Source organism: Rattus rattus, chromosome 15 (genome assembly GCF_011064425.1).
Source record: "Rattus rattus isolate New Zealand chromosome 15, Rrattus_CSIRO_v1, whole genome shotgun sequence".
Classification (NCBI taxonomy): domain Eukaryota; kingdom Metazoa; phylum Chordata; class Mammalia; order Rodentia; family Muridae; genus Rattus; species Rattus rattus.
In genome coordinates this window covers 23,390,109-23,451,056 of record NC_046168.1, presented here as the reverse complement: position 1 = coordinate 23,451,056, position 60,948 = coordinate 23,390,109, and the positions used below count along the sequence as shown (strand labels likewise).

The window sequence follows — 60,948 nt, the reverse complement described above, 5'->3', positions numbered from 1 at the left end:
ATATCTATCTGTATATCTAACTACTTACCTACCTATCATCTATATATTTATCCATCTGTTAATCTATATTCCTTTGATGTTTGTTTGTTTGTTTGTTTGTTTAGAAAAGAATCTTATTTTCTTTTGCAGCCCAGGCTCCTCTCTAACCACAGAACCTCCTGCCTCCTGATTGCTGGAATTCAAACTAATCTTTGCTTTAGTCTTTCTCAGGTCTTAGTTCTGCTACCCTCAGTGCCTAGCCTCTTATCTGATGTTCATAAATGGCTTTTTGGGGCCCAGTCATTTTGTTACATATTACATATAGTAAAGTAGGTAGAAAAATGCTTTTTTTATTTGCATCGGTTCTCTTTAGACTCTTACCCAGAAGTCTAAGCACAGTACTTTCACTTCTCATTCATCAGAATTTAAGACAATGTCATATTTAGGTTTAGGAGGTTGGTAAACAATGGTGTCTTAACTAGTCACATAGGCACTCCATAGGATTAGCCTCAAAAATAGCTATTAGGAGCAGATGGTCAATACCCTGCCAAAAGCACCATGAAATAGCAGCAGATATATGATGATCTGTGACACGTGTCTTCTTCATGTTCAACTCTAAATATCATTACATCAAACCACAAAACTTAAATTTAACATTTGATATTAATAATTGCATTATATTTTAATAATTCTTTTATATTATGTACTATGTCTATGTTACACACACAACATTTTTTCCATCTTTATTAAATTGAGTATTTCTTATTTACATTTCAAATGTTATTCCCTTTCCCGGTTTCCAGGCCAACATCCCCCTAACTCCTCCCCCTCCCCTTCTCTGTGGGTGTTCCCCTCCCCATCCTCCCCCCATTACCGCCCTCCCCCCAACAATCACGTTCACTGGGGGTCCAGCCTTAGCAGGACCAAGGGCTTCCCCTTCCACTGATGCTCTTACTAGGCTATTCATTGCTACCTATGAGGTCAGAGTCCAGGGTCAGTCCATGTATAGTCTTTAGGTAGTGGCTTATTCCCTGGAAGCTCTGGTTGGTTGGCAATGTTGTTCATATGGGGTCTCAAGCCCCTTCAAGCTCTTTCAGTCCTTTCTCTGATTCCTTCAATGGGGGTCCCGTTCTCAGTTCAGTGGTTTGCTGCTGGCATTCGACTATGTATTTGCCATATTCTAGCTGTGCACACAACATTTTAAACAGTACTTGTTTTGTTAACATTACATTGAACTAGCAATTTTCCATGTACCCATGTACCCATGTGTGTAAGCACATCATGGAGCATAACTTGGAGGATAACTTGAAGGATTTATTCTTGTCTTCAGCCACGTGGCCCCCAGGATTGAATCTCAGTTATCAGGTTTCACCGCAAGTTCCTTTATCCAAGTGGCTCTCCATGGTTCCAATTTTTTTTTAAATTAGCTAGTGAAAACTTGTCTGTACGTGCGTGTGAGTATGTTTTTATGACTGTGTGTTGTGTGAGTATATGTATGTGCATGTGTATGGGTGAATGTGTACCATGTTAAGTGTATAAGAATGTGTGTATATGAGTTTGTGTGTGAGATTGTGTGTGTGAGTATGTATGACTATGTGTGAAAGTTATGAGTGTATGTAAGTGTGTGTGAGTGTGTGGTATGTGAGTGTGTTTGAGAGTATGTGAGAGTATTGTGTGAGTGCATGCATATGAGTATTGTGGTATGTAAGTGTGTAAGAGTGAGTGACTGTGTGAAAGTATGTCAGTGTATGTGTGTGAACGTATGTGTAGGTATGTGTGAATGCATATGCATGTGAGTGTATGTATGAGTGTGTGCCTGTGTGGTGTGTGAGTGTATAGGAGTATGTGAATGTATTATGTGTGAGAATATGTGTATATGTGTGTGAATATGAATGTGTGTGAGTACACATGTGTGAGTATGCATGAGGGCATATGTCTGTGTGTGTGTGTGTGTGTGAGTACATGTGTGTGACTGTGAGTTTAGGTAAGTACATATGACTCTGTGTGTGTGTGTGTGTGTGTGTGTGTTTGTGTACACACATTAGTATGTATAATGCAGGTGCTCACACATGGTTGTCAGAGGATAACTTCAGGTTTTGTCCCTCTCTTGCTACCTTGTATGAGACAGGTCTCGTGTGTTTTATAGGAATTCTCCTTTTTCCCCTTTCCTCTCTGCTGTAGGAGTGTAGGGATTCCACTTTTAAATGGGGCCTGGGAATGAGAACTCAGGGTTTCAAGGTTGTACAGCGAGTGCTTTTACCAACTGAGTCATCTTCTTAGGAATTCTCTCAATTTTTTTCTACATGGTTTCTCAGCCTGGAAAAAAAAAATAAAGGAGCAACCTTGACAAAATGTGATTAACTTGACACAAAAGACTGGTTTTGTCAGTGTCCTTGTCACACCTATGAATTCTGTATCAGTCATGCCCCCACCAAATAAAACTTTAAAAGCATGCATAATGACAAGGTGTACAAAAGAGAGACCCAGCCTAGGAAGATGACCCAACAAGCCATCTGTCCCTCAACACCATCACAGCAGCATTTTCAAGCACAGGAGTAATTCAACTTGGTTAGCAGAAAAAAGCCTGTAAAAATTGCTTTCATAGGCCTGATCAAAACTTACATCAAATCACTCACACTCAGACATATATACATTTATACATACTTGCACACTCATTCACACACACACACACACACACACACATCAAAATTTAATTTTGTTAAATGTGTTTTTTCTTCACTTTGACTGGGAAAAACAAATTTATTGTGTTGATGAAAAGGTCCCTTACTAAACTTTGAGTACATTTTCTGTCCCTATGTCCCTTACAGTAAATGGTCTTGTACAGTCTCCAAAAAGTCAGTTGTCCACAACAGATAAAGGAAGCTGATACTTTGCAAGTGATAAGAGATGGCTTTGAATGTGTGTTGTCAACTCATCGAGGATAGCCTTGCCTTGGGCCTGCTGCTCTAGACAGCCTGCCCTAATGGCTTCATTTACTTGCAGTAGGTTCTGTCTTCCCTCTCACCCAATCATTTACATTGAGCTTATCAAAGTTTCGTGTGCATGCACGTCTGGTGCTTTTCCTAAAATGTAGATTTTAACTCAGTAGGGCAGACATGGGGTCTGAGACACCTCTGTCCTGATAGGCTGTCAGGTGTCCCCATTTCTGGGACCACAGGACACTGATGATGAAAGAAGAAGCAGAGAGTTGAGACGAAGGGTAGATGATGGAGTCCTGAGGTGAGCTACGTCAGAAACCTGAGGGCTGCATCCCAGCTCGGAGCCTCCTGTGTAGTAGTAAATTATTTAAAATCCTGACCTGGGGCTTCACTTTGATCATTGAGTTCCTGGATTAAAGACGCACGCACACACACACACACACACACACACACACACACACACACACACACACACCCTTTATATTTACACTATTGTTCTGCCTCAATCAGAACAATAGCTAGGCAGCTGCCTATCTTCCACGCTGTTAGAATCTAGTTTTCTATCAATAACCCCCAGTTACTTACTATTTTCTGTGTCCCATTTGGACTGCTCTTAACTTCTGTTGGGCAGCCCTCAGGGCCAAGATTTTATGGCTCGGCTAACCCGTGGTGGCTCTCCTTTCTCTTTTCTTCCTCCTCCTGTTCCTCCTTCTTCTCCCTCTTCCTTCTTCTTCCTCTTCTTTTCTTCTTCCTCTTCTTCCCCTTCTTGTTCTTGTTCCTTTACCTCGTCTTTTTCTTCCTCCTCCTCCTCCCCTCCTCCTCCCCTTCCTCCTCCTCTCCTCTTCCTCCTCCTCTTCCTCCTCCTCTTCCTCCTCCTCTTCCTCCTTCTCTTCCTCCTCTTTCTCCTCCTCCTCCTCCCCCCCTCCTCCTCCCTCATGATTCCAAGCCCTGGAAACCTAAACCCCAACTATGTCTCCCCCGCCCAGCTGTTAGCTGTCTGCATCTTCACTCACTAATCAGAATTAACTGGGTGGCAGAGTCATGGGGGCTATGCGCAGACTCCAAGTCTTGGGGCTTGCATTTAGCATTACAGCGGACAACAAAGGACAAAAACCGCAACACTCTGGTGTAGGTCTTTTGGTCCAGGACTCAAAAATTTGTATTTTAAATAATTTCCGGGATTCTGCTGTTGGTCCTGCTCTGGACAAGCAATGAGAGAAATGATCACATGCAAGCCAGTTCCGACCTCGTACAGCTGCCACGTATGGAATGTCTTCAAATACTTACCTTCTAAGGGAAACTCTGAGCTGTGAGGCCATTTTCTAGTCTGTAATTCCTCAGGCTATAAGCATTCTCTGGGAGGCAAAGTCAAAGAAAGAAAATCCTTTTGTTTCCACTCTGGGTTTTCTTTTGCACTGGAGTTCAGGGATCAAACCTAGCTGCTCACACGTGTGAAACAATTTGCCCCTGAGTTGCATCCCCTCCATTCCTTCCCAGTTGGATTGCAGCTTCTCTAACTTTTTCTGAAATCCAAAAGGGAGTAAGTAATTCTACATGAAATGACAGGTAAAACCCTTCTCACCTCAACTGTAGCCTTGAAATTTATTTTTAGAATTAATAGTGTCACATTATGTGGCTTAAATTGTCTAACTATCAGGAATAAAATGCCCAGTTCCAGATATTCATGGTTGCACATGGCAACTAAACACAAATTTCAAATCCTGTGTCCATGGTTTCTCATATCCAGTGCTGACCAAAGAGATGGTTTCTCATCCTCTATCACTAAAGTTAGTGAACAAATGACTTGTAACTGTATATTGTTTATCAAAAGGCACCTTATTCCTATTTATTCATAACAAGTAATGCAGATTTTAAACATTTTATCTTCATGTAACATTCATTATGAATACACCAGAAATCTGAGGGCCAGGTCAGGGGGGTTTCATGCTGATACATGCGCGCGCGCACGCGCGCGCGCACACACACACACACACACACACACACACACACACACACACACACACAAATACACACACACAAAAATACACACACCTTAAAATGGCTATTGTTGTTCATTAAAAGGATCTGAAGTAATACAGCATGGTTTTTATCTTTATGCAGATAGCATCTATTCCAGAAAATCTTTATTGTATTTTCACTTATTTTATTGGGCTTTACACACTGTGAATCTATGAATTCTTGGAAAGCTTTCTCCTTCTCTACTTTTTCCATTACCTCCAAGAGGACAAGTGATTACTGTGTTCCCATAGATTTATAAGAGAAGCAGATAATAAACGGGTCAATGCCATAATATTCCATGGCTATCGTTCCATTTCAGATTTCAATCATACACCATTTCTATGACCTACATACTACAAAAAGTGGATGTAAAACTTCCCAGATCTAAAACACTCATTTAAATATTTTCCAAATGACATTTCTACAAAGTAAATGTACACACAGGTTTCAAGTTCTATACAGTATTTTTAAACATTGAGAATTAACATTTAGTATGTTAGGGAGTATTTGAGGAAGCGTGCTCACTAAAGAAACTGCATCAATTCGTCTCTCCTGATCTTTCTTCCCATGGGTATTTTGTCTCTCTCATGAAATATTTGAAGCCAACTTCAAAAAGATAAAAGCTGGATATGGTCCCCCATATATGTTGAAATACAGAAAACATTTCATAGCTATCAATTTATTAAATCAACAATTAATTAAAAGTCAAATTTGTATGAAATACAGTACTTTATTAGCAAACTAAATGGTGCAGTCTGGTAGGGTTTCATATATTTAGTTCATCATACAGTTAATATTTAATTTTTGGTGAAAAATGAGAATTACTTGGAGTTGCCTAAATAAATCCAAAAATAAATATAATTCCTCTGAGAAAAGTTTTAATAATATATTGAAAAAAATTAAATATCTAAAACTGCTTGATACAGATAAATTCTCCAAACTTTCTAATAACGCCTAATGCTTTAGAGAGCCTTCTCTTGATGCGTAAGAAATCCACCTGTGGATATAAATTGTATGGTTTAATTTAGAAAAAAGTTTTCTCACATATAATTCAGTAAGTCTAAGAGCAAGATGACACAAACAACTGTAAGTGATTGTTAAGGGAATAATTTGCAACTGCTCAAAGAATATTCTATAACTACATTGAATAATATAACTTACTATGACCTTTGACACATTTCCAAATTGGTACTATTAGAGCCTAAAATGTCAAAATTCACATTGTCAGATGACATTTACCTCAAAAAGTAAAAATTGCATCACTCCCAAATCATCTTTTTTTTTTTTCCTTTTTTTCGGAGCTGGGGACCGAACCCAAGGCCTTGTGCTTGCTAGGCAAGTGCTCTACCACTGAGCTAAATCCCCAACCCACTCCCAAATCATCTTATAGTGACTGTAAAAATCACACATTATGGGGAATTTACAGATCATATCTGCCTTACTAATGCTATATTTCATTTTATTCCAATATCCAATTTTGCAATAAAAATCACCTTTCCTAATGAAGACCAATAAGACTTAAAGTGAAACAGCAAATTTTTTTGCCAATAGATAGAAAGTAATGGGTTAAGAAGGAAAGTTTAGTTTAAATGTAGTTTTCATGAAGTGTAACTTGACACATATCTGTACTTTCCCACAAAGGACTAATAAAATATAATTTAGATATATATTTTTTCTTTATAGATCAATAAAACAATCTTATTAAAATGTTACACCTCATTTATTCATGCATGTTAAAATAGCTATTGTTTCAATAAAATTTGGTAGATGTTCCTGTAATGAACTAATAATCTTAATGCATGTCCACTTAACATTATTTCTATCCTTCCAACTTTTTTTTTCCTCTGAGTAATTACCAAAGTATATTGAGTATTGTGTCCCAATGTGGACATTAACTCAGTATTAACATATGATAAGGACTAAGCCTTGTATCGGTTTCAGCTAGATGCTTCTATGGCTAGTTGGAGAGAAGTTTAAAGACAGAGACCAGTTAAAAGCCACTGAAATAGTAGATCAGTGTCAAGTTAAAGAGCTAGCAGTCCTCCCAAAGTATTTATATAATTTTTCATATTTTAGTACATATAAATGTGGCAAGGTAATACCACATTAAGTATGATCAGTGATATATATATATATTCCGTGAGCCTAAGCTAGTTTATAGAAATCAGGATTCCAGTGTTGTCGTTTTCATGGAATTCTTGACAAATCTCTACAGTTTTAGGTCCAGTGAGCATGATGCTCTGACCCACATTATTCAGACAGAAGCTCCATGATCCCATTGATAACATAGCCATGTGGGCAGAGATCGAGTCCTAAGCTTTGAAGACTCTGAATGAAGATAGCACTCTTCTAATGAGGGGAATGTACAGTGAGAGTAGAGCTTGTTAGGCACACAAAAGGCTATACCTAAAACACTTAAAAGTTTATCTGAAGCTACTCCGGAAAAGGGAAAACAATATCTTGGCACTAAAGGAAATACTTTAGAAGCAGAATTCCCATGACCTTGAAAAATATTTACTTTGTATATACACAATGCAAACTCATATTTTAAGCTTCCACAATACCCAACTCTACCATGGAGCCTTGCACAGTGTGCAAAAGGGCTTAAGTTTCAGACATCACCAGAATTTCAGTGGCACACGCAGTTCAGTCCTGAAGAGGCCATAGACACGCACAGAAAGAAAAGCAAGAGTGACAACATCCTGTCTAGACAACAGGCAAGTTCTGGGGACAAGGAGAATTTGGGGAGCTATGGTTGGTAAAGCACCCTTATCTACAAATGACTTTACTTTCTTTTAATACCCAAAGTCGCTACTACAAGCTGTTACCCTCTTACATCCAGTGACACCCCTGTGTTCATTTGAGGATGTCTCTCTACTAACCAGCACCTTTATTTCTTCACACATGTCTTTGCTAATGTCCTAAATTTCGGTTCCAAGTGATCTAAAAACTCTAGCCCTTCTTCCTCCTGCCGATCACTGCAGCAACCCACAGAACCAGCCATGGAGCCTTTGCCTTCATAGTTATATGAGCGAACGTAGTCATCACAATGCTTGTGTTCCTCAGCTTGGCCACACAAATACACCTTCTGTATGGAGAAAGAGCACAGTTTATTATGACTTTTAAAAGACACCTAAACAGACCAGCATAAAAATGATATCTTGGATTTACCTTTTACTGTTTAATTTTTAATCAGAGTGTGTCCTCTAATGGATTCCTATACATAAAAAATGCACATGATTGGTCTATATTATATTCATTCTTAAAATATAGCAAATACATAAATGCTCAAAGTGACCACATTTATAAGAACCAAGGCTATGCATATATCACATAAATAACTTACAAGTTCTCACTGGAATATAAGGTGTATTTAGTTGAAATGTATCTCAATGGCTTCTTTGTATATGTGGGAGAGAACCAGTGTAGGCTGTGGTTCTTGCATTTATACTGTATATAGTTTTGAGGGCCTAATACATTGATGTTATATATAACATGCATAATACATTCATGTTATATAGTTGTAATTATCTAACATTTGGCTCACATCAGCCCGAGCAATCTGAAACAAAAGCAAGGAAAACATGCAGAATGGAACCTACGATTAAAGCCTACCCAACTATCTTGGTTGATTGAGGTAAGCAAGATTTCATAACTACATATAGAACTATAGAATACTGGCAAAATGGTGGAAATTTATGGTCTGTTCATTATACTATAGCTAATTCTTCACTGAAGATGTATTTTTCTGATGATATTTGGTGAAAAAGATATCAGTCTTTTAATATATCCCAAAGACATACACATAAATTAGTCCTAAAGTCTTGCAAATCAAAAATTTTAAATTCAACTCTGAGTATGGCCCTTACACCAGTGTCTGTCCTTGTACAGTAGATGAAAAGGTGTGATCCAGGTATGTGAGGGGTACTTTGGGAAACCCTGGTTTATAAATCATATTAGGATTGGACATAGTAGGCACTTAAAGACTTAAGCACTTACTTCGCCGAGCCGAGGTTGAGTGAAAGTTTGCCAGTCAGTGTAAGCATATCGGCCAGTGTCTCCTGCTCCTAGCACACCTCCTTTGCTGGACTCCAAGGTATGGTGGCCACCTCCTTTGTTGGACTCCAAGGTGTAGCCTCCTTTGACCATCTCAAAATTTTGCTGTGTTTTGATTCCTTGGCCACCAAGAGTCCCAACAGATGTGCTTGTATCACAGATGTTGACTGTCTGTGTGGGGAGTCTAATATTTGCCTCCTAAAGGTAGAATTAGAAAATTAATCAGTGTCACAGAAACCAACTCTTTGTTACCACAGACAAGTCACTTGCTCTGCCTCTGTTCTTTACGTGCAAAATCAGAATAATCGTAAGAATCATATCATAGACATTCTGGGCCAAAGTCTGCCTCCTAGGAGTTCATATGTTGAGGTCTTAACCCCAGGGTCACTGTAGATGCAATCGTGTAAGTCTCAAAGAAGTTAGTCTCTCATCTAACATGACCAGTGTTCTTACAAAAAGGAAAATTTGGAGTTACAGAGTGATGATACCATGAAAATTGCTTTTGTGGCCATGAGCCAAGGGACAAAAACTGAAAAGAACTTAAGCTATCCTTCTCGGGGCCTTCAGAGGAAATATGGTCCTGTCAATATCTTATTTATCTTATAAAACAGGAAGAACATGTGTTTTTACTGTTTGAATTGTTCCTTAAAGCCAATACAAATGGACAATGAATTAAAATAGGGAGAGAACTTGAATTTCTGCTTGATGCAGTATAGGTCAATAATTATTAGACTTTACTATTACTAGAGGGTAATCAGTTATGTTCATTGGGTCATCATGTTATTCAGTGGGACTTTAATTCTGATTTACCGTCACTTCTTCTCCTGGTCCTTCAGTATTTGATACAATTAAATTTTGCTGGGCTACGTCATCTGGGAAGCATTTCTTGACTGTTTTCTTAGTCGTGGTCACACAGAAGCACGTAAACAGAATGCCTACAGGAAAAATTAGAAAGCAAGGTAAAATAATTTTTTGCATTCTGGAAAATATTAAAATAATTTGACAATAAACAAAAATTAAAAAAACAAAGAAATTGAAAAAGTATTTTTTAAAAATATCTCTACAGATTTTCAGAAATCTTCACTGTCTCATGATTAACTTCTGAAGAGTTAAAACATGACCTCTGAAACTTACCTAGACAGCTTTAATCTGCTGTTACTGCTGTTTCTTCTATAGTCATAGAACCCCACTTACAGAAGACTGTTTTAAAGGCACATGTACCAACAGTGATACATGTCCTTAAGATAAAGAACTGCAGTATATTTTTCCAGAATATCACAGCTGAGATAAACTGTCCCAGGTGGTCCACATCGTAAAGTTTTGGTCCCTACCTCAGAGTGCTGTTAAGAGGTGGTAGGGTCTTCAAAGGGTGGGTCTTAACAGAAGGAAATTACATCATTCAGGACAACCCTAACCTCTTCTTACTCTCATTTTGGTTTCTAACTGCCATAAGGTAAGTAGGTTGCTTAGTTACATGCTATTGGCCATTGGGCACAAAACAACAGAGCCTGTTAGCTGTGGGCTGAGACCTCTGAAACTGAAATAAAACAAACTTCTCTGTAAAGGTTGTTTTCTCCAGGAAATTAGCATGTAAGTATTCCACAGCACTGGGTTGGTACACTTTAGACAGTGGTACTTACACAGTAGCAATGCAGATCCCAGGACCATGGCGAGAATGGCCCATTTCCCAAGGATTACATTTGGTTTAACATCCCTCTCCTCAATGGCCATTCTACATTCTGACGGAATTGTACAGTCACACACTCGCACTGATAATACATGTTTTGCAGAAAAACCATGTCTGTCTTGTATTTGGATTGGCACAGAATAGTAGTTATAATTAAGATTGTGTCGTTGCCGAAGAATGGCACGTTTACCTAAAGGGAAAAGGGTAGATAGAGTATGTATTAATATGACATTTCAACAACATTGTTCTAATTTCAAGAAATTAACATGCAATAAAATTAATAGCTCATTTTCTTTCTTAAAATTATTTAGTGTTTCAGAAAAGTAGGGAAAGGGTTGACATTATTTTAAATTAAAGGTAGACTGATCTCCATGCTGGGCATGGTGCTACATGCCTTTAATCCCTGTATTCAGGAGGCATAGGTAGATATGTATATATAGTATATATGATAGATGATTGTTATACAGACATATGCATACATAGGTCAATAATTGATAAACTGATAGCTATCAAGTACATAATTGCAAAACAAATAGATGATAGATATATAGATGAATGGTAGATAGATGACAGATGACAAAAAGATATTAAAGCATTTTATTTTTCCAAGATGAATAACTTTCTACAGTATATATGTATTTATTATGACAAACCAAGGTAAGAGCACAGGCTGTCAGCCATCTTGAACTGGGATTACTTACAATATGTAGCATAAGTACTTACCATCCTGTGACTCTAGAGTCCAAAGTTTGCTGGAAGAATTATCCAGAAGGAACTGGAAAGGTGGACCATTATCTGGCCCATCTAGATCTACGGGTTCCAAAACGGCATAATCCTTCTCCTGCTGACAAATGGTTATGTCCTTGTCAATCTGTGGTGGGTGGTCATTAAAATCTTCCAGAAGGACTACCAGTGTTCCTGTGCAGGATCGGCCAACTAGGATAAATAAAAGGAGGTCACTCTGATGGCAAAGGAAATGGAGATTCACTTACGTCTACATTTAACCAATATTTATCATTTAATGTTTTTCCTGTAAGAGGCTCCATTTGAGACATGATGATAAAAACAGAACAGAAGATGCTTGACATTAGTCTAATAGTCAAAACAGAGTTGAAAATAAACTTGGGAAAATTTCTAGGACACTCAAGGGTGATTTTCCATTTACAGGAAATGGTGGAACATCAGGAAGAGGCATCTCCATACATCTGTCTAGTCCAACAGCTTACTTTAGATTACCTCTTTAGGTGACTCATACGTGTCAGTAAGTGGGGAGTACCAGCCACAGAGCTGAGAAGTACTTGTGCCAACTAAAATCTAAATCCATAGCATTTCTAGAAAGAGCATCTAAAGTCAGTAGTCGTCATTACTATATGTTTCCCATCTCCCGAAGCTCACTCTCTTATAAGTCAGACCTGAATGGATTGAGCTCTTTATTATTAGAAAGGTTCCACATTGTTCCTTCTCACGTTGTGGCACACTCATTAGCTCCCAAGACTGTGTGTGTTCCTTTTGGACTCAAATAAGAAAATGCTTTGCTACGATGGCTACCCAGTGAGACTTTTAAGACTTGTTCCGAGGCTAAAACTAAGAAGGTATTTTATACAGTTTGAACTCAGGTGTTCTAAGCATCAAGTACACCTCAAAACTGTAAAATCCTCAGTAGCTAATTTCACTGCCTGATCCTGGAGGCTTATGAGCTTCTCAAACCACAGAGGAACAGCAAGTCTAACCACGACACGTTAGCTGGGACTTATTAGGGAAGAGTGCTTGCCGCTCTTGCCAAGACCACATTTTACATTCTAACATTCATGTGAGGTGACATGGACAAACAGATCTTTCTTCAGTGAAAGGATCCTACGGAGAAGACGAGAAGAGAAGTTAGAGATAGGAAAGCTGGGCTCAGGAGTTACTGAACAAGCAATGCGTTATGCCAAGCAGGTCTATTGAGAAGTAAGGATCTTATGTATGCTTATAAGGGGAGAAATGGGACAAATTCAGCAGAAGGCTAACAGAGCACATGGTGAGCATAGGATACTTCAAGTGTCAGAAATTAAGTATATAGAGGCTTTGAGACTGAGAGCTTCAGTCTCGCTAATGGTGGTGGTGGAGGAGGAGGGGAAAAAGTTCTCAAGAATTGAAACCTTAACTCATTTGAGACACAGGACCCAGCCCTAGACTGGATCTTACACAGTCTGTTCCTGGGCAAAGACACAGAACTAGATCCCCTCTGTCCTTTCATCAGGGTCTCTGTGGCGAAAGTCTTAGATCAGCCCAGCTCGGCCTGTAACTCTAGCTCCAAGGGATCCAGAGCCTTCTTCTACCTTTCTAAAGACCATGCATGCGGGAGCTCATATACGCATACCCACGTCACTTTTAAAGATCTGCCTTAAACAGATATATACCGAATTCTCATCTTCATGCCTGATAAAGGGACAGTTTACCAGAAGGGTGGCAGGGTGGGTATGGGAAAAAAAATTGAGCTCTTAACCAATTTAGAAGAAAAAAGTACGAATGAGAAAAAGTGAAGGCACAATTTCAGAGTTACAGCACTAAACATAATTATCATATTATTTCCAGCGTATAATAATGCTTAAACTGCAGTATTACAAATCAAAGAAAGACTAATAGAGAACAATCACGAAAGCTGTTACTGCTATTCATTTGAATAATTTAAGGGACATGAGCTTCAGGGTATGGCTGCTATTCTCATGTTCTAGGAGTAAGGTGCATAAAACAGTGTCCTCAAGACAGACAGCAGAGAGATTAGCCTGACAGACAAGAATGACGCACAGGAGAAATACAAGGACGTAAGCTAGATTATGTAAGACTCTGGGACATTGTTTTGCCTAAGCTTCTCTCTTTTATACTAACCCTACCAAGCTTATTCTCAGTATTTTTCAGTACTGAGCAACAAAGTTAATTTCTTATATTTTGCTCTTGTAATTTTCTCCTCTCTAAATAAGAATTTATTTTCCTTTTATCTAGTGCCAGGATTTCTATAGTCTTCCCCTCTTTGTGCCTTACCCCAAAAGCCTCTGGAGTCTCTCAATGTGTAGAGAAGCCTAAGTGTTCTCTACTGGTAAAAAATTTATACCACAGACTCTCTTAGAATATAAAGCAGAAAAGCTTTCATTCTTAGAAGGACCAAATCCTCATCTCAAGACTCCTAGTTTCCATGATCCTGTGCTTGGAATTTAAACATTTAAAAGTAAGCAGACAGAGAGCCCTCTTTCACATCACAATTATGTGTAAGCCATTTAGATTTCATTTTTACTTATAGGTAGAGCAAACGTTAAAAAAAAACCCCACATCACCTAGAACTGTAAAATATATTAAGTTAATATGTTTCTCAGCTAATATCCCCCCCACCTGTTATTCTGCAGAATTTTGGAACTTATAGTAAAATAACTCTATAAAAGAAATGTATGTTTGAGGTGTGGATCAAAGAGAAAGGTAATATGCAGGTAGTTCACTTGGTAATGACATTCTCATTAAGAGGGAGCGCAGATTTTGAAAGCTGGATGATTTTTATCTGATAGGTGGGTTCTTTAATGCTTAGAATATAAAGCGTCAAAGCTTTCGTTACTAGGAGGACTAAACCTCCCCGCGACTCCTGGTCTCCATGGTCGTGAAGGGGATATGTAACCCGGTATTTCTATCCCAAAGACAGCAGGACTGAGAGTCGAGAGAAGCCTTAATGGGCAGAGTGCGCATGAGTCAGCTTGCCCTGTCTGCAGAAACAGGAAGTCGCCGGCGTCTTCCCTGGTTAACTTTTTGTCTGTCTCTCTTTCAGCAGCTACAGCTCTTGCTTTAAAACTATCAACAAGGCCAGAGAGGTGGCTTGGTGGTGAAGAGGGTGTACTTCTCTTCCAGAGGATCCGAGTTCAAGTCCCAGCGTCCCTATCAAGTGGCTCACAGCACCTGCCACTCCAGTTCCTTGGGGAGCCGTCACCGATGGCCTCTTTGCTCATGTGCACACACACAGACACACACACACACACACACACACACACACACACACACACATACTTTTATATAATTTAAAAAATTGTAGCTAAAATAGGCTATACAGCCAACCATATCTGGGGGTTTGTGTTATTAACTTGAACAAATTAAGGAAATGTGCAGAAATAGCCAATGTTACTGTCTGACAATACATTTTACATGCTCAACTTAGGCATCTTAAAACAGCTGACACCTTCTTGAGTTAACCAAATAGGCAAAAGAATTAGTTCAGTCTGAAAAGTCCCAAGATGATATCCTTTTATCTCTGTGAGGATTTCTCTTAAAGGGTATGCACATAACCAAAGTATAACGTCTTTTCATATTTTATTACTCATTTTAACTTTAGGTTTATATAATGTATTGCATAATAGTACATGTGTACATTGGCAAACATTATTAGCACATTTATATACATGTTTATTTAAACTATATATGGTTCCTGTAGGCAGGAGTTTACTTCAAGAGTTTTAAGATCATAGCTTTACAGTTGACAGTGTTTGAAGGAGACACTCTAGGTCCTAGAATGTTTGTGGTTGTTGTTTAATTGAAAATAGATTTTTTTCATATAATAAATTCTGATTACTGTTTCCTCTCCCCCAGCTCTTCCCAACTCCTTCCGACTTCCCCTCTCTCCTAAACCCATACCTTATTTTTTTCTCTCTTTAGAAAGCAAACAGGCATCTAAATAATAACAATAATAACAATAATAATAATAAAAGCAAAACAGAATAGGACAAATAAGCAGAAAAAAGAAGCCAAAGTAAAAGCACAAGAAACACACATAGACTTAAAGACATGCACATCTGCACACACAAAACTCCTTGTAAAAACAGGAAACCAAAAACCATATATAAGCAAAGACCTGTAAGGTAAATTTCCTGGCTAGTGTTTATGTCAACTTGACATAAGCTAGAGTCATCTGAGAAGAGGGAACTCCAGTTCAGAAAATGTCTCCCTATTACTGGGCTGTAGGCAAGCCTATGGAACAGTTTCCTAATTAGTGGTTGATGTGGGAGGGCCCAGCCAATGAGGAGTGGAGCCATCCCTGGGCTGGAGGTCCTGAGTCTATAAGAGCGCAGGCTGAGCAAGCCATGCTAAGCAAACATTCCTCCATGACAGCACTTCTCCATGGCCTTGGCGTCTATTCTCACCTCCAGGTTCCTGCCCTGTGTGACTTCTTCCCTCACTGCTTTTGATGATGAACTGCTAAACGTAACTGAATGAAATGAGTCCTTTCCTACCCAACTTGCTTTTGTCATGGTGTTTCATCATAGTGATAGTAACCCTCACCAGGACAATTAAAAAAACTAAAGGCCCCAGACAAGGCATTCTGAGAGGAAACGATATCCCCTCAACAGAAATAAATAACCAGTACTAAAAGTTAGACTTCAGTCTTTTACTCTCTGTGGCTCTGCCCAAGGCGGGCACACAGGGGACTAAATGGGTGATCTCAGTGACCTGAGCCATTACACTGAACACAGCGTTTTGCGTTGTACATTATTGGTACCTTTGAGGAAACAGTGTCTGGACTAAAATTTGCCCTAGACACAGTCACATTCTACATTCACGTTTCACTTTTAGAAAATGGCACTCACCTGAATCCATCGCCACCACTGAAATATTGTACTGGTTGTTCTTCACGAACTTCGACTCTCGGTCTAGAACTTTCACGGTTCTCAAGTCTCCTGTGCTTTCGTTAATCTCAAACCAGTTATCTTCGTCTCCTACCATTTTATACCTAGGTTTTCAGAAAGCAAACGTCAAATGGCCGAAGAGGAGACACACAAACCACTCCTAAAGTTCAGGCTCCATGGAAGATGCGGGCGTTTTCAGGAAAGAGCATTACCTTAAGCCTTCGCCACTGCTTGTTTCTGGGTCCATCGCTTTGTAGCCCAGGAGCTGTTGGCCAGCTGGGAGCCCATCTTTGCTCTGAATGACTTTGACTGGTGGCAAGCACTCAGGACCCTCATCTCTGTCTTTAATTTTCACAGTGACAGTTGCGGTGCACATTGTTGGGGGTTGTGTGTTGGCGGCATTAGTGAACTGGGCTTCGTTAAGCACGCTGATTTGCAGAGTGACTTGGCGGCTGACTTCATAGTTCAATGGCTGTTTAACGAACATACACTGATCAGTCCCCATATTGTTATACAGGACGCTATGACTCCAAGATTTAATAGACAGGGAACGCAATTCCTAGATTTAAAATGTTGCCCAAAGCTGGCGCTAATTGAAAGATTAATTATCCTTTTTAAATGGTTAACTTACCAATTTTTAAGAGTTGACCATTTTCCTTCCTACTTTTTTACTTTGGGAGATCCCACCTTCATCTTTATTGTAATTTTAAACACTAATGGGAACAGCATGATTGTGTCTAATCCCAGTAAGACTCCTGAAGCAAGTGAAATTTAAAGAAAAAGGTGAAGGGAGGAAATACAGAAGACAGGCAAGAGGGGAAAAGAAAGAATAGACAGTGTAAAAATTAAAGGACATTTTATGAACATCTTATCAGAAAAATAACTTCTTTGGAAAGCTTGAAACTACCCTGGAGTGTTAAAGGAGAAAAACACGCAGGACAAGGACATAGTGATTCAGAGAGCATTACATTCAGTGCTGCCCATCAAGGCCACTGGCAGATTCAACTTCCTCTGCTTAGTTAACTTCATGTACAGAGGGGTGAAGTGTGTGTCTGCTATGAGTTTCTGCTTAAAAAGGCTCTGTGTGCACCACTGTAAAACATTTCAACACCATACAGCACTACTGTGGACATAGATAGATATAGATATAGATATAGAAATAGATATAGACATATGGTATTAATTTAAATACATGTATTACACATCAATTATATATACATATGTATATATATATATATATATATATATTCCTTTTATCAAAACTCTCATTATATTCTTTGATTCCATTACCACTCCACAAAATTCCTTTTCTTCCCAAGTCCTCTTTCCAGGCATATTTGTCAATGGAGTGGCTATACCACTGACAAGTGACTCCTTTCCTATGTGTCCTCTAACTGCCTATAACTCCCTGGAGAAGAGTCCATAGATAGAGATACCATTTATACCAATGTCAGAGCACAGGTTTGGATGCTGTAAAGAATAGCTTTACGATTATTACGTACCTTGACAACACACAAGACTCCTTCATTTGTGTTTGGATCTGTTGTGATTTTGAAGTTCCCGTTCTCGTTCCCCTGTAGGATTTTGTATACCGCCTTCGAGTGGGGGGTGTTGGGCAAATCTTGGTCTTGCACCATCATCCTTAGAATCTCAACATCAATTCTGTTTTCGTCTATTTCTGCAATATACTGAGGGAAAACGCCTCTCTAAGTATATGTCCACAGCTTTAGCAATGTCATCTTTATATTTAAAGTTCTATGTAAAGAATATAATATGGAATAATGTGCTCATAATTTGGAAAAGTGTTTATAAAGTTTCATGTCTGGCTAACTTCTTTCTTTCTTATCCTGTTTTCAAATCCCCTCCATTTACCAAAGGTGACCCAGCTCTTAACTGCTAAAATTCTGTGAGGTGATTTTCCTGCTCTCTTTCTATCTCAGATTTGCCTCCTCTCTGATCCTGTATCATACTAACAGTCCACCCCCTCTTTAGACATAGCGAACACCAATTGAATTGTGCTAATGCATTAATTATATAATACCTATGGTGAGAGCATATATTGCTTTTTTGTTGTTTTTTCCCACAGTAGTATGGATTGAACCTGGAGCCTGAAGAGGCAAGGCAAGTGCTAGACAACTGAGCCACGGCTGCAGCTCAGAATGATTGGTTTTCACAATAATCCTGCCTTGCTTACTTCGATCAACAAGCAAACATTACTAAGAGAATGTTTCTTCTTTTCTTGAGAAGTTAAATCATGGACATTACTCTGAAATAAAACTACGGAAGCATAAGATATTAAAAGACTAAAAGAATAAATTATAATCTGCAAGGGATGTGTGGTATATTGAAAAAAATGGCTCCCACAGATAGGGAGGGGCACTAATAGGAGGCGTGGCCTTGTTGGAATAGGTGTGGCCTTGTTAGAGTAGGTGTGGCCTTGTTAGAGTAGGTGTGGCCTTTTGGAGGAAGTGTGTCACTGGGGGTGGGCTTTGAGAAGCACAATCCAGGTCTAGTGACTAACTGCTCTTTCTGGTGCTGTGGATCATGATGTAGAACACTCAGCTACTTGTCTATCACTATGGTTGCCTGTATGCCTCTGTGTTTCCCGCCATGATAATAATTGACTAAACCTCTGAACTGTAAGCCAGCCCCCATTAAATGTTATCCTCATAAGTTGCAGTAACCATGATGTCTCCTCACAGCAATTAAAACCTTTACTACGACAAGATGTAAGATGAAAAGGATTGCACCTAGGTATGTGAATGAGCTCTTTGACAATGAAGTATCCATCGCTATATTAGATTTCTTATTCTCTGACTAAAACTCTAGTATAGATTCATGAAAAAGTGCAAAGCTACTCATTGGAAGTCAGAAAAACAGTCATTCCTTAGCAATCTCATCATATAGTACGTCTGCCATAATTAGCTAAAGCCCAGCACAGGAGGAGCTACAGGCAGGACATCACTCTGACCCCAGCAAAGCATATAAGGCTGATCTCTTTCCTGCTTCATAACTTGAAATACACAGGTCTTGAGAAAAAGGCCTCTTCTTCAAAGTCTAAAACGATCCCCAAACTGACAATAATAACCAAGAAAACACTGAACACATGAGGTACACCAGAACAGAAGTGCTCTTCAGTGGTCAGGAACGAAGGCACTTCCTTACCTCAGAAACTTGAGCACTTCAGCTATCCTTCTCGTGCAAACCACATCTGTTTTTAAGTGATTACTATTTAGAACAATATGTCTGTTTTTAGGAAGCTGCCAAACTCTAGGGTTTTTTTTTTTTTTAAATATGAAGGAATCTAGTTCAATAAGCACACAAGTCCACTCACAGAACTTTTGGTGAAACACGGTGAATTGTCATTCTCATCCTCCAGTGAGATGGTGATCGTTCCGGTGGTGAAGAGACCGAAGGGCTGGCCCCCCATGTCTCGTACCTCCATCACTAGTTTGTAAGTATCACATTTCTGTAAAAGAAGGAAAGAGAGGGAGAGAGGGAGGGAGGGAGGGACGGAGGGACGGAGGGACGGAGGGACGGAGGGACGGAGGGAGGGAGGAAAGGTATTCGTAAATACATCTATTTCCTCTCACTGACAGTTATGATATATACTCTGTGCGTTGTGGTTATACTGTGAACAGGCTTTACATTTTTTATATATGTATGTGTTAACACAACTACATGTCCTGCCCTGAATAATTTTAATAAAAACACCATAAATACAAATTCAAAACAAGGAACTGAACAAATTATACAGCTAATTTCACTTGTCAGTTTTCCTAGGTTTAGAATCACCTAGGAGACGTACCTGGGCCTGCCTAGAAGGGGATGTCAAAAGGTTTCACTGAGTGTGGAGAGCACAACCCTGTGCGCTAAGGGACAGCACTGTCCTGTGTGCTAAGACCCCAGACTATATAAAGGGGAAATGGAGAAAGAGAGCAGAGATGCAGCTCCTTGGTTCCTGACTCTGAAGTGTGAACAGATACCTCACACTGCACCTTCCCTGCCATGGTAAATAAACTACTCTCAAAGCCAAGCACAAACAAAACCTCCCTTTCTACTCACAGTAAGTGAAGGAACTACCCAGCGGCAGTTTTTTAACATTTAAAATGTCAGCTTATCCATGCACATCTGACAAAACTTAAGCAAAACCGGTAGGTTCTGAAGTGAGGGAAATAGCTGTGAGGTGAGTAAATGCACTCCCATGTGCAGACTCTGAAAGAATAACTTGTACTGAAAAGCAGTGAGCAACTGAGCCATCGAAAGTCATGGGAGGTTCAGACTCCTTCCCACAGGAGAAACCAGCCAGCGTGGAAAGGCTTCCTATGGTGTGGCTCAGACTGCGACATCCTGGAAAAGGCGAAACTGTAAAGACTCTTTCTGTGTCTCTCTCTCTGTCTCTGTCTCTGTCTCTGTCTCTCTCTGTCTCTCTGTGTCTCCATCTCTCTCTCTCTCTCTCTCTTTCTTTCTCTCTCCGTCTCCATCTCTCTCTCTCTCTCTCCGTCTCCATCTGCCTCTGTCTCTGTCTCTGCGTGCGTGCGTGCGTGCGTGCGTGCGTGCGTGCGTGCGTGCGTGCGTGCGTGCGTGCGTGCGTGTGTGTGTGTTTCCCTGAGATAAGGAGAAGGAACTGGGAATAGACAATGGACCTGTATAGGCCTAGGGAAGGAAACAATTGGGAATCTTCTGGCTTTCTGATCAATTTACCAAATGCCATACGTCGTAATGAAGTTACTCTTTCAAAAGCAAAACTGAAGTAAAGTAAGTGTTATCAGGACCTCGCATCAGCACAATGAGAGCAAGTCAGACCTGTCTTATCCTTGTACAATCTCAGCATCTCTGCAGATGCAAAGATGTCTCCAGAGAGTCCCTCCCTGGGCATAGCTTGGGAAGAAAGCTCAGGGAGGAAGCACATGGGCTGTACTGTAATCATCCTGGCAGTAATTACCAGCTTAAACAGTGACTGATGATGAATTCGTGCACTGAACCATTACCTCCCTGTCCAGTAAAGGTGTGGTGGTAGTGATCACACCCGTGTCTGGGTGGACGGTGAAGTGCTTGGGGTGATCTGGGATTTGTTGCAAGATTTTGTACTTCAGACGAGTGTGCAGGGTTCCTGGCTCATCCTTGTCTATGGCAGTCACTTGTCCCACTGAAGTTCCTGTTTAGATAAAGCCAATGTTGTCAAATTTTAAATCATAATATAATTGAGTTATAAACGAAAAATACAGGTATCATTGCAGAAGATTGTCAAAACACACATGCACACAAAGACACAGACACACATATAAGACACACACACACACACACACACACACACACACACACACACCAGAGTTGTTTACAGATAATCTGAGCATTGTATAATTGCTCTTGCAAACTTCTCCCAAGCCTCTCTTCCTTGGAACTTCAGCTAGGTATGTACTATGAAAAGCACGTCTTATATTTTTCATACAAGGAATTAAAACCTTTAGCAAGAATAACTCAAATATATATGTAATCAAAGATATATGTAATCCAAAATACTAAAAAGAACATAAAGCAAAATTATAAAATTCAACTTTTACTGAGAAGGCGTCTCTCTATGCAGCCAGAGCTGCCCTTACGATGTCCTGATTGGCTTTGAATATCCAGACATCGCTGATCCCTACTTTCTGAGTGCTGAGATTTAAGGTTTATGCCACCATGCCTGGCAATCATTTTACCATACAGTACTTTTGAAGTGTCGATGATCTTGTTAACATACTACTGTAAAATGTCGGGCCAGCGAGATGAAACTGGCTAAACAGCTTGTTGAACTGGATGATCTGAGCTCAAGACCCTAAATCCATAGTCCAAGGAGAGAACCTAGACAGTAGACAGGCAGGCGCTCTCTCTCTCTCTCTCTCTCTCTCTCTCTCTCTCTCAGACACACACACACACACACACACACACACACTTGCACCTGCACATTTGCACACACACACGTTAATGAAATGTGGATTTTTAATGTGAACTCACCGTATCGACAATTTTCAGGCACACTAAAAACGGTCAGTTTGGTTTCAAAATACGGGGCATTGTCATTGTCATCTTCAACCTTGAAGAGCAGGGGCAGAGGGTACTCTGGGGCATAGCCATCAGCCGTGGTTGCATATCCGTACACCTGAAGGGTGGAAACATCGTCAGTTGCTTCTTACGTGACAAACCGTGCACAAAGGAAGCCCAGGGGTAGGGCAGAGGCATTGTTTAAAGACACACACAGGTATGTGCAGCTAAGAAATGATGTCGTGCACACAATGCACAGTCACTCTGTGTGTACCCTGTACCTTATGCCTCCTTGAAAAGTTATTTCTCATTATTCTTCTACCAGAGTTTCATGTGCTCTCAGTTCCATGAGCTGCAAGTGCTCTCAGAACTAACTGTGGTTTTTAACTTGTTAGAACACAGGTAGACCCACGGGTAGATATGTTCATAACAACGACTATCAAAGCGTATAAACATGTCTCAATTTTAATATGCATATATTATGTCATAATTCTGGGTGACGGCTCTGCTTGCATTTTCTTATTTTTATATTACAAACATACGTTTTTAATAAAATGGTAATAAAACCATATTTGTATCCTTAACTACACGACAGCAGGCTGCATCTTGACCCTAGGCACCAGGATTTAAGATTTGTTCGGGTTTTTTTTTTTTTTCATATAAATTCTACGCAGTTATTTTTGTATTTTTGTGTCGATGTATTGGTGCAAAATGGGCATTCAGTAAGTAGCTGTTGACTTACCTCCCAAATGAGCCCCCTCACCTAATCCCACCATCCTAACACCCCCATCCCCACCATTACAGTAGTTTGAATGAGAATGGCCCCCAATAGACTCATACATAGAAATGTTTGGTCCCGGTCTGTGGATGGTAAGAAAAGATTAGTATTGTGATCTCATTAAGAAAATGTGTTTCTGGGTGTGGGCTTTGAGATTACAAAAGTCTGTTCCAAGCCCAGGCTCCCTCTTACTCTGCCTGCAACTTTCAGATTAGATGTGAGCTCTCAGCTGTTGCTTCAGTGCCTTGCTTACCTGACTATGAGCATACCCTCCACCATGATGATTATGGACTAACCCTCTGGAACTGTCAGTAAGCCCCCAGTTAAATGCTTCTTTGATATGCTTCATATCAGTAATAACCCTAAGACTACCATCTTCACCACCATAACTCTCAGACATATCACGATCACTACCACCGCTGTCACCATCAACATCATCACCAGAACCACCATCACCACCATCATCACCATCCCTATCATCACACTACAGCTTCACCACCATATTTAGAATATTCGAATATTATACTATTCAGTCTTCCATCAGTTCCTCTCATCTCCCCCTAGGCTGTGTGTGTTTTTCTCAAAATGCCGGTTTTGAAATTTAAGACTAGATGAAAGCAGGAAAATGTCTAATAGATTAGAACTGTCATCCTGCAACACCTAACACACCGAACACAGGTCCTGGAGAAACATATAAGTTAAGTGAAATTATTTTAAATACAGCAATTCATTATTAAAATCACATTTTATATAAATTAAATAGAAGTAAACGGTCAAGCAATTGCATCCAAACCCCCGCTATAAAATTCCGGAGTATGTATATTGCATGTCTCTAAGGAGTTCTCCTGCTTGCATGTTGTCACATTGTCAACATCTGTGGTACGTAGGATAGATATCAGCAGCCTATAAACTAAGAAAACAGATTCCTAGAGGTTGTGATTCACCAATTACAAGGAACAGTGACAGATACTTAAGAGGTACTGGAAGAACAGGCCACAGAATATATCTTGAAAAAATGAATTGTTTGAAAAGATCACAGGAACCAGAGGTGCTGGATGACTCCGAGGAAATGGTGTCTTCCAGACACAACAGGACTAATGTTCATGTGAACTCAAAGAGACTCTGACAGCAAGCACAGGGATCTACGCAGGTTCAAATCAGAAGGGGAAATGGACACAAAACACTATCTCTAATAGAGAAGCTATCTACGATTGATACCGGCAAGAAAAGGGGCAATAGGCCTTATTCCAATGGGGCATGACTGGGCGTATAAACCAAACTCCAGAGAAGACCCCATACCCAAGAGCATAAAACTAGCAAAGCATACAGCAAAAAAGTAATTCTGTGGCCACACACAGAATGACAACTCCATGGAAAGACGGGTGTGGCTGAGAAGACAGCTGCAGGAGGAAAAGAGCTTGGGATGAAAGAGAGAGAATGATGAAAATTCATCATGTGAATGTATGAAAGTGTCAAACGATACCAAAACTTAATGTCAAAGAGGTTTGTTTTAATGATTCTGTCCCCTCCCTCTGACAGTATTAAGAAGCAAAGAAAAAACGAGAGGTTGAAAATCAGATCCTATCAGAACTCTGATAGTGAATGAAGTAGATCCTGCACCAAGCAGATGGCTTCTTAGGTCTGGGTAGAGGACATCCTTGGTAACTGCCCTGCTTACAGGGAAGGCGTTGTCTAAGCAGCAAGCATCCAGTGTGTCTCTTACAGAACTTTCTCTTGTATGTAGATAAAGGTAAACATGATTGCAATAGGACTGGACATAAGCTACACATTTAACTCATGTAGGTAAGACTCTGTGTTTAATCACCAGGCTCAAAAACAGCAGAGATGAAAGTGACAGCCATGCTGGGTTAAGGTAGTTCTGCAGCACAGTACTTGCTCGAGAGCTATGGCCATCACCCACTGAGATCTACTCCCAGCACTTCAAACACTAAAACTGAAATGGTTACAATGAAGCTTGGCTTCTTTCTCTTCAATAAATATTCTTAAAATGTTTTTTTTTTATATTGGTGAAAGCATAGAGTACAGAAAGTGTTACAACAGACCCGCCTTTGTCCTCAGTCATGAAATATCTACAACGGAAATATTGCATGTTGTTTTCAAACTCATGCTACTTTAATGAGTTGTTTTACAGTATTCTAGTCTCCTCTTTATTAATTCTTTACCAAGGACCCTCTGCTCTTTCCTTGCCCTCCTTCCCTTGTATTTCACATTCTAAGGCTTGAATAACATTTTATCTTCCCATCTTTCTTCCCTTACCTTCCTCTCTCCTCTCCCTTTTCCCCTCCCTCCCCCTTTTTTCTTTCTGTTCTTTCTGCTATTATGATAGGCTCTCACCCAATAGCCCAGGCTGGCCTTGGATTCACAGTCCTCCTGTCTTGGCCTCCCCTCTGCATTGGTATGGTGACAGGCCTGTCCAGAATGCCTGGCTCTAAACCGGTTTTTCTAGTGTAAATGCATCATCTTCTTGGGAGCTCTCCACGCCTCACATAAGTTACTTTCTTTCACAGGTGGCTTTCTGAAGCTAAAACTCTGGAGAAAGGCTGCTAAGGCTCCCCTCTGGACTTCCCTCACAGACATTTCTCATGGTTAAACTCCAACAGCAAAAAAAACTATTACCCTCATTGAGAGTTGGTAAATTTAAGGCCTTAAGTAGTGTCTTTCAATATCATCCTCCTAAGGCATGGGGCTGTCTCTTATATACCAGTTAAAGATTAGAATGCTAAACAGATATGTGGACTTGTCTTTAGGAAGAAGAATAAGATGGGTTGGTAAATAAGTTCTAGAAGCCTAGAAAAAGTACAATTCAAGGGTTAAGTTTCTTAAGAAAGGGGTGTGGGTGGGTGTTGGAGTTGGGTCATTGCACAACACTAAGCAAGGCCCGAAATGATGGTTCCAACCAACCTACACGCAAGTTCAGAGCGTTCAGAGCGCCATGGGTGATACAGTCCAGCTCAGGACAAGTAGGTCGGATTTTCTGGGCATGTTCTCAAGTGCCAATTTTGCTTATCTTGTTTTTTAAATTTCATGTGTTTTACAACAGAAAAGCTTGGCTAACAGTAATGGAAGTATTTTATTGTAAAGAACTTTAAAACCCAGTGACAATCTCAGTTACTTCTCCAGAGTTTTGTAGATAAGCATCTGTGCTTGAAAATTTGTCATTATATTTTCTATATATCCTCTACCCATTTGCTTCCCTTGTTAAACCTACTGTCTCTTTTTTCAGCCTAGCCCCAGTTTATATTGAATATTAGTAATGTTTTCTATATATACATATATATGTATAAATTATTTGATACAGTATTTGTTTTTAAAAATCAATGTTTAAATATTAAAACATGAATAATAAAGACCTAATAAATAAATATTTCAGTAATCGTACCATAAATTGGTCATACTCTTCACGGTCAATGCTTCGGGTACAATAGATGTCCCCAGTGTCTTTCTCGATGTAGAACAAATTGAAAGGCTCTTTGTCCACACCTGGTCCACTGATAGAGTAAAAGATGGAATAATTCTGGCTAAAATCAGATTGGATCTGTAACAAGAAGAAACAATTTGGAGAGAGAACAAATACATCATGATCAATATCTTAATCTAGTCTCTGAGAGGTTATTTTAAATCACTTTCTCTTTCCTCTGTTCCTTAGCCCATTTTATTCGAAATCTTATCTTCATTCTTCCACATGTGAAATCAAGGCTCTTGTCCCTCGTTTGATCCCTAATGTTCAGAACACATCCGTGTGGTTCTGAAGCCTGTGGAGCAGTGCATCTTACCATATTCTGTTTCTGTGTACATGGTACAGGAAACCTTTCTGTGATTTCAGGTTTTGGGGGGTCGAAAACTGTATGATTACTACTGAGGTAGTACAACTTCTTGCACAATTAATTTTACAGATCTTAGACTGTTCCAAAGCATCCCTGTGTTTGCATTTTAGCTGTGTAGCAGTGAGATATCTCACTTACTAAACAACAACACCACCACCATCAAATGGGTAGTTTGGGGGATAGTTGTTTATTTAAGCCAGAGTTGAGTTATGCAGAATTAGTAGAGAGAAGCTCTACAGATTAATGCTTAGAAATCCAGCACAGGGTCGAATGGCTCAAGTATACAAGTGCTTGCCTCTAGACCTGACTACTTAAGTTTGAACCCTGGAATCCATATGGTAAAAGTAGAGAAACAACTGCTTCTAGCAGCCTGCTGACTCACATGTGTTCGTATGGTACTTGTGTGCTCATACCCCAAATAAATAAATAAATAAATAAATAAATAAATAAATAAATAAATAAATAAATAAAATGTTTGAACAGTTAGTATTTGGATGAAAAACTCTGTGGGATTGTTACATTGTGATGGATAGATGATGTCAACATAATTGATAATTTATACTTCTCTTTCAGTGGATTGCACACTACTTATTTATGTATTTTATTGGATGTTGGGGATAGAGTTTGGGGCCTTGTGCATACTGGACACACATACTACCACTAAGCTACAACCCCAGTCCATTAAAACTTTGCCTTTTAAAAAGGAAAGTTTAATGGTGGAAACATTTAACACATATGAAGTAAAAGAACATAGAACAGACCCTCTGAACGTGTTGTGGAAATGGACCCAGTGAGTTCTCCATCAGTGAACACGGAATGGGAGCCCATCTTCTCTTACTGCGCTTGTGCACTGGTTCCTTGGTGTGCCTCTTCCTAAAAGCCTACATTTGATGAGAAATGAAGAAATACAGCATCACTGAGTATTATTAAAACTGTGGGTTTTCCCCATTCAACATAAAATAGGAAAAATACGTAAGAGTAATACATGACAATATCATAATCTCCAAAACATTTGTACTATATTTGTATTATACTCTTCAGTAAATCACACACACACACACACACACACACACACACACACACATATGCATGCACACACGCATGCACACACTGACCTCATATTATATTATATTCCCAAGTTCTACTTGTTTTCTAATATAACCAGTTAGCAGTCAGAATTTGGTTAGTCATTGATATAAATATCTTTGAGAAACTGTAGAGTCTCCCTGCTTCCCCAGTAGATGATCAATTAGCAAATATTTAAGAATTGGCTTCATTTTGTATAGAATGGTACAGGTAAAATCCTTACCTCTACAAAAATATGAATATCTTTTATTAAAACAGATTTCATGTAATTTGGATAAAAAGAATTCTTTTTATAATCACAGAACACATTTTAAACTCAAGGAAGAGTGGTCTTTCGATCAAAAGAAGTGTAGTTGGGGAATCTATTTATAAATGTAATCTGTAGTTTTAATGACTCTATCATTATGCTGAGTTTACTTAAAGTGAGATATGAAGTTTAGCAAACTTTTTATTCCCAAGATTCATCACCCTTAAACACATGAAAGTGAACCTATGATCAAAACACCTCTACAGAACACCATTGTCAGACCACACATCCACTCTAAAGTCCTACAGAGGTTTCTAAGTAGGAGATCAGGTCTCTTTGATGAGTGTCACCAGCCGTCAGTTGGAAGGAAGCCCAGGGTGCAGCGGCACTGCTTGGAATCCTTCACTGGTCTCTGAGAGTCACCCCTGCCTTGTTCTCCTTCTTCAGGTTGGCTCTTCTTCCTGCCAAACCTTAAATTTGATCTGAAACTTTTGATATTCCTACTTTGATCCCTGGCCTTAGTCATCCTCAATAATAACTATATAAATAGTGTAAATACCACTCTTCTCAACAGTCTGGTTCTCAGTTAGGAGAACGTTGAGTAAAAGACAAAAGAATCATTGAAGGATGACATGAACCTTGCAGGTGCACCAAGGGCCTTGAAAGCACATCCTACCCTACCATGCTTTACCTTTTTTTCTCTTGCTGACAGTACAATTTCTAGCTTCTTTTGTTCCTGCCCTTGACTGTCTGAGAGCAAGATGGAGAAACCCCTCTTTTCAGAAGACAAAAGCAGGTCATGTGTTGCATAAATTGTGCCGTCTTCTAGAATTCTGAAGGCTGGGTCACTGGACAGGATCAGGCTGGGCGATTTGAGACACTCCTCCAGATTCACTACAGTGAAGACATTTCACAGCAATTGTCAGGTTAGATGGGAAGGAAACGAGTCTTACAGGAATGACAGCTACATGCATAGGAGGAGCAGAAAGAGGGCAGGACACCAAATACCTTCTATTCTAAATGTAGGGATTGTGAAAATTAAACTAATGAACTTAGGGCTTCCCTTGCTTTTCTTTCATCCCTTCCTTTCTCTCTCCCTCCCTCCTTCCCTCTCCCTCCCTCCCTCCCTCCCTCCCTCCCTCCCTCCCTTCCTTCCTTCCTTCCTTCCTTCCTTCCTTCCTTCCTTCCTTCCTTTAGTAGTGCTGAAGCTAGAACCAAGTACCTCATCCAGGAAGGGCAAGCCTCAACTACATCGCTCCCATTACGTTTATCATGAGTTGGTCTAAGAAATAAACGATTCTGAATCCCATTGGGTTTGGATGACTTCCACTTTCCCTAGCATCCAGAGGTTTGTGTTCACAGGTCCTTACCTTAGAATGGTTCAACTTCAAGACAGTGTGACAGTAACATGCACGTGGTAGGAACTGACTTGCAGCCTGAGGCTTTAATACTGATACTTTTTCAAACTAAGGACATGTGGTAAGACCCTCCTTCCTGATGCTGGCCAGAGTTATAGGCCAGTCCTAGTGATGCTAAGATTAGAACAGAGAATGGGACCATGTTCAAAACTATACAGTAGACCCTGTTGCTAAGATAATGATTAGTAAATCAGGTATACTGAAAGCATTTCCCCTTACATTTTTAACTTATAATGAGTTTAAGAGGATATGGTGACTTCGAAATTGAGAGCTATCTGAAGGAAGATAGGTGTGTGTGTGTGTGTGTGTGTGTGTGTGTGTGTGTGTGTGTGTTTCATAATATATTGTTGACTTACATAGTTTTATAGTACATTTGTCATAAGATGTTGCCAGTAGATTTTGAGATTAAGTTAAATATTATTTGGCAATAAGATGAAAGTTATGTTGCAACAGATGAGAAACCTAGTTTATTCTTATGCAATATTTCTTATTAATAATGCAAATAATATTCACATAAAATCTTTTTGAGATTTGATAAACTCAGTGCTTAATGTACCTTGAAGGCTCTAGTTGTAAATTTTACTGGAATTGCATTTGACTCTCACAGGCTATTCTGTGAAATACGCCGTATACATTTTCAGTAAATATCTATTCATTGCTACCAAGCACAGGTACAATGAATACACTTTTATATGGAGTATTTCAACTTTGAGGTTTCTTTAATGCTTCATCAGCAAAGAACCTGACATTGGGAATCTGACAGCAGAAGAAATGACATAACTTAAAATATGCTTCTGGTTTTGATGCCTTGGCTTTGTCAAGCTAAGATAATTTTTTTTAATTCGCTGATGTTTGCTAACTTTTCTAGCAATACAGATACACAGGAAAATGTGATAGTTTGACTATTTTCAGCCACCATGTGTAAATGGAAACTATAGCTGGCTTTAACATAGAGCAGCAATCATACAGCTTACATCCCAAAGTGTGCAAGAACAGCCAGAAGTCAAGTGCAGCAAGTTACATCTTTTCTCAACAGAGTCTCACCTTTGCCTATAGGTTTTTCGGCCTTAAGATGAGAGGGAACTTGAAGGGAAACTTTCTGACAGGCATTGCAAAATAATACCAGAACCTCAAAAAAGAAAAAAAGAACAAACATCATATTTGATCACATTTTTTCATGTTACAATTTTTGTCTGATTAATAAAATTACTATCAGTCTTAGAATTAACTTTTAAATCATCTACATCTTTTTATTCATGTAGAAAGTGATATGTATAGGGAAATGGGCTTTGGGAAGCCATTTAGCATCAATGAAATAATTAGGTGGACAGTCCTTAGGATTACATCACTATTACATGATTGCAACAGAATGTATTATGATCCATTGAGTTTACAGAGTATTGCCTCTAAGAATCCATACACCTCACAGATTGTTAGCCTGAAAAAGTACTGGATTATAGAATTCTATAAGCACTGATAAACCAACTCTCCAATCTTTTTTATTATTATTGCTATTTGAGGTTACTGTTGAAGTGAGAAATATTAAAAGCATTTTTTAAGCTCATAAAAATGTTACTTAGAACCACTCCACTGTCATCAAATCATTTGTCAGACTGTCTTAGAAAAGGGGAAAAAAACCCTTCAAGATCTAAGTGTCCTCAAACACCGCACTAAGTGATATGAGATCACGGAACTCTCTGAAGTTTTATTATATTTAAGGCACAGCTGCTGGTTTAAAACTTACCTAAGAACTCCAAAGCAGACAAACTATCTTTTTTTTTTTCTTAAGTGAGTTGTAATCTCAGAGAATCTTATAAATTCAAAACAATTTTATTTCTTATTGTAGCACTTTATACTTTTCTTTTTATTAAAATAAGTCCATGTCAATTAAAAAAAAAAAGAGCACAGCTAGATTTTGCAGAATCATACAGATCAATTTGTGATCACTTTTTCTCGAAGACCACACTCTAAAGTCTAAAAGTCTACACATCTATTTGTGTAGGGATAAACCAAATGGTTAATGGCCATATTAAAGATGCTACATCCTTCTAACTCAACTCAAGACTACTAGATGCATCATAGCAGCTTAAATCGGGTTGTCCATTTGTTTTACAAATCTGCTAGGCCTATAATGTGGCCATCTGCCATTTTATAGGTCACATTTGCATACAGCTGTAATTTAAATAACTACTTATGAAAACAACAGACATTCTATTCATTTGGCTTTTTAGAAATACCATCATCATAAGGCCAATAATTGCAGTAAACTATGCCTCAGGTCTTGCTGAGGATAAAGTGTGGGTTAGTAATTTTCTACATGCATAGTGTGGGAAAAGTTCATCATAGTTAGAAACAGACGCGTAACTGCATATATTCATGCATGTTCATTATACATGTGTATAATGGGTCTACATATGTTTTATAGGGTATATCTGCATCTCCAAGCCTGTCGTCATTTTAGCTCCTCCCTGTCTTAGGACCCCACTGCAGGAAAGCACATTCTGTAAACAGAATCAATGGAAGTTTACAGAGCATCAGTAGTCCCTCTGCCTCCAAGTTAAATTGGGGTCTAAAATTGACTCGGAAGGATTTGTTACCTTTCCAGTTCGTGTGAGGTTCTAGGATGAAAGGGAACAGGATGAATCAAGGGATAATGGGCTGGACAGGGATCAGGACCAAAGGCAAGAAAAATCTGGGTTTCACTACATTTAACTTAAGTAACACTAACTCGAGGTGGCCTCTATGTGCTCTAGTCTCTGGTAGTGGTAGGATGAGGAGGTGGCCGTCAACCCTGCACTATGAATTATTTATGTGGAGAAAATGTTTGTGTCCATTCATGAAAATCCCTGGATTCTGAAAATGTAATTTATAACCAAAGTATTTTTGGTACCCAGGAAAGTCACAAGGCAGAATTTCGGAATCAAGATTTAAGAAACTCTACCACGCCCCAAGGCAAAAATGGCATCCTGTAAACGGTTCCAACCCAGGCAGAAGGCAGCTTCATGCCAATTCTGTTGGCTGTCATTCTCCTTTTATGGGGTTGAACCACATCCTCACATTGGAAGTCCTGAGAGAACCAAGAGCATCTTGAGTAACTCATATCTTCACCCAGAATCCTTTTCTCCTTCGGCGGCTCAGTGGAATCACATGCTAAATACATGAATGCCTACTAGCTCAAGCAAATCTTAGAAACCTCTGGGACGAATGCCAAAACATTATTTCACTACTCCTCAGGAAATTTAAAAAAAAATCACAGCCAAACCGAACGAGGGATTCCCTTGAAAGACATCACCACGCATGCATGGGAGCTTGGAGAACAAGCGAATCCCTTCCCAACCTGGATCACAAGCCCCTCAGCTATAAATTGTTCTCAAATCAAGTTTTGTTTTCCTCTAACTATCGCCCCTCCCGCGCGGTCCTCCATTCCTACCAAGACTCTCCAAGGCTGGCAGGACAGATGAAGCAGGTAAGAGCCTGCCTCGTTCTTCAGATGTTACTCACCAGGAGAAGGAAGAGGAGCTGCTTAGAGAAGGTGCTCCCTGGGGCAGCACAGGCCGCAGCCATCTGAAGTGGTCCCAATGGCCAGGGACGGTGAGCAGCTAATAGAGAGGCCTGGAGTGCACAGGGAGGCTAAGTAGATGCTGGCACCTGTCAAGATGCTCTGCAGCCAGCTTGGCACAGCTGAGGCGGCTTTGGAAGAAAGTCAGGATGTGAGAGATAAGGAACAGGAGGAGGAGACAGAATGGCTTTTTTCCTTTGCCAGTCGTACTCCTTCCAGTCCAATTACTTGTGCATGGAGAGAAGGTTTCCTACAAGTGGGGAGAGCGGGGCCCAGAACACTCCATGCCCAGGCACTGGCTCCTCCTCAAAGCAGCTTTCAAAATTTCTCCTGCCACTCAACACATAGTCAGAATTAAAAGACAACACCCTCCATGCTCAGCCCTCCTCCCTTTACCCCCAGGTAGAGGCTGTGAAGTCCTCCCAGTTATTATGTCCTCCCACAGCCTTCCCTCCTTCTTGGCCTTAATAACCTGCCTTGCCCCCTGGGTGCAAACAGGAATTGTGCATAAAGCCTATGCAAAAAAAAAAAAAAGTAAAGAAAAGGAATTCCTGGTCAGGCACATTGGCAAATCAGAGGGCAGAGCTTGTGCAATCATTTCCATCTGGAGTTATCTTCTCATCAAAGCATTCAGGGATAGCCTAAGCCACGAAGCACTACAGCTTTGCCAGAGAGATGACATTCCAGTGGATGCCACAGGTGCATTGTGTCTGTCCCCTATTATTTTCTGTCTCCTAGGAGTCAGTTCTCTAGACATCACAAGAAATATCCAAACTACATCAACCTCATTAAAAAAACCAAAATAATAATAAATAATAATAATAATAATAATAATAATAATGTAACAGGACATAGTTCACGTATGGTTTTCTTCTTGTATTGTTCTCCCTCCCCCTGCCTGACAACTAAAACCTACTAGACTAATCACATAAAGTCACTCCATTCATCCTAATTAGGTGTGCATTACAATATGGGAGCTGCCCTAGAGTACTGCTGCAATGATATCATAGCATGCAGGTTTCTGTAAACACCAATGATTCTTAACAGCAGAAATTAGCATCTTCTATTTTAAATCAGTATGTTCGATATCTGTTGTGCTTAATGGCAGCAATGGAAGTTGGGGGAGGGTGTTCAATACTGTCAAGTAGTCAGTGTTAGGTGTATGGGTGGAACTAAATTTTCATTTGCTAGGCCATTGCTATGAATTCAGAGGCCTAGCCGACATTTAAGCATTGTTCCCAATAGACAAACAAGGACTCATTTTAATCAACGAGAAAGTAAACCTTATCCCTGTGTTCATGAACAAAGAGTGCAGAAGTGGGATAGAGGTACAGCTTAGGCTGCAGGTTCAGTCATCAGCACCACATAAACTGGGTATGGGAGTGCAGGTGGGAAATCTCAGCTCTGGAGATGGGGAAGTTCACCTCTACCTCTGAAAGAACCATGTACTAGGCTTCGTGCCCTGCTCACATGGAATACCATTCAAGGACATAAAAGAACATTGGCAGTCTCAGGAGGCTAAAACTAAGTACACCTTTTGGAGACTCCACAAAACTTAAAGGGTAGGAAAAGGACACTGCAGCAGATATTAAAGATCTTAGCACTTAACAAAGTGACTAACAGATCTTAAGTTCATAGTTCAGTGACAACGGAGAAGAGTGTCTGCATAATCTCTCATTTACCACAAAAAGTCCTAAAGGGGAAGCCTCACAGGGTGCGTGGCCTCCTTTACTGATTGGCTTAAGGTATATCTCTGTATGGACCTAAACTGTATTTTATGGGCGTACAGCAACACATTTCATAGAAACTTGTCACATGGTCAATTTATAGGAAGAACTACTTAAGACAAAAAGTCGAAACCCTGAAACAGTTATTTTTAAACAACACTAAGGTCTGGGTCCATTTATTCTAAGAGACTAGGCTTGATAAAGCTCTAAGAAACTACTTTGTATTGAATACACGTGAGGGGAAGGAGCCAAGCCCTGGAGTGGAGAAACCTCATGTAAAACCAGCCTCCCTAGTCTGAGTCTTGAATTCAGAATACTACAAAACCAAAGCAACACGAAACAAACAACAACAAAAACAATTCATTTCTTGCCATTTCCTCTGATTAGTCTCTTCTGACTTTCAAAGTTGAGCATTTAGGGTCTATTTTTAACTAGAACCTCACTGCCTATTCTAATCAGCTCATCATTCGATGCCCATCATTGAACATAAGAAACTATTCTCAATGCCTAGAGAGAAAAGCCCTTCACTTATATCGAACTTGGAAATTATCTGAATAAAAGGTTATTAAAATTTAAAGATAAATTATTTGCGGAAAAAATTACTAGGAATGATTCCTTAAGGGTTTTTACACAGATTACTAATTAATTTTACATAAAGTGATCACTCACATTTATTACCAAAACTGTTGTCAAGCCTAAGAAAAGAAACGTCAACACCTCTGAGACTGATTTAGGGCTTTCAATTTAGCACACACACTTAATTCAAACTGGCTTAAGAAAAACACAACTTTGTTCATATAAATGCATCACAACCAATTTAACTGAGCACTTAAGTCATTTCTACTGCTTACTCATTATCAAGGCCACCTGTGTACCTACAACTTTTGAGTAGACCTACAATTACTTCTAAAGCTAGAAAGAATTTTATGTTTGCAATATTTTAAATTAACTCCTGTAAGATAAACATATTAAGAACTGGATGCTGGAGTCCTTGATGAGCTAAGACACTTGCATTTCTAAATTCTATACTCTCTTGGTGAATTTTAATTAAAAATGACAAACACTAAAGATTTTTAAGATTTGTAGTGGCATCATATATTAGCAAAACATTCACTAGAAAGGAATATTTTATGCCACTCTCTTTCTATTCTCATTAATAAGGTAAATAAGATCTTTTCACTTACAGATGAATGCATAAAAATATGGCCACTATAATGTATAGAATAGATGTAGGATGGGAAAAGAAAAAAAGATCGTAGTAACCTGAGACTAACTTTAGAGGAGCTAACATTAACAACGCACTCTATGCTTTACAGTTGTGTTAACTATGGTTTCTTTTGTGTAAATGGATTAAGAGTGATTACCATTAGACAAAAGAAACTCCACTCATTAAAGCATACACCCTCTATGAAATAGCCACAATTAGCTACTGGCCTCCAATTATCATTATGCTATGATGCTTCTGCAATCAATTGCTAGCAGACGAGCCTCCCGAATTGGCATAGGTCAGGGAACTTGAGAATAAAAAAAAATGCTGAGTTTGAGAACGCCCGGATTTCATTCTCAGAGTCTGAATTCAGGTTGGAATGGGCTCAATACGTTGCAAGTCATCTGTAAGTACTTGTCCACACTGATGTCTTGCACTGATGAATAATCCTCTATTGTGCCTAAAATGCTGCTAGAAGATTTAAGGAAAGCAAAGGGACAGGGCAGAGAAACTGTACATGAAGATGAATACTGTACTGGAAAACAGAAAAGGAGTCTATGTATGAAAGACAGAAAAGAGAATGTGGTCTCATGCATATATTAGCACAGAATGCAGTGTGTGGGGAGTTCAAGGTAGCCTTGAATACTCTGGAGACCATCCTATTGTCCCTTGTTAATGAGGTGAACACCAGGTGATCTATGCCACGTGAAAGCGTAAGCCAGGGTCCTTGATAAACCAAATGGACATCAGAACAAGGACAGAGAGTGGCATAAAGTGTTTGACACACAAGAATCAGGCATAAGTTGCTCGGCACCTATATTTTTAAAAAGCTAGCAATGGTGGTACATACCTGTAATTCTAACAGTGCACAGGGGAACAGGCTCACCAAGGGCTCAGTGGTTAGGCAGTCTCACCAAATAGGTGAGCTCCAAGTTCAGTGAAAGACCCGAATGCCCCTAATAAGGTGGATATCAGTTGAGAATACCTAGCATTGATCTCTGGCCTCCAGGGTTAAATACATATAAAGCACACATGTACCTGCATGCACACGCACACGCACACACACACACACACACTAATAAGAGAAACCAATCAAATGTCCTTTTTACTGTAAATATTGCTCAAATTAAGGAAGATGAGACTATAGCCTTTAATGGAGACTGATATCTAGCTTAGAATTTTATTGCACAAGGAATAGAAAATTCTATAAAGAGCAGAAACTGGGAAGACATATGAACAAGGAGATGGGCTGAAGGGAAATGGATTGAGGAGAAAACTGGCTCACAGAGGACCAACTTTTCTCAAACGATACCTAGCATCTCCTCTCTAAGCCTGTGGGGCGGCTCTAAAATCTTTTCAGATGTAGGCATGGCTTTTTCTAGTCAGAGAATATTGAGAAAAACAGCCGAGGAGGAGACTACAGCATAGTATGGGGTAGAGAACTATTCTACCCCAAACCTATGTGCTTATAGAGAATGGAGAAAGTAACCCCGCAAGGTAGGGAAGGAAAGATGCTCTTAGATTCACTGTCTTGAAGGAAGAAATTCGTGAGATCCCTTCAGAGATAAGGAGCAATTAGAGGAGATAAAGGAGTCAGGAGAAAAGCTGTCTTCAGTGCAGTCTTGCACCAGAAACTGTCTTGAGGCACCTGTTGGTTATTAAAGGTTAACCAGAACAACATTGATGATTTATTCCATGTTCTTGCATTAATCTTTTCTCCCCAATGATGACCTTACACACACACACACACACACACACACACACACACACACACACATCCATTTTCTCACACTGAATGGAAGTAAAAAAAAAATCAATGGATCAGCAGAAGGTATAAATAGCTAAATGAAAAGTACCCGTGAACACACAGGAAAGACTGCACTGAGAAAAAAACTAAGGAATGAGACCCCATGGGCTATCTCTCAAAAACATATGACTTGGCTCTTTTCTTGACTTGATGTTGTTCTGAAATTCACTTTTGTCTGTTGGCCAAGTGTGAAATGCTGTCTGCATCTGGTCCAGTCACCATATATTCATCTTCTTAAAAGTGAAATGTCTGTGTTCTAGACTTGCCTGCTGGTTCTAGAGTGCAAACCTTTATACACAGATCTTATGTATTGGGATACCATAAGTGTTACAGAATAGCATGAAATAGGGAGTAAGGGAACAGCAAGCATCTATTAGCACTGACAGAATTTTTTAGAATAGTCTAAGAAGGACTGATACCATGCAAGTAGTCAGAGCCCTCTACTCTGGATTAGGGACCTTTTATTGGATTAGGAAGAAAGAAAAGAGAGGCACTGTGTGGGTAGGCAGGTAGCTGAGATAAGATGGGTTCTATGCTTTCATTTGTGTTTCAAGAGATCAGGATGTGGTACAGAGCACCGTGCTTTTCTGAAGCGTGCAGGTTGGTTTACACAACTCTGCACTTAGGGCCAGGTGTTCCAGTTTAAGATGGCCGCACAGCTGTTCTACCATACGGAATGCTTAAGCTATGACGATGTGGAAGGAGTTCCACTTCCCTGCTCTACCCATCTGCACTTGGCAGTTACACGTTGTTCTCTAGTTCACAGAAAACTGTCTAAGAAGAGTTTAAGCCTTGAGTGGAGTTCTACTGGGCGGATCCCTTGGAAAGGGGAGTCAGCAGGAAGGAGCTCCCCACCCTTCCCAATTACCTTCCAAATGGGAACGAGGATGAGGTCATCCAGAGGCAATACACGAAGAACATGAAGCAAGCATGCTTGACTGCCTCCCATTCTGCATACGACGCTGTCAGACTAAGAAGGCCACATTCATTTGAACAGAAGATGCTGATTCAGAACTAATGAGAAGTGGCCAAAGATAATAAAGAAAGCAATGTTCCTCCCTGATAGATGGTTTATGGTGGAGAGTGACTGAGTACACACAAATTTCACCACAACCTAAACCACTGTATATCCTGTGTAGATATGATTCTATGTGGATAAAACATGCATGTACATCACAAATTTATTTAGAATGTTCTTAAGAGTATTAATGGAGATACTATTTATGACTATACACGAACACACGGGATAAAGTATAAAGATTAAGGTGAGTTTGAGGAAGTCTTGCCACTCAGCACAAAGCAGACCAGTCCATTTTGTTTTCATTTGACCGGAATAGCATCAGCCAGTGCTTCCCAGACATGGAAGCAGAAAGGTTTGGGCTGTGGAAAGCATGGATTTCATGGGTCCACCACAGACTCTTAAAGCAATGGGTGAAAAACATGTGGATTCTTTTGTGTGTTGGGTGTGTATGTATGTTCTTGTGTGTGCATGTGTGTGTGCAAATGTTCATGCATATGTTTGCTCCTGCACGTAGAAGCCCAATGTCTTCGTTAACCAGTTTTCCGCCTTATGATTTTAGAAAGGCTCTGAAGCTGCTTCCGCCAGGCTAGTTAGCCAGCAAGCCCCAGGATCCTCATGTCCCCTCCTCCCAGCGTTGGGATTACAGCCATGCATTGGAGTGCTCAGATTCTTATGCTGCAAATCTAAATTCCAGGCCTTGTGCTTGTGTAGCACAAAGATGGCGTCCATGAGTAACCGGAATTAGATCTCAACACTTCAATCAGTTATAGACCTTCTAAAATTATTAATTAAAAGACCCATTTCTGTTACTATTTTCTTCCTAGTTGAAACACATGTAGAGAAAGGACTCATAAGACGCAGGAAGTTGACAAAACGTAATAGGTTCAAGAACCTCAAAGTTGTAAGATTCACAAAGCCACGTTCCTAGGGTTATTTATATAAACACTAAGTAACTGCAAAGAGGTAGAGAATTTCTTTGGTGGAACTGCCCACACATTGTGTCGTGAACTCCAGGGATGTAGCTTTATTGAGTCATCTCCTACATGAGGTGGGCCTTTTGGTGAGAAGCTGCCTGAGAGTTACCCATAATATCCCCTCTCAACTCACCGGCTCTCCAAGATAGATCTCAGAGGGACTATTTCTTTGCTCTGTCCTCTGTTCCCTCAGGGTGAACAGACTTTGCTCACATCTCCCCAGGAAATACACTGCAGACCAATAGAACAAGAATCTCTAGAATTGGGACTCCAGCGTTTAAAAACAAAAGAATTCCTACAGGTGGTTGGAGGAGCCAAGAAGACTGCAATCTACTGATCTAATAAACTCCATGCCACGAGACGTGGAGAACCTAGAGGTCTCATTGAGTGCACAGCCTCTGTACCGAATCTGGAAACACCTGTGATGATGCCGAGCAATCTGGGTAGAATCACAACCACAAATGATCGAGTATATTCCCACGGCTTGCCACTTCATGAATTTAGCTTTGAATAGATAACCAGAAGGGAGAAAATGCTCTTTTTAATTCCAATAAATTCAAATACAAAAAAAATAAACAAATAAAAAGCGTAGGCTAACACTGTGAGACAAGCTTAGCTTTAATTTTTTTTTCAATTAGGCTATCACATACTTAGAAAAATACAAATATAATCCTAAATTTACAAAGTTACAATTTATAAACTTGACGATTTTGTCTACAGGTCATAATTCTCTTCTTTAAATAAGAAAAATATTTGGAAAATAAAAACCTTTCCTCTTCCTTTTTTGAGATTTTATCCTGGGTAGAATTTTTTAAATAAATCTCTAGGTGCAAGAGTTTTTTTTTCCAGAAGAAAAGACACTTTCATCTATTTCAATCTGGGACAAATTTTATATGTTCTTTCTTCCCTTTTGAATGTTTAATCATATCAAGATAGTAACAAATATATTAATGTTTCAAAATTTAGCAGGCATTGCTTCATATCTTTGAAGTTCTATTTTTTCCTCTTAAAGGCAGCTACCTTTCACTTTTGTTGCAGGCGGACTCTGACTTACAACAACTGTACTCGCCATTTCTCCACTTCTCAATGGTCTAAAAGCAATGCATATTCTATAAAACCTGTTTCTGATTCTGAGTCCTGGTCCTTCTGTTACTCGTGTCTTACTCTGAGGTGTTCTTTGGAACTGCTAGGCAGCAGGAGTGAGCTGTAGCTCCTGTCAGCCACAAAGGAGCTAGGATAAAAACTATATACACACATGCTGACATCCTGGGTTGCTAAACTAAGAATGCCTGATAAAGTAGGTGTATTACACGTGTTTTCCCTGTGTAGTTAACTGTGTTGCATTCAGAAGCATCTTCATTTATTCTGCTACTTACTGACACATTATTAAATAATTTATGCATGCATATATGCTTATTTTTCAATAGTAGAAAATTACCCTTTGACAAATCTGTGTGTATGTACGTATGTATGTATGTATGTTCTTAGTCAGGAAGGCCACAGAAGCCTCCAAACTAATACAGGCTATTCCTTGTGATTTTGACTGCCCATCAAGAACCTGATAGATTTTGACCCAGGGGTGTTTCTGTCTAAATAAATGCAGGGACAAAAATGGAACAGAGATTGAAGGAAAGGCCATCCAGTGACCGACCCAACATGGGACCCATCCTGTGAGCAAGTACCAAGCCCTGACATTATTACTGATGCTATGTTGTGTTTGTAGAGAGGAGCCTAGCACGGCTGTCCTCTGAGAGACTCCATCAGCAACTAAGACAAATGCAGATAATTATAGCCAAGCATTGGGCTTAGATTAGGGATCCCTGTGAAAGAGTTAAGGGAAGGATTGAAAGAGCCGAAGGGTCTGGCAACCCCACAGGAAGACCAACTAACCCAGACCCTGGGAGCTCCCAGAGACTAAGCCACCAAACAAAGAGCATTCATGGGCTGGTCCATGCCCTCTGGCACATATGTTGCAATGGACTGCTTTGTCTGGCCTCAGTGGGAAAGGATGCACCTAATCCTATAGAGACTTGATGCCCCAGGGAAGATGGATGTGTGTGGGGGGTGGGGGTTGGTGGTAGGGGTGAGGGCAGAGCACCATCTCAGAGGCAAAGGTGAGGGGGCTGGAGTGAAGAACTCTTGGAGAAGGGACCAGGAAATGGGGGCAACATTTGGAATGTAAAATATAAAACAATTAAACACACACACACACACACACACACACACACACACACACACACACACACACACACACACACGGACCTGATAGTAAAACCCTATTGCTAAAGACAGTGCACACATTGGTCAGTGCACATAGAGAAGTCAGGCTGCATCTAATCTGGAAAGCTTTTGAAATGCTGGAAGATGTAGGCTGCTGCAAGAGGAAAGTCATTAATGCTATCACCTGGCTGTGAACCCTGCAAATTACAATAATGACCTGCCAGGCAAGGTGGACTCTCAAGTGCTACAGTTAGGTACTGGAGTATCCAATCGCGTTCTGATTGAGTTAAGGCCCACTCTTCAGGAGGGAATTCATGCCACTTACTGTTAACCTGGCCGAATGCTCAGAGCTGAGGAGCTCCTGGGTGCCTTGGGGGAAACCAGCTGCTGTTGATTTTGCTCAACATCCATATTACCAAACTGTCTTTAAAACATTTGTATGTATACCCTTAGATTAATGGTTCATCTAGATTTCACTGGAGAAGTTTCCTACTGAGAGAGGCGAAGATTAATACAGAAACCCACAACTGGCTAAAGCGCTGAGAATAGGTGATCATAAAGTTCACAGTCCTAAGTGAACAGCTATGTCAGCTCTTCCAAGGCTCAAGGAGTATCACAGCAGAGGGGACAGAAAGGAGAAAGAGGGGAAAAAGACATCTTCTAGACACGGCATAGCCATGGCACTCATGACTTCACTGCAGCCATGACTATCTCAACAAGACCTGCACAAGATTAGCACTCAACATTTTGTCAGGGATGGGGAAAGGGCTTATGAAGCCCCAACTCTCCCTGAGGAATGATTGACACTTAAGAGTGTTGGGGGAGGGACAGTCATTGTCATCAGTGGGGTAGCCACTGTTCCTGTTCCAATAAATACATGCTTATGGTTGCACAGGCAAGTGGCTCTAATTAAATGCAGTTACATGCAAAAAGATGATAGCAAAAGCTGGAGACAGAGTTGGGAAGAAGGGCTTCCACGGTATAAGCTGAGAAAAAGGAGTAGCCTGGAAAGATCAAAAGTCCCCTCTCAGGACAGAAGTGTCAATCAATAAAAATGTTGTAAAAAAGGATTCTAAAAGTGTTTACCTCTCTTATAACCTTCGTTCCATCACAAGTTCCTCTTACTGAACTCTGTTTAATCCTTTTCCTTAACCAGTGCTTACTAGCTATGTTGTTATGTCTAACAACAGAAGCACACACAGAATTTAATGTTTACCTACCAACAGAAGCATATACAAAATTTAATGTGCTTACAATCTTGTTTGTTTTAAGTAAACAATCTAAAAAAAAATAGGCTTGAGGCCTGCTAAAAAAAACCACCTTTATTAAAATTTGGAATTCTATTAAAGTTGATATTAAAGCAATATGAAGGATAGGAAGTCTTCAATTTTTTCCAGTATATGACATAGAGTTGCACCCATTTAGATCTTATTAAAATTGATATGGGTTTGTTTTAAATGCTGTGACATCAAGACTGTATTTTCCGAAGAGTAACTTATGAAGAACTCGTTATTCTAATCTAATAAAGTGGTAGGTGTTCCAGGGGATTGGTGAAGGCCCTGCCTGTGAACAGGGAGAAAGGGGGCACCCAAGATGCCTATATGAAGTCTGTGGGAACGTGCAGATCAACAGGACAACCTGGACAAGGCAAGACTGAGAGAATCAAAGTTTGAGGATTGTCTGGTGATGTCATATTCCCTCCTGCCAGCCCTGAGCTCTCAAAGGAAAGCCCAATGTCTAAGTTCTTCACTTTTATAGCATCCCATACTTAAAAGTAAGGCCATCAAGAAGGCCCTAGAGTTAACTGATTTCAACTGAAATTATTTGGCTAGGAATACTTTGGGAGACATGAGTGTGTGTGTGTGTGTGTGTGTGTGTGTGTGTGTGTGTGTGCGCGCGCGCGCGCGCGTGTTCATTCTGAAACTACTAATGAGACAAGAATCACATTGTACACACTGAAAAGCAGCACAGATTAGAAGCACCAGGTGTTCAGTCATCAAAACAGATTGTTACAAAACCCTCACAAAGGGAGGAAAGAATGGAAGGAAAATGAGTCAAGATGACACCCTTGTGAGTTGGGCTTCCTTTTGGTTTTTTAAAGAAAGGCCAGCAGTAAGAGCCAGTTCAAGCATGGAAATTTGTTCATCCAGGTGTTGGCAGGTCAAAATTTGAGCCTGGCACTTAGGACTAGAGGCTTAAACAGAACAGCAGGTATTGGATCTGTGTCATTTCAGAATAGCCAAAGATGTTGTCATGGATGAGCTCCACCAATTGGAGGGTTTACATTGTTGGGGAACTAAATCTAAGAATTGTATAGAGAAACAAGATGAAATTAAATGGTCTGAGAGATTAGGTCAGCACTTGGGTGATGGAAGCTTGGGGCCAACCTGGACTACACAAGGAGAACTCTTGAGAGAAATACAGAACAAGACAGAAATATCATGTTGGAGGAAGAAAAAAAAAGAAAGGTTTGGCAGAAACATGGTAGAAATGTGAAGTTGAGGAACATATAGAAGAGAATTTTAAAAAATGTGTTCTAGTGGAAAATGTTTTTCAAGAAGCTACAAGAGAGGCTGGGGATATAGCTGAGATTGCTAAGTGTTAGCCTCACAAGCAGGAAGTCTTGGGTTTGATCCCCAACACCAGAAAGTAGTGTTATACTCTGATCTCTGGAGGTGGGCACAGGAACTCAAGTTCAAAACCAACTTGGGCTACATAAAACCTTAACTCTAGAAAAACAAACTATACAAGACACTATTCTTGCCCAGATGTCTAGATCCAACAAAGTGGACACCAGCTAACAAGCTAGAAAAGTGATTCATTAACATAATTGTAGACAAATCATAAAAATCCATAGAAAATCTGACAAACCGGGTTCACAAAACTGGAGGTGGCCAGGGAAACTTTACTATAAAAAATACAATGAATGACCTGCCACGGAGACCATATGTCTAGGATGCTACCATTAGCAATGTCACACAGGACATTTGACACTGCCATTCCAAACCCAGGCTCATCCCTTGAGTTTCTGATGCCACTCATTTCTTTTTGTCCAATTTCAATTTGTTCAGAACTAATGACTCTGTTGATTCAGGATGTCAGAAGTTGGGAAGAGAAAATCCATCTCTTTTTCTCTGCCTCCCACAAAGTCTTTTAAGGAGAATGTCTTTACATGAAGAAGATGGTAGTGGCTGTTTCTTGTGCAACTGTTATATTCAAAATCATATTCTAAGAACTTTACTGCCAGTGGTTTAATCATCACACACATTCCACATTAAGGACTGTTTCTAATTGAATACGGGTTAACTGAAAAATTAAAGAGAGTAGTATGCTATTACAGTTAATCCTGATGAAAGGAATAAGGCATAGGTTCAAACTGAAGCAGCCAGGTTGAGGAGTTCTTGTGTTTTCATGCAGAAAGGCTAGGAGAGCAGAGGATGCAGGGAACAGAACAGACGTTGAGTTCCTAATCTTGGATAACAATACAGGGGAAGATGGGTTGAGATTCCATGGTAGAAATAAGCCAATGAAGATGGTTTGGGGTCCTCAAGTCTTGATTTCAGATTTTCTCAGAATAATATAGTCACTTCTAAATAAGATGCTATAGAAGGCAGTGAACGGGGTGAATCTTGACACAGCTACTGTGTGAAAGACAAAAAAATATGCTCCCGATAGGGACCATAAAAAGCAGACACTCTGGTCCTTTCTGTTTGGATAATTATATCAAGAGTCCAATTGAAATGAAGAGGTGGTGGTAAATTAATATTTGAGGTTTCTTGGTCACATTAAACAGAAACCAAGGGTCAAAGGTAAGAGAGTAGGTGGACTAGACAACTCCATTATATCTCCATTACAATGAACACCACCTTAATTATAATGGCTATCATTCATTGTTTGACTTCTATGCATCAAACATACTGTTAAATTCTTCATATGTATCATCTGGATTCATGCTCATAACAAATCCATGAAATGGATCCTGTTATTATCACATTTTTATAGACAAGTAAATTGAGACCCATAGGGATTTAAATAACTTCTTCCCAGTCAGAGAGCTAGTGAGTGGTGACATGGAATTTTCACCTACTAATGCCAGCTAGGGCACTGCTACTGCAATAAAAGGCTGGAGACAGAGCTGGGGAGGTGGCTCAGTAGGTAAGAGCACTGGCCATGCAAGCATGAGGACTTGAGTGTGAATCCCCAGAACCCATGTTAAAAACAAACAAAACAACAACAACAGAAACCATGGCTGGGTGTCTGGAACCATAGCATTTGAGAGGAGAGACAGGGATATCACATGCCTGGTCCCATTCCTGAAGGGGACCAAATACTCTGGCAACTTACTTACAGCTCTCCCTGAATTAGGGTGTAGAACACAATAATTGGTTCAAAATTTCTAACTCCATCAATGCTCGTGTGAACATTCTTCCAGTTTTTTAGTCTTCCAGCTCAAGCATAAGCTAGGATGCCAACCAATCATTGTATAAAACTTAGTAAAGTAAGTGTTTATAATCCTCTGCATATGGAGATACTGTATATTTTTATTTAGGCAATTTTATGCATATCCTATTTTGTGCTGAATATGTAAAAAATTAATTGAATTTGAGTTTTTCCAGCACTCTAAGGGAAGCTGGAGATGGCTGAATAGAAAATGACTTTTAGCCATAATGTTACATTATATTTCCTTCTGACAGGAAGCTATGCCTCCTAGAAGGAAGCTGGTTTTTGTCTTGGTTTGCTTTTATTTTTGTTTCTGTTTTTTTCTCATACAAAACACCTAGATACCATTGTGCATGTATGTATATGTATGTATGTATGTATGTATGTATGTATGTATGTATGTATACGTACATACCATATGTATATATGGTGTTCCACAGCTCATACTAGGAGAAGTCTAGTGATGTCTCTTAGACCAGAACTCTTCCTGGAGATGTAGATCAGTTGACAGATTACTTGCCTAGCATTTTGGTCCCCATCACATTATACATACGGCAAGAGAGGTGTTGAACTGGAAATATTATTATTATTTAGTATATTGATTTTTAAACATTTCTTTTCTTCTGAAGATATTTTAAATTGCTTTTTCTACATGAAAATCTATTACATTTTCTTGGGACAAAGGTCTACCACAAAGTAGAAAAATATGACACAGGGTCAATGTTGACTCATCAAGACCATGTACTTATGATTCACGATACCCTGAGGATATACTCAAAAACTTTATAAAGAAGATAAAAGGAAATATTAAGATTGATTAAGCCTGTGTCCAGTAATCAGAACTTTAGTCATTTCAGTAGAAATATTTAAACAAAATAAAGTTATAAAGCTATGTTTACCAAAGGTTCCTCTGGAATTCCAGTAAAGAGGCCTCTCTTGTTGACTGACTCCATGTTCAGCAATGTGATGATTTAAATGTCACTTGCAAACATTAAGGTTTCATTTTCTGTGTTTCTTTTCAATGTCTTCCAGTTTTCTGTCTTCTTTTGTGTTTTAGATCATTTTCTCCTCTCACAATAATGCTAGGTGACAGTCAAATGAAGGCTTGATCTGGTTTTACTTTAGTTTGAACACCCATTCTTCACCTTTACGATTTCCTACTGTCAATGAACACGCTCTAAATGGGGTGGTTTTTCAATGATATGATGGCCCAGTCACAGGCAAAATCCAGGTAAGGTGCAAACATTGGCCATCATGAGGATAATGGCCTTGGCCACTAGTCATACTCCCTGTATAGTCTCTCTGCACACACAAACTATCTTTATGGATCCGGTTCCAGCTTGCAGCCCATTCTACTCAAGGCTTGACTTTCCTGCTCTCAGATACAAATAGGTCATCTTTCTTCCCTCCATTCCCAAGGTCAGAAGACTGATGGTGTCAAGGGTGTCACACAGGGTCTAACATCTGGGAGCTCTTCTCACACTAATTCTGCTACTCTGGTTCTCCTCAGCTATGAGCCCTTGAACTAGAGAATTAGTGTAACTTTGCTTCTGTTTTCTTATCTATCTAATGGCATAATGATAGTCTCCACCTGGTGTTTCCTGTGGAGCACAGGATAATATGTGCAAACAACATGGTTATTGTGATGACCTGAAGTGAATGAATGGCCACCTCATGCGGTGGACCAAGCAGAGAAGGGGCAGGGAGGGAGGTGGCACCTGAAGTCAGGGCCTCCATGAAGCAGCTTCCTTTCTGCTCTCAACCTTGCCTAACATTTGTTATCTGCTTTCCAGATCTCTGTCTCCTCTAGTCTCTGTCTCTGTCTCTGTCTCTGTCTCTCTCTCTCTCTCTCTTTGTGTGCGTGTGTGTGTGTGTGTGTGTGTGTGTGTGTGTGTGTATCAGGCTGTGGCCAGGTAGAGTCTTACATATTATGGGTATTGATCACAAAATCATCCTATGGAAGGGGGAGTTAAATTAGAGCTCACTCGTGCACATGCAAAGAGAAGGAGGGAAGAAGGAGGAGAGAGAGAGAGAGAGAGAGAGAGAGAGAGAGAGAGAGAGAGAGAGAGCACATGCATAACAATTCTTTGACACTGTAGTGGCTTGAATGAGAAATATCCGTTAACTCACGTACTTGAACACTTGGCCCCAGTTGGTGTCACTGTTTGGGGAGGTTATGGAACTTTGTTAGGACATGAGGTACTATTGGAAAATGAATTGCTGAGGCTGGGATTTGGGAGGTGGTAGCCTCATCCCACTTTCAGGTTTCTGCTTCCAGTCTGCAGCTGAGATGTGGTCTATAGCCTTCCTGCTCCTGCAACTCCCTGCCATGAAGTCCCGCCATGATAGACTCTTATTTTTTGGAAACTGTAAGTCCAAATAAACACTTTTGTCTACAAGTTACATCGGTCACTGCATTTTATCACAAGACTAGAAAAGAAACTATTTTCTCTCACAGACGTATTCAATGTGTTTCTGTAATCTCACCTTCACCTGTCATACTCTCTCTTCCCCACAACTCTTATTGAAGCCCTTCTCAAGTCTCCTCTACTTTTACTCTTTTGTCTTTTGTTTTTTTGTTCTTGTTGTTTACTTGCCTGATTGTTTGATGACCCTACTAAATTTGATTAGAATTGCTCGAATGAGCATGGGCAAGGCTTATTTACAAGTACAACTTACTAGTGGCTACTAGTGGCTGAGGAAAATGGCAGATAAGGCAAGTGATCACCATGGTGGGTGTGCTTTATGGAGCTCTTCCCCATCCATGATGGACTGCTGACTGACTACACCTTCTTCAAGCTTTGTGCTGACAACCAGTGTAGCTGTGAGTTCATAAGTTCGACAACCATATCGCATCAAAAGACAGCATTTTACAACACTCCTCCCCAAGCCACAGCTCTTAAATTCCTCCTGCTCCCTCTGCACTTTGGAGGGGTGAGATAGATGTCCTGTTTAGAGCGAAGCACTCAATAGTCACTTATACTCAGTACTTGGACCAGCTATGAGTCTCAGCATTAAGCATCTCCCACGACAAACAGAAACTTCTCTGACCAAGGCTGACATCAGCACTAATTTATGGCTATAAACATAAATATTTATAAGGCAGCTTGACAACATGTTTAGCAAAACAACAGTAGTAGGTTGCCTTAAGACCTATGCTTTCCTGAGCCAGGGCCTTTGGTGGAGTCTACAGCACTAGATATGAATTTTCTACCGTGAAGCAGGCCTCAAATCCAGTCAGAAAGTGGTTGCTTCATCCTGTGCCAGCCATACCACTATTGCACCAGTGAACACCTCTAGCCTGACAGGGAAGTATTGTACACACAGGATCTGCCATTGGGTAAGCCCATTGATGACTTTTCTCCTATATAGCATCCTTCAGTACTATGAAAGCTATCCAGCAAAGAGGAAGCTTCCAGTTCAGTTCCATTTTTATTTCTTATTTCCCATAACAACAGTGTGTTCTACCTTCAGCCATAAGATCTTACCATCTAATTGTGGGGAGGGAGGACAATATGTGGATATTGATAATGTAATGTGGTTAGAACCTTCCAAATACCTTGTTTGCTTCTCTCTTCCCAGTCTTGTTTCTTCAAATCCTCTTTTTATGTCACCTATAAGCTTATCAAGGCATTCCTATAAACACCACTATTCACTCTTAAAGCATTGTTTCACTTGAAAAATTCAAATATAATCTCAAATGAGAATGCACCACAGACCACCATAGAGGCCCTGAGGAGACAACAAGGTTAGTATGAAGTTACCTGTGACATCAATAAAATGTTGTTAATGGTAAGACTATTGTACTCTTTAGATGCTTAAAAAAGCTGGTGTGGTAGTTCAAGCCTGTGATCCTAGCAATCAGGAGACGAGTGCAAGAGGATCATCTCCAGTTCAAAACTAGCTTGATCTTCATCATGAGTTTGTGACAAGCCAGAGCTATGAATGAATGAATGAATGAATGAATGAATGAATGAATGAATCACAATGCTATTAGGGTTAGCTGCAAAATTGTGTGAAATGAGAATCTTCTGAATTCATTTTTCTATATGGATAAGAAAGGTTTAGCTTCACTTACAAATAACATGTTTGTGAAGTCACTTCTCTCCCACAATTTCTTCAATCTCATTATTATCTTCTTAAAATTTTGAGACTATATTTCAATTATATTTCTCCCTTCCCTTTACCTCCTTTCCTTCCTTCCACCTGCTCAAACAAGGAGCAAAATTTCATCCTGAACTGATTGGTGCACCCTGCACAATCCATATGAATATCTTAAAGGTACTAAAATTTTGGCTATGAGACTCATATATTATATAATGTACAACTTTGACAAGATTCATCCTCAGAGACGCTGAATTGACCTGCTGCTCCATCCTCCCACCTCCTGATACTGTGCAGAGACTTGCTACCAGAACAACTTTGGGATTGCTACTGATTCCAGATGATCTTGCCTCAGCCAAACTTTCAGATGGATTCAATCAGAACTTCAGTCAATTTCTGAGCCTTCTAAGTATACAGAGATTGGATAACAGATGATAAAGCTAGCTTTCTTAAGCCTAAACAATTTTTCTCATTTTCCTACCCCTTCTCACCCATTTAAAGAATTTCTCATAGCTCCTATTCAGCAGGAATAAGCCGTGGAGAGTCATCAGCCCTATTCCTTGGATTTGACTGTCTGGTTACGACTATTTTACAAATTACGAATAGGTTGCTATTTTAAGGGATAATTTGTGTAAATGGTCATAATTTTTAACAGGGAGGAAAGAGATTGAATGGATTGCTAAGTTTATTCTTGAGCAAAGAATTGTGTAGCCACAATTTTACATTTGTTAGAAATCTTTGTAATTGATGTAAAATTGGAGTTATAATTTTTCACGTTGGTACAGAACTTACATATTGATATAGAATTAAGATTTTCCATTGGTATAAATTTGTATATTGATGCAAAACTTGAAATTAATATTGTTATTCTTAGATAGTCATTGTGACTTTGCAACTCACTTAAGAACACAAGACTTTGACCCCGGTTTTTTCCCTTCCTATCCCAACCCTCCCCCTTGCTGCCCTCTCCCCAACAGTCTAGTTCTTGGGGTTCAGTCTTAGCAAAATGTTTAAGATGATTAAGAGTAGTCCAAGTGGCTTAGTCCCTGGAAAAGTTGGGGCATTGCTAAATAGCTCCTTAAATTCCTTCATAGGGGTTATATTAGGTTCAGATTTAATTATACTAAGGTGCACTCACATTTTTCATCCGTCTTGAGTTTCATTTATTCAATTAGAAATAGCTAATCAATGAGTCATAAAGTTTAACAGTTCAGGATGATATACTTTAATTTATATATAGTTTTTTCAAATCCATCTGTTGAAGGCATCTGGTTTTTTCCACTGTATAAAGAATGTTGGGGCATCTTTTGGGTATATTAATCTGGATTTCATTATTATTAGAAATGGTTTTTGACTACCAACATATCTCCACATCCTGCATTTGCTGTGTTTTACCTAGCCATTTCATGGTTGAAATCTGGGTTGTTTTGAAGATATGTTGAGCATCTTTACCTCCTGGTGAAGGTTAGGGTTATTTGTCTCCCTGGTCTAGCCTTCTTCAGTTCAGAAATTTTTAGGATCTATATCATTTGCAGACAAAATACTGTCCAAAAAGACAAACATGTGGTATAGTCCACTGCTAAGCTCTGCCAAGACATGGTAAGCTGATCCTTTATATTCAAATAATTTTGGGGTCTACCAGATGGTTCTGGACCAAAGGGCTAAAGAAAGATGTTCTGGTGTTTTGAGGAATAGAACTGACTACTGTCAAAGTTTAACAGTTCTGATATACTTTATATATATAGTTTTCAAATACATCAGAAATGTCTCTTATTTAAAATTTAAGAAATTTTTGGAAACTATGTACCTTTATGGTTGATTCCTAAATATTGGGTAATATTTAATTCATTCTCAGACAAAATTTCTGATGCTAAGGCCAAGACATTTAAGCTGATCCTTTAGACAATTTTTATAGATGGTTTCATAAAGAAAATGTTAAGTTGTTTTAGGAATAGAAGAGATATGATATCAAGAACTGGAAATGCTTTAGTGATTCCTAAATATTCGGGTAATATTTAATTCATTCTCAGAGATGGTGACAAATATTTTGGATTAGATGTTAATTGTATATCATACTCTGCAATTTACATAATTGTTATTGCTATGCTTGATTTATGCCTGAGAAAAGAACTCTTTTTATTTGAACAGAAAAGGTCCTCACCTTTTAGGGATTTAGTGTTTTGATTTAATGGGGAATCTGTGAGTCCAAATGCTGAAGGTCCTTGTCCCTAATTGGTTTTTGATCAATCAATAAAGATACTAGTGACCAATGGTTGTGCAAAGGGAGACAGGGCAGGACCTTTAGATCTGTATGGGCTAGAACCTGGAAAAAGGGAGACAGGATGGGGGGTGTGGTGGAGGATGGGACATAGGAGCCACCAACCAGCCATGTGAGACTTCACGTGGATTACCACTGGTCACTTCCCTGATTGGGCCTAGGGTAGCAGGGGAAGGCTTAGGAGTGCCCAACCTTTGAGCTAGTCAAGGCATTTTAAAATTAACTGGTGTGTGTGTACGTGTGCATGTGCATGTGTGAGTGCTTGCATGCATGTGTGCATGCGTGTGTGCATGCGTGTGTGTGTGTGTGTGTGTCTTCCATTCATGAATCCAAAGAGCAAAGAGTTCCTAGGCTGGTGACTGGAATAACATGACCTGCTGGGAGCACTAAGCTTGTAGCTAAACTCACCGCTACAATATACCCTTCCTTGCTCTCTTTCAAATTTAGCTTGTCATTAACCATTACTGAGTGCACATACATAGTTTTATATATATACACATTCTTAAATATAACCTATTGAGTTATATTTAAGAATATAACTCATATAATGTCAGTCGTATGCATATTTTCAGTGATGACCATTTGGCACTGGAAAACCAATGGTATGCTTTTCCTGGCCAGGATAATCCCTCCCAGTCTCAATTTTGTTTGTGTATGGTTGAGGCCTTGTGGGATTTTCCTCAACTAGTTTTGCCTCCCTTGTTAAGCTCACATTTTGGCAGTCATGTTAGTGAGACATTTTTACAATTATAGCCTCTGATGTTATTAGGAAACATGATCTTACAGGAAAGTCCCTGATTCTCTGGCTCTTAGAATCTTTCCCCAAAACTTAGTGTGGGGTATTTTGTAGATAGACCTTTTGAGACTGGACTCTGCACATTGATTGTTTGCTGTTTTCTGTAGTACAATTATATCTTTATCTCCCTGTAAAGAAGCTAATAGTTTCTAAAGATTAAGGAAGAAAATATTCATTTCCCTAAATTCAATAGTAAAACCATTAGTATAAATTTATAAGGGCCAGATAAATGACTTAGTAGTCTAAACGCAATGTATGATAAGTAATCCTTACATGGTTTTAACAGGTTCTTTCCAGTATCCCAGGTGTCTTACACCTCTTAATTTATTCATACCTCACAAGTTTTGGAACCATAGAGAATGAACATATTAGCAGACATAGAATAGATGCTATTATTATCCCATGTTAAAAACAACAAGCCCAGGGCATAAAGTGACTCTTATAGGACACCCAGCTAGTTGATGATACAGGAGGCATTTGAATCCAGGTAGTTTCTCTTTAGCCACTTAAGTAAACTTTCTTCTCTCAAATAAGAATGAATATATTCCAAGAATGTTCTAAAATAGTTGTAGTTTCACTCTCAGAAATGGAATTTTGTGAACTTACAACATATAGCCTTCTAAAGAGATGAAAACAAAGAGGATCTAACCTGAAAGGGTGAAGCTAGGGTGTATGTGACAAAGTTGAAAAGATAAGATGGGATAACAAACAAATAAAACTTTATAGCCTTTATTTAACACATGTTTTCCAACACCACAGACTGAATGAGAAGAAAGAACACACACTAATACCTTTATGGCATCACACTTGGCTCCAGAGTCCAGGCTCTAGTGTCTGATGACTGGGAGAATTTCTCTGAGTAGCATCTAGATTAAACATGTTGGGAAAAAACCAGTTGCTCTCAGTAAACCAGAAATTCTTGATCTCAAGCCAGACAAGAAGAGCCATCCTGAGATGAGAAAGGACAAGATCAAGGAAATGTTGTGTTTAGTAAGCACCTAAGCAAGACTGATGCAAACTGAAGGTTTTGCAACCGTTCTGCTGGGACTCTTTCATGGTGGCTTCATTTGGCTCTTCTCTAGCCCTACCTCCCAGCTTACAATCATAAACAATGAGATTCTGTACTATTTCTCTTTTACTGTGAAAAATTGACTGGAAAACCCAGTCTCATTTCCTACTAATAAAAACCAAAGATGCCCATAAAAAAAGGCTAGTGTGACTAACTGAACCCATAGGCAAAGAGTTTAACAGCATAAAAGGTCCATTAGTTTGCTATTAAATTGTCTTCTGTTAGTATTTCAAGGTGGTCTAAAGTGACTTTCTCAACATAGGAAATATTAATTCAAACATCTCACTACACAGCCTTCTGACCAAGTAATTAACTTAGAATATACTTTGCAGTTTAAAGTACTTTTCCTATACTAAACCACAAAAAGTATTAATGGCATAAATATCTGTGGCAAAGTTAAGTGGTTATGATTCTTTTACTTATTGTGTCAACAAAACCCTTCTGAGAATCCAGAACACAGTGGAATCCAACAATTGATTCTCAAATCTGTAAGTTAATAGGAGTTAAAGAAAACATACTACTTCCAATAATTTATTCATTTGTCACAGTGTATTGTATAGATAAAAACATAAACTTACTTATATAATAAAGACAACATTAAACTCCTTGTTCTTCAGTTTAACATGTAAGAACATTAGAATTTCTTTTCAGGCTTGTGAGTTTTAAAGGATTCTGGCACATTAATATTATAAAATCTAGAGTCATTTAGGAAATGCTGACAAATTTGGAATCTTATTCTGTTTGATGGTTGCCTCTTCCAAAGTGTCGTTGAACAGGTTTCTGCCTGTATCACCAGTGTTTATCCCATGTCAGAACTTGATTCATCCCACTTGCGTATATAACAAGTTTCGTTTGTTAAGTCACCACAAAAGAAAATGAATCCCCACTCTGGATTGAGAAAACTTTTAATGATTGAATACAATGAGCATCATTAGGAGAAACAGGAACCGATGGAGATTTGAAGTCCTCCTCTGGGTGCTAATGTGGACTCTAGTAGCACCCGAGGCCAGGATCTCAGGGTCTGTTTGTTACAATGGTACGTTATACTATCAAGTCATCTCTTACAGGAACCTCAAAGGGACACTACAGTCATTTTGCCTCTTCCCAAGATGTGAAGACATAGAAATACCAGGGGACTCAATAAGATAACACTCGCAGCCTATCCAGCATTGATACACTAAGGGAAAGTGTCCCACCTTAGTGACATAAGACACTAGGCCTGAGCTACATTTTACTTCTCTTCTGGAGTGTTAAGGAAATCATCTCTTTCTTTGAATTTTGCAGAGAGCCCTAGTAAGTTTGGCAGAAAACATGCCTTATGGAAAAATGTCTTGAGAAGAAGCTATAAAGTGACATTTTCACTTATTACACATAGACAGAGGTTGTAAGAGTGGTGACTGGGATATAATGACTCTCTGGTCTCAAAGATAGTCTGCTCTTAGCAAGAACTCCCTGATGCTTTTAAGTGATGGTGACCAGAAGTCCAGGTTTACACAGAGAGTGTCAGTGTTGTTGGCACATAATTATGGCATTGGGCCTGTCGTTCTTAAAAACAATTCTAGATTGGGTACAAGTTCATCAGATTTATATAAGTGTGTAGTTCCACATCTAAAGACATATCTTTAAAAGACGAACTAGCAATAGTGTATGGTGGGCAGTTGTTACCTACGTTCACCCTGTCCAAGCTTCAAGTAAGGAATTCAGAGACGGTACTCATCACACAGTTTTTTAGGGAAGCTCGGTGCATTGATACATGTGGATACATCCACTTCTGTACCCCATAAGAAGTTGGGAGCCTGGAAATTGCTCCAGAACTTAAACTCTCTATCCTTCATACCCTTTTGATCATACTGAAAGAAAATTCTTGAATGAGTTGTTTCAGATAAATGTGGGACTATCACAGCACCATGCTTACCCCAAACTCTCTGACATGAGGGCTTTTCTACAATTCAGGGTGCTTCAAAGACCCAAATATTCTATTTCTGAAAGAAGTAAAATGAAAAGGCAGGAACTTGGCTCCTTCTGACTGCCCGTCTGGTTAAATGCAAGTCCTTGCATCTGCAGACAACAAGCACTTAACAACCAGAGAAAGCCAAAACTTTCTGTTCAGATTGATCTCAATTAAACACAATGAGCATTGTTACTACACAGCCTAAAAGGGGATGAGGAGCTCAGAACACAGAGTTCCCTCTCACCATTCAGGTTAAATACTGCCAAATTAAGCATTTAACCAGCAAATATATTTGTCTTATTTTTATTTTGGTTTTCATTGTAAGATTCTTGGAGAATTTTATACACACATACAATATATTTGCATCATTTGGAAACCTCTCCCTAACTCTTCATGGATCCCCTTCACACCCTGTAGACACCTCTCAACTTAATGTCCTCTTTTTCTTCTTCTTCTTCTTCTTTTCTTAATAGCCCAGAATGTTCTATTGCACAAATTCAAATGGGCATGGGGCCATCCAAGAAGCACATTCAACCAACCAGGGCCACACACGCCCTTAAATTAAACTGAGTCTCCTTTCCCTGGTAGTCATCAGTTGTCAAAACTGCCTCAGCTAGAGTCAGGACTCAAGAACCCTTTGCTTATCAGTGATCAGCATAGTCATATACAGGAAGTTCCCACTTCAAAAGGGACCTAAGACCAGGAACCTTTATTTTTGTCATGCCTAATGTGCTTTTCATTTTGATATCTCAAAATTTCTTTTTTTGCAACTTTCTTTTCCAAATTTTTCATCAAAAGTCAGTGGAAAGTATAATTTAATCTTGGTGTTTTCTGACGAGTCTGTGCTTGTTAACTCAGAGGTACTATTCCTCAAGTTCATTCTAGCCATCCCATAATCCCCCTTTCAAATGCCAAGCATAGCGTGCTGAGTGTGCTCAGTAAGTATTTTGTGACTACAAATGCAAACACATTTTTCCCATGTCAGTCACACACAGAAATTGGCACTGGGGTCAGTAGCACCTGTCACCATACGCTATTATTCATGTTGTTATTCATACCTTGAATAATAGAATCTCAAGATGCAAGAAATAGAATCTCAGCAAACTCTTAAAAGTGCGTTGGGTCTATGAAATGACTCAAAGTTTTGGATTACAGACACAGAAACTAGAAATGACTATGTCAACCAGACTAAGGCAGATAAAAACACACTGCATCTAGCATTACACCGCACATTACAAGTTTCACTTGAACAACACCAACAGCTCTACATGTGTCACAATAAAGCACCTGCCATTAGACCCTGAGGCATATGTGGACATCTTTACTGTCTAAAGCTAGAAAACGTTCGTTCCCCGGGCTACGGCGCAGTTCCATTAGTACAGTGTTTGCCTGGCATCCACAAAACCCTCCCTTCTGTCTCCAGCAACGAGTAAATCAATATGCCACATACTTTTAATCCCAGCCCCCAAGAGGCAGAGGCAAAAGGATTGAGAGTCCAAGGTCACTCTTGGCTACATGATTGGTCTGAGGTCAGTCTGGACCACATGAGACCCTGTCTCAGAAAGAAAATACTTAACATAGTTATATCAGATATAAATACATCCCAAATTACTGGCATTTTGAGCTTAAATTACAGTATTAATTTATTCTGTTAAAATTTTAGCTCTACTGAAGGGGTTTGCAACCCTATAAGAACAATACCAACCAACCAGAGCTCCCAGGGACTAAATCACCATCCAAAGACTACACATGGACAGACCCTGGCTCCAGCTGCATATGTAGCAGAGGGTGGCCTTGTTGGGCACCCATGGGAGCAGTCTTTGGTCCCGACAAGGCTCAGTGCCCCAGTGTAGGGGAATGTCAAGGCAGGAGGCAGGAAGGATGGGTGGGTGGGGTAACAGCCTCGTAGAAGCAGGGGGAAGGGGCGGGATAGGGGATTTATGGACAGGAAACCAGGAAAGGGGATAACACATGAAATGTAAATTAAAAAATCCAATAAAAAATGCAAACTCTTCAGGTTAAAAAAAATGTAGCTCTAGTTGTACAAAATGGTAACTACAGTATGGTGGTTTGTACAGTACATCTGGACCTAGTCCCTCGTTTCCTCTCTTGGAAGAATATACTGTCAAAGAGGTTTTTGATGCTGTTGTGACCATCCGCTTGCCTTTTTGTTTTTTCAGAGAATATTCGGCACTTAAGACTTCTGTAAAAATTGCCAATAACAAAATTGCCAGGGTTATCTCCCTCTTCTGATCATTATGTAAGAAAAGTAAAGACTGGGTTTTCTCTAAGTTGGATATGAGACATAAGGCATTTTGAGTGTTTGTTTATAAACAAGTTATGGAAACATTGTCCATACTTACTACATCACAGAACGTGGAATTAGAATAGAAAAGAGCCCATAGGATAAGGTCTCCATCATTATCTGCAAGCTACTGTTCCCTTTGTCTCTCCTTTCACTCCCACTTATCCAACAACAGATCGACTTTGTGCCTTCACCAGTAGACAAATGAATGTTCTTAAGTTGTTATTTAAATCAGTATTAAGAAGTCTGCAGCTTCATTTGAGCCACTTGGTTTGATGAGATTATTATAATTAAAATATCATGCTGAAACATGGAGGTAAGAGGAAGGAGACTGGGTCAGAAAATGGAGCGAAGTGATCCTCGGGGTACATAGAAGGAACATGCTCACCATCACTAATGCACATACCTGGGGCCTAAAGCCTTCTTCTCTGCTCTTATTGGGATGTCACAAAGTGACATGGGCCTCACAAAGGGTAAGAGTGCCTGCTGTGTTATCTTGAGAATCTAAGTTTGGTTCCCAACACCCATGTAAAAAGCCTGGTGTGATTGCATGTTCCTGTAACCCCAGTAATGTGGGGAGCAGAAAAGGGAGGATCTCTAGTGGCACAAAGGACACCATCCTAGCAACAGGTTCAGTGGGAAACCTTGCTAACCTGAATGTGCACATCTATGTGCACTACCCATGCACACACCTTACACATACACCACAGCCAAGTAGCACAGTCAGAGTATCTTTCTTGTTGTTTGAATTATGCCGCATTCTGAACTAATGGCAAGGACATAATAAAAAGGGAAAAGAAGTGGTCTTAGACCATTGGGGTTTAAAGATCCTATGTGAAATGTTCTCCCTGTACTTCTGTCTTGACCTGGGATTCTGCCTGGCACAAGACTATTGATAGCAATTGATTAACCCCAAGTGCTGTGATCTCTGTCCTTTTACAATGTTCTTGGACACAAAACAATAAGAGATCCTTATAACTCTGAAAACTAAAGAGTAGGCTTCAATGCTTTCTCTTGTGTATTATTCAGAACTTAATCAAGGTATCAGGCCACTATTTTTAATATTCTAGCAGCCATTCTGTACAGGTTATTAGTTGTAAGTTCCTACACATATACATGTAAACAGCCAAGCTATGATCATGGCACTGGGGAGGTTGAACATGAGGATCATGAGGTCAATCTGAACTACATACTGAGACCCTGACCCTTCCCCCCAAAATTCATAAAGCATGCCTTTTAATACCAGCTTATAGGTTTTCTTACATAGTCTATAATAAAATTGTGACCATGGAAATCCTGGAAAAAAGCAGCTTGAAATTAAAATTGGGTTTCTTCAGGAATAAAATTAAGATTACGTTCTCTGTGTAACTGGACATGATAACTATTTTAGCTGGATATTTAGTCTATTTTCTGTCCAATCATCTTGAAATGCAAACAGGTGCATGTTTCAATACCTAGTTTTCTCAAATACTAGTCTAGACACATACATTATGAGTATTTATGGAATTTTAAAAAATATTTTAGTGGTTGGCTCAACCAGGAAATCAGTGTTTAACTGTTATCATTTATTTTGCTAATTTATTTTTAAGTTTCTATGTGGTTTTCATGGATGCTTATGATGGGAAAACATGAATTTAACCCAAATTCCTAATTTTGAAACAAATTTAACTAACAATAGTTTGTCACGCATCTCATATGACCCTAAAGTAATTATATTATTAATCGTCAGGAAATCAGTAGAGGGGTTAGAGTTCTGTCCTGACTGTCACATAA

The 60,948-nt window shown here is 39.6% G+C and overlaps 1 protein-coding gene across 4 annotated transcripts; it reads right to left on the bottom strand.

Annotated features, from left to right (window-relative positions):
- Nucleotides 1–7,827: 7,827 nt before the first annotated feature.
- On the bottom strand, nt 7,828–33,281 carry Dsc1 (desmocollin 1). Of its 4 annotated transcripts, none has more exons than XM_032885874.1 (17): nt 33,219–33,281; nt 30,762–30,846; nt 28,991–29,193; nt 27,728–27,847; nt 26,522–26,677; nt 22,317–22,461; nt 21,311–21,477; nt 19,654–19,788; nt 17,822–18,007; nt 16,532–16,791; nt 16,281–16,423; nt 11,404–11,616; nt 10,634–10,870; nt 9,804–9,928; nt 9,047–9,191; nt 8,937–9,013; nt 7,828–8,025 (listed from the first exon to the last, which is right to left on the bottom strand). In XM_032885874.1, exons 1-17 carry the CDS (start codon nt 33,279–33,281, stop codon nt 7,828–7,830), a joined length of 2,658 nt encoding a protein of 885 aa, XP_032741765.1. The 4 variants fall into 4 exon arrangements, with proteins under 4 accessions (XP_032741765.1, XP_032741764.1, XP_032741767.1 ...); XM_032885876.1 differs by lacking the exon at nt 7,828–8,025 and adding an exon at nt 8,119–8,154; XM_032885873.1 differs by having other exon boundaries at nt 8,937–9,191.
- Nucleotides 33,282–60,948: the final 27,667 nt, after the last annotated feature.

Excerpts from the sequence above, each read along its gene's own strand:
- Dsc1 (XM_032885873.1), bottom strand. The coding sequence starts at position 33,281 with ATGGCTGCGGCCTGTGCTGCCCCAGGGAGCACCTTCTCTAAGCAGCTC. Across the intron at positions 29,194-30,761 it reads CGAAAAACCTATAGGCAAAG|TGAATCTGGAGGAGTGTCTC; the intron begins GTGAGACTCTGT and ends TCTTCACTGTAG. Across the intron at positions 18,008-19,653 it reads CGTGTTTCACCAAAAGTTCT|TATATTGCAGAAATAGACGA; the intron begins GTGAGTGGACTT and ends GTTTTCCCTCAG.